This window comes from Lepeophtheirus salmonis, chromosome 6, assembly GCF_016086655.4.
Source record: "Lepeophtheirus salmonis chromosome 6, UVic_Lsal_1.4, whole genome shotgun sequence".
NCBI classification, from domain to species: Eukaryota; Metazoa; Arthropoda; class Copepoda; order Siphonostomatoida; family Caligidae; genus Lepeophtheirus; species Lepeophtheirus salmonis.
The window spans coordinates 68781-140646 of NC_052136.2; the positions used below are offsets into that span (position 1 = coordinate 68781).

Sequence of the window (71866 nt, forward strand, 5' to 3'; positions counted from 1 at the left end):
GAGTCCGTCACTCCTTCAAAAAGATCAAAATATTTTTTGCAGCCAACTCAGTTGTCGCAGAGGGAATTCCAACCCTTTAATCCCAACTCAAATTTAAATAGAGGCAATCATTCAGACTTTGGAGCTAGACGTCGTGGCTTTATTAGAGAAAATATTAATAACCCATATATACGACGTCAAACTGGTTATGAATCCATATCAACATTGATGGATCGAAGACCAGGACGTCCTCCTTTTCCACCAAACGGCCCTTTTACCGAATCTTCAGAGACAAATTATAACTTTACCATCGATCAAAAATATAGAAGTGATAACAACGGCCTTCCTCGGGACGGAACGGAAGGGAACCGGGAATTACATAAAGGCCTAATTAACAACATTTACCAACTGGTGGATAGTGCTCAAACGGAGGTGAACTCCTCCTTAAGAAAAAACGCAAGGGCCTCACTCCCTTCTCATACCTCTGTGCGAGTCCCACACGGACCATCAAAACCCATACAAGAACAAGTGAATCACGGGGAACACCCCGAGTCTATATTTGCTCGTTTCATATCTAAATTTAGAGACAGACTCACCCAAAATGGTCCATGGGCAGAAAGTGAAATCCCAGACATAGTTCAGGGTCGTGACTTTGATCATCACTCAACTTCGTCTCTTCTCTTCATTTCTCTTGGCATACTCATAATGAACGCACTAACTCAGGCTCCGAGAGATGATGGGACTCCAATTGAGGAAGAGAAGGATCGTGCCTTTCATCCATCTCTACTTGAATTGGAGTCCCTATTTGAGGGAATGAAAGAGGAGTCCTTTGCACCTCATAACTCGAGTCTCACTTTTTCCAAGTATGTTAAACTAGTGGAGAGCCTCAAGAAAATGAAGGATAGTGATAAACCAATCGGGGTGGATTGTATCTGGCAGAAATACTGCACTGAATTAAATAGCAATTCATACTCAGAAGATAGTATTCTCAAATTTATTGCAAGACTAAATAGTGTGGGGATGAAGCTCATTATGTCTCAGATTGATGGCTACGAACTATTTACAGAATTTGCCCGCTCATACCAAAATTGGCAGCCACTTCCATGTAAAGACATTTTTAAACTCTGTGATAAAGATAAGTTAAGTGGTTTAGACAAGGATCTATTATGAATGTTTTACTACCTAGTAATTACTACTATTAATTCTGAAAATTGTACAACGCATATTTACATAATATTCCTTCGTTCCTCCTAGTATTTTTTTTGTAATTTTGAAACTTATTTTTTATTCTACACTTATAGAGCATATGGCCATACAATTAAAAACAAAATATGAAAAAAAATGTACATGATTATAATTTAAATTATGTAATTTAATGAATTGAAATAAATATTCTCCTTATCAAAGACGTGATGTGTAACTTTTTGATTGGGGTCAAGGTCCCTTCTTAAATTTAACAAGTATTTTCCATAGTTTTTTTTAAAATAATTAATTATTATTATAACATAGGGATATGTCCTACCTTGAAACTCCATAAACAAAATATTAATCGCCAAATTGGTATAAATATTCATCAGTGTGTAAAATCTTAAAAAAGTATTGGCATCATTATTTATTGGAGGGTGTCCATTTTTATCCATGTATTTGTCATATATTTACCCGTGACCGGTTATTATGCCACATGGCATATTCCATTTGTGTCCCTTATGACTGCAGTCCATTCCGTCCCATACAGCGCAGTCCCATTGATCCCTCGTGACGTCATTGAGAGTGTTTTCCCTTCTTTTCATTAATCTGTTTTATAATAACATAAATTATCTAACTAAGTAAAAATATAAGAATCCCTATTATATTGTATTATAATGTAAATAGGAATATTTTTTGCAAGATACCGAGTGGTCCAGTAAAGTCTGCAACCTTTGAATTTTCAAATTCAACAAGGTATAATTTATTAATTAAAAATAGAATTTCAACAAAAAAAAGATGTAAATCGATGTTAATCATTAATGTAGCCGTCTTTAGCGGCAATGATGGCTTCCAGAACGCGTATGTAGTCCTCTATCATGGCGTACTAGTGCTAGCTGACAGGGGGTTTGAGGGCCTTGGTGTTTGGGCGTGCGCCCTTGACATACACCCAAAAGGTGTAGTCGAGGGGGTTGGCATCAGGGCTTTAGGTTGGGCAAAAGAATTTTGTAACGGAGGATATGGGTTTCTTTCATGGGTTGTATCAAAAGTGGCCTCTCCACCCTCACAACGCTCTTTCCATCCACTTTTTGATAGTTCTCGGGACAGACTGGTGTGAAATCCGAGATCTCTTGCATGGACCCTTACGGACTTGAAGGATTGGCCTTCGTCCTCTTGAATGTTTTGGACTTACTGACGGCGTAGACGGTGCTCCAGGAGACGATTAACTGCTAAGAGTGCGGTAATGGAAATTTGTTCATCACAATAAGTGGCATATACTCGACTTGTACATGAGCTAGAGAGCTCAGGTTTGTTTTGTTTTGTAACTAATTGTTTATGCTTTAATATATCGAAATACTAATTAATTTCCATCACTCAACCTTTATTAATTATTGAATTAGAAAGTTATTAGATTTCAATGGACCAGCCGGTATGTGCAATGATCATAATACATAACTCATAAATCTTATTTGGCTTAATAATCCATCGGCATTCTTATGAAAAATTCCAAGGACCGATAGTCCTAAGGACCCATTCCAAGAATAGTAGGATCGGTCCTAAGACTGAACTAGACCGAAAAAATAAGGACCACCACAATCCTATTGCTTCCTTTTTATGCTTTTATATAATCAATTCAAATTTTATAGTTGTATCTCGATCTGATTAATTATTTAACCAGGAAAAGAAGGAAAATGGAAAAAATGATGAAATAATAATAAAAAAGAAATTACGTCGTTACTGTCATTCATCACGCAACCTTTACTTTTAAAAAAATCCTCTGGTAGTATCCCAAATAATTAAATTATACTAAATTTATTTATCTCTCATGTAATCCTAGCCTGACATTTCTCAATTTATTTATTCACAATTATTAGAATGAATTACATATGATTAATAATAATAAAATCCTTGTTCTAGGCTGGTACACCCCCGGGCAGTTTCGCCCTGGGAAGTTATGTTCCTAGTTTTACACTTTTTTTATTAGAGGATACAGTAGGTTTGCTCGGTGTTGCCCACGCCATGAAGGAATTCAAATTAATGCTGATCTCTTATTCTTTTCTTAAAGACCAATTTTTTTTTACCAGAACCATCTCTGGAGCCTTAACAACCTACATGAATAATTGCATTTGAGCTCTCTAGCTTATCTACAAGTAGAGAAAATGCAACTTGAATGTAACCGACACATTTCCATTTGCGCACTCCAAGCAATTGGGCGTTTCTAGGACCACCGTCTACGCCATCAGCAAGTACGAAACATGGGAGAGGAAGAAGAACTCTGTCAAGGAGGCCAAATTGGATCCGGTGCAATTAAAGAAAACAGTCCAGGATATTCCACTCAAGTGCTTAAGGCCCATTCAAGAGATCTAGCCTTGTGAGCGTGGAGAGCCCACTTTTGACACCGGCAATGAAAGAACTCCATCTCCTCCGTTACAAGATTCTATTGAATGAGTCTTCGTAGTTCTTTTGAACTCTTTTTCGACACTTTTGGCCCCCTACTGTCAGCTCCCTCAACTACGCCTTTTGAGTGCATGTCGAGGGGAAAACCTGCAGTCCCATCATCCAAACATCGAGGCCTTCAAAGCCAATGTCAGACAGCACTGGCATGCAATGACAGAGAACTAGAACTGCAGTGGGTACCAGGCCTGCATCCACTGCCTGGAAGCCATCATTGCCACTACGGGGGCTAGATTAATGATTGAGGGAGGTTAGATACACATCTATTTATAGTTTTAATTTTGTCGAAATTCTATTGTTAATCAATTAATTATATCTTGTTGCAGTTTAGAATTCAAAGGTTTCAGATTTTAATGGAACACTCGGTCGATTACTAAGAATATCCTTTTGCAATTCTATAGAGATTTTATTATAAATAAGTAAAAATATGGTAAGGTTTAAAATAGTCTCAAGACCGTCACTTGTTGTATAAATAATTTCGGAATCGACATTGGGGTTTTTTGAAATTCTTACCATGACTAACTTAACTAATCATTAATCACCATCGCGCTTAATGTACTTCATGATACATATATTACATATTATGTAAGTCTAGATAAGAATGTATCAACATGCGATTTCTCCTCAAGAAAAATTTTCTATTATAACTGTACATATTCTTATTAGAAATATTTTTTATGTAATTGTAAGTTATATACTCCAATTTCTTGAAAAAGTGAATATATGTTCGTAGTATGGATATCCTGCTTTTGATATAATTGCTTAAATAAGATAAATATTTATATACCATTTCATTTCAAGGAGAACACAAATCAATAGATAGTTTGTCATCTGTTGAAACAACTCCTTTTTCAACCATTATGGTAAGAAAACCTTCGACAAACAAGCTACATGGTGTATCATTGCGTTTATTCCAATAACTAAGTATTTTCAAAATGATTAAAACAATGTGAAATTAAAACTACTATTGAGATTTGTGGAATGGAAACAGGGCGTCAATTAGGGAACATTACTTTTTACTGTAATTTTTTTTCGTCAAAATGAAAAATTTTAACACAAAAATAGGGGATTTTTTTTAGAGATTTATTCTCTAAAAAAATCTTAAATTTTATATTATGCAGCAGAGCAAAAAATAGAAATTTTTTTCCCAAAATAAATTAATTTTTTGGGAACAACTGCGAATATTTGACATTATTTTTAAAAAAAGTTATATAAATATATATATGTTGTGTACAAGTTGAGAGTTTGTGCAAGGTTTAACTTGTACAAGCAAATGGTACAAGTTACAACCGAAAAATAAGATGACTAATTTTGAAAGAAGGATTTAGATTCTTTGGCAGGGCCGTACGTCAGTATTGCGCTTTGTCCGCTTCAGCGAACCAAAAAAAACAAACCTTACTCAACCGTCCACCAATCATATAGGTATGTAAATATAGATGAATTAAGTCATAATTAATTATTAAAATCTATTATATATATGTAACTTATGACCAACTCATAATAGTACTGAGTCATTATAATAAAATTACATATTTGTAGCACGTCCACCCAAAAGGAAGCTAGATAATTTTTCTCAAAATTGAACATGGAATACATTTTCCAACAAATTATAGTTCATTTAAAGGAAAAAATGATTCTGATTAATCCTTTGGAGGCACCACAAATTGTACTTAAAGTAGCCAAAATTCACCGGCACATTTATAGAATTAGTAAATTAATAAATTATATCTCTAAGACAATATTGGGGCCAAATTAAGTCAGATAGATAAAACGGAGGTTTTAAACTACAGTTAACACTCTCGGGTATCTCAATTCATCGCAGAAATTTGAATTCAAATCCTGTAATTTACTGTAATATCTCTTTCAAATATTGCCTGTCATTTTATAAATATAAATGATTGAACCTTTGAATATAAAACGCGTTTTCCGCTTCTCGTGATACATTTCTGATAATTAATAAATTACTGCATTTATTTCAAGAGTACTTTACAGCCAAAAATAAAAAACAAAGACGCACACAACATTTTTCGTATGGATTTAAAGTACTTCACATTGAGTGGATATTTGAGTTAGATATTACGTTTAACGTTACTGGTTGCAAATGTGAAGTACTTTACAGCCAAAAAAAAAAAAAAAAACGCACACAACATTTTTCGTATGGAGTACTCTTGAAATATTTAAGAGCGTGACAATTTGTTTCATTGAATACAAGATAAATTAAATTATTACTGCTTAATAGGCACATAAATAATAGTTATGTACTTTTTAGAGTGGATTGTTGCAGTAATTTATTAATTATCAGAAATGTATCACGGGAAGCGGAAAACGCATTTTAACAGAGAGTTGGTGATTTGTTCTATCTGTCAGAAGGAAATACAGAAGGACAACTTTAATGATCACAAAGTTAAACTCCATAGGAATGACCCCAGCTGCAAGTATCAAGTGAAAATTGAACATAAGAAGCAGAAAACATTGAACTTTGCTGTTAAGAAAACTTACTCTGCTACATCCTCATCCTCAGTCACTGCCTCCTCCTGTCCCGATGACCCTGCTCCAGTTGAGGCCTTATTGCCTGAACCAAGATCTGAAAAGTCCGTTTCTGCTGAAGAGAAAGTTACTGCAGACACAGAAAATAATGGCGACTCATCAAATTACCCCAGCGGACGGATTTCTCATGGAATAAGACTTCCTAATCTCGATATCGGACCAATCTTCTCTCCCGAGCAGCTCTCTGTAGTCAAAAACAACAATATTCCCTCTGCAGAGGACTCTGAGACTAGCGACAATGACCAGGGAGGTGAGAAGAGCAAGACTGAGGAGATGGAGTTTGTGGATGGAGGCCCAGAGTACCCTGTCCTCTTCACGAGCCAGCTGGGTGACCCGATACTTACCGGGCGGGAGCCAAAGCGGAAGGACATCCAGACCAGAACCAGAGTGGAGACTGAGCGGGAAACTGTGCCTAAAGTCGAGAGAGATCATCCTCTACAGCCCAAGTTACAAACATACAGTCCTCAGATAGATGACAAATACTCCAGAGACTTTCAATATGATTGGTTCCGTAAGTTCCCGTGGCTAGAATATGACGAGGTTGAAAAGTCAGCCAAGTGTTTTGCCTGTTCCAAATTTTCCATTTCCAACCTTGGGAAATTTGAGTTCAAAACATGGAAAAACAGTTCCTCGTTGAAAGTTCATTCTAACAACAAAAAACACGAACTGTCGATGGAAAAGTGGATCAATTTCCTCACATCAAAGAGAAAGAATACCTCGGTTCTCGGCCATGTTCAGTCTCAACATGCTGAGGAAGTCGTGAAGTGGCGAGCTTATTTGAGGTATCTTTTCCAAACTGTTGGGTTCCTCGCAAAGCAAGGATTGGCTTTTAGGGGCGATTCCGAAACAAGAGAAAAGTTGAAGGAATCTAATGAAAACAATCGAGGAAACTTCTTGGAGCTTTTGTCCCTGCGTTCACACGACAATCATATTCTCAAAGATAAACTGGAGGCCAAAGTCAAAAAATTTGGTTCAGCTGGGGCAGGTTTTGCCAAATGGACTTCACCTGACATCCAAAATGAGCTGATAGAGATTATAGCATCCAAAGTGACGGAAAATATAATTGAAGATGTCAAGACTTGTGCCGGCGATGATGACTACTGGTTCTCTGTGATTGTTGATGAGACATCAGATATGTCAAACACGGAGCAGTTCAGTCTGTCACTGGGATATCTGACGAGTGAAGGCATCAAGAAAGAGAGCTTCCTCAAGTTTGTAAAAGTTACCCAGACTGACGGCAAATATTTGTTTGAGAAGCTTCACGAGGCTGTCAAGGATCTCGGCCTTAACCCCGCCCACACTGTCTCCCTGGCCGCGGACGGTGCCTCCAACATATCCGGCATCAAGAAGGGTCTTGCCGCCAGGTGGAAGGAAGCAGCCCCACTGTGTGTCTACATCCACTGCTACGCCCATGTCCTCAATCTTGTAGTCAAGGATCTTCTCTCAGATATAACCCTGTTGAGAAATACAATGGGGACAGTACAAATTTTATACAACTTCATTGAAGGGTCACCAAAGAGGTCAGCAATCTACAAGTCGGTGAAGATAACAAGTAAAGATGAGGAGCATGCCAAGGTGATGACCCTGAAGAACCAGTCTGCTACCCGCTGGAGTCTCCGCTACGATGCTGTACACGCTGTATCTCTAGGGATGGTCAGAATCATGAAGACCCTCATAATAATGAGAAAAGATAAAGATACATTGTCGAGTTCAACAGCAACTTCTCTGCTCAACAGCATCTTTAGTCACGAATTTGTTTTCGGCATTGAACTGTTGAAGACACTCCTCAGACACACATCTAGCTTGTCAGATGAACTTCAAGGCAGAAAGGTTGACCTAACAAAGGCCCGGAAACACGTCAACCTAGTGATTAGGACTCTTGAAGATCTTAAGAATGAGAAAATCTTTGAATCAATCTGGAAACTTGCTGAGTTGAAGTCGTCTGAGATGAAATCAGTATTTGACCAGGAGGACTCAATTGATTTGGAATTCAAGGAGGCGAAGATTCCAAGGAGAATAAAGTGGAAAGGAACAACTGAATCCTACTTCCGTGAAACACATTTTGATGTTGCAATCAATAAGATTGTATTAGAGCTTGAGAGCAGATTTGCCACCGACGATACAAACATCACAATGGATCTCATTGCAATCGTCAATGACAGTGAAGTGGAGACCTGTGTCATTGAGCGTGTCGCCAAGCACTACAGACTTGAACTCGAGCAGCTCCAGTCAGACCATCCAATCTTCCAGCAATTCAAGGTTAATATTATAATGTTTCATTTTGCATTATATGTTTAAAATTTATGTTTCTCTAGGCAGATATTGACACAGAAGACATGGTTTCGTCACAAATTGCTACGGAGTTAATACGCTCGGGAGTGCTCCGCCTGATGCCGGAGCTATACAAGGTGATTGTTATCCTGGCTTCAATGCCCATCAGCAGCTGTGAGTCGGAGCGGTCATTCTCCTGTCTCAGAAGGCTCAAGAACCACATGAGGACCACCATGGACCAGGAGAGGCTCTCCTCCCTCACCCTCTTGAACATGGACAGGGTGATGGTGGACAAGGTGCTCCATGAAGACATGGACAGTTTGATTGACACCTTTGCGTCAAGGAAAGAGAGGAGGAAACTTCTTCTTCTAATCATGATAAAGAACATATGCATTTTTTTCTTCATTTTTTTCAAACTCATCACCACATATACATGCGAGTTAAGAACATCAAGACTTGTGAACATAATTTATTTTCTGTCGATGTAACCGTTTCATGGTATATTATAATCTCGTTCATTATCTTCATCCGTTATTATTTTAAAAATATTTAAGGAGGTTTAAATTGTTTGACTTAATTGTATAGTTCAAAAATTTTCTCTCATTCTAGCACCGTGCATTTTATACTACATTATACTCCTTCCTTTATGAATAGGTCGGCATTCACTTTCCGTCTAGAGTTTTTCCTTTTCATTTTATTTTTCACAATGTTTGCCTGAAGAAAATAATGGTCAGACAGTCCATTGGACGATATTCTTGCAAGATTTAATCTATGCTGTAGCATTTGCCCTGTTTAATATCCCACGTTCACCACTGAAAATCAACCGTTCACCCTTGTAAAGTGGACCGAAAAATCTTCCTGATATACGGCACTGTTCTTTGGTATTAGGATTATTCGATAATTGAATATTCCATGAATGATCGGAACATTAATTATATCATTTTTGACTATTTTAATCAAAATTACTAATATATTAGTATTCTGTGGTCATTATAAAGTTCAAATGCTCTCATATTACTCATAACTACTTAATAACCGTATAATTTTAATGAATCAAAAATAAGAGATGATATAAATGTAAAGTTGATAAGATTGTGCCCGATTCAGGTTCAGCTGTTCAATCGGTTCCGGTCTCGATTCAGCTTTATTGGTATCGGTTCCGGTCTTCTGTTTCGGTTCTTTTTAATATAGATCAGTTTAGTAACAGGCCCTTACAACACGGGGCATCACTGGAAAATTCGGGCCCAGTAAATGATATTCCACAGAAATAGAACCGTAGCTACCTTATAAGCATTGTGGATAGTATCCCAAGTTCCAACAGGTGCCCTGAAAACTCGTATAAAGGGGGCATTAGTTTAAAATATATTAGTGCAGGTAGAGCTTGGCATAGTGAAGTTTGTGATACCCTGTCTTAATAAATATTATAGGGCCCTGACAAACTTAGTAGCGGACCTGGATCCATAATCTACCCCACCCCTTCCCTCTTGTATGTAAACTGTCTGGTGCTTAAAACTTCTTTTCAGATTCATAAGAAACCCTTAGCTATTTGGAACTGATACAACTGTATCACCCTGGTAACAAAAAAAATGCAATTGCATAAAAAAAAATAATAAATCAGAAAATTGACTTACTGATTAAAGCTAATTTATGGTTCAACTTTGTCGGTTAAGGTTCTAGAAGTTCAAGAACCGGAACTGCTAGAACCGCAAGACCACTAAGGGCACAACCTTCATAGTTGGTCATTAGAATGACTCATGTTTTAATTAAATAATGCATTTTTAGACGAAGAAATTGTAACTTGTACCATTTGCTTAACCACGTAGTAACTTGTACAGACTTCGCAACTTGTACACTACTAGTATACTTATGAATAAAAATGGGATGTTTGTAAATAAAAAGCTAAAAATAACGATGAGAAAAGGAAAATCAGTTGATGCGTGTGCTTTTTCTTCCCTTCTATTCATTATTTAATTAGTCGTGTGTGTGCTGACATCTCTCTCTAAATGAAGAATTATTGCTCAAAACTTGCAGTAGCATGACTTAATTACGAAAACGTGATTTTTATGGAATGGAGAAAAGACAACTCCAAACTCATTTCTGATATGCTTAAATACTATAAAGAGCTTTATTTTTTTGTCAATATATCCTCCTTTACAAGCATTAAAAACCTCTACACGCCAGGGAACAGATTGGCAACTCTTAACAATGAAGGCCTTGTCCATGGCGGACTACAATGTCATAATGGTGGCTCGGAATGAATACAATATTTGGATGATATATTATGCAAAACATTTTTCTCGAAGAAGTCCCCAATAGCAAAGTCTATAGGGTTGAGGTCGGGACTGGAGGAGGGGCACATGAGGCAGGTGTTGCTAGATAACTTTTAATTCTTCTCGGCTATATGTGAAGGAGCGCTCCTTAAGGAACTTATTGATCTTGTTGGCTGTCCGGAGAAGTCTCTTCAGCTTTCTCGTGCTGAGACTCCGGCACGGAGGAGATCCTAGAAGCAATGCTGTTTTTGTTGTTTCTCTGACATTTTTACACTTAGACACACGGGATGAAAACAATACCTTTTTTTTTTGTTTCAGCTGTCATTTGGTTCTGTAATAAAATATTGTTATGAAAATAAAAGAGTACAAAATTGTAATTAAATGTTGTTCCAAGTTTTCAGTTCTCTTTTCGTATATGACGTCATTTTCATAGAAAATGCCTCCCGATCCCTTTTTTTTTGTATTGGTTTCCAACGTCTTAGGAATACTCTATACTCAAGTGATCACTTGCGTACATATTTACTTAAGCTTTAAGAGAAAGACTCAAATTACCCGTCAATAAAAATACGTTTGCTTCTAGGTAATTTTGCAGCGAACATTTTTGCCACTTGTAATTTTTCTACCTACATTTTAGCCACTGGTGATTTTGACTCGAGGTGATTTTGCCGTACTACATATTCGTTCTTCTTTGATTTTGAATTCTATACATTCAGTCGATCCATCATTGTTTAGGATTTCGAATATTATCCCAAAATGGAGGAGTTGCTTAAAATCCCACGTGATGTTAATAACAACAACGACAAATATAAAGCTTTGTAATTGTACAAAGTTCATATGAGCTGAATAACAGGAATTTCTCATCAGACATTATATTTGTCACTACAACAGATTGCGTGATTGGAGCTTGTGCTCCTCCAGAGTCCAGATAGTATTCACAGCGTTACCTCACTAACACAAAAATGCCCTATGTCATCTGTCGATACCATCGTCTCACTTTATACATCATGGGTATTTAATAGTTAATTCTTTTAATATATATACGAATTAATAAGTTATAGTAAATTGAGGGTTCACTTCTAACTGGTCAGGTATACAATTTCTTGTTGGATCCATCGTCCCGTATATTTTTTTCCCATTTTATTGTTTATATGAAGAAATTTTGACTATAATATACATATGTATAGCAACGCTTTTAATAAAATATTTTAATGCAGTATCGAATAAAATACTATTTAGGATTTTACGTGACCGGAAGTTACGCCCTGTGCAGTTTCACCCAGGGAAGTTCTGCCTTGGGAAGTTTCGGCTGCAGAAGTTTCGCCCTCATATATGTATTATAGCATTAATGTATCTTCCACATATAATTTAAGATTTTAAATGAGTCTCCTACGCCCCCTCCCCCAATTAAAGACATTTGTAATGCATTCTTGTATTCAGTATTGTAAAATGAGTGCATTTAATTCAATTTTAATATATTTTTAAATATAACATATCAACCGGTTCGAATTCATTATAATAAGAAACCCCACTTATTCATATTAATTACTCAAATGCCATAATTAATTGCGAAGGACTTCAAGTTGAAGTAAAGGAAGACCTTAAATTATATGTGGAAGATACATTAATGCTATAATATATATATGAGGGATGCATATTAAAAAAATAAAGTTTGTCTGTATGGATATATGACAACAAGTCACAGGGTGCACTGCATATACATAATGTACCCTGATATATATCATAAGTATGATATATTGATCCAAGATCGTGACCAGAAGTTATGTCCTGTGCAAGTTCACCCTACGAAGTTCTGCCCTGGGAAGTTTCGCCCTCATACATATTTTATAGGATAAATGTATCTTCTGCATATAATTTAAGGTCTTCCTTTACTTCAATTTGAAGTCCTTCGTAATTAATTATGGCATTTAAATAATTAGTATGAATTTTATTTGTTTTTATTAGTGAGCCCTCCTTTAGACTCAAGTACTCATCAGTCATCCCAACATAGTAAATTTTTTTCTCAAGCTTCAATTATTATTCTTTCAATGTTGAGGAGGGAACAATTCAAATAAACTAATATATGTATGATCGTATTCAGTTTTTATCCGAGATTGTCCTTATGAAAAACGGAAATTAATACTGAAGATTTCTTGGGGGTGTTATCCTCTATATTATTATCGAAAAAATGTATTCTAGCCGGCGTTGAATTACTCCACACAATGCCGGGTAATACTGCTAGTATACTAATTAATGAGGAAGGGATATGTGTAAGGAAAAAACATAGTATAGAAATTAGAAAAAGAAAAACAGTTGATGCGTTAACTCATCTATCTTTCTTTCCTTTTTTTTCCATCTACATCATATGCTACTCACGTATATCTATATGTATACAGCGATATCTTCACTTTGGAACAACATTTTAAGTTGAAATTTGCTGTGCCAGTGTGTTTCGAGTAAAAAAATTATGCCTATCGAATGAGACTTCGATTTATTGTTATTAATAATATCACAGTTTTATTTTAATATTTCAAGCGATTGTACAGCACTGTCATAAACTGTTACTTAGTTTCTTCATATACATATTATTATTCAGTTATATCTAGATAAATACATTACATTCAACGTAAACTTTGATATCTTCTCATCTTCCGAGCTCTTCTTGAAACAATCAACTACGGATTGTATTAAAGTAAGACTGTTATCTTAACCAGAATGAGAAATCAATATAGTAATTATCTTTATACACCTATACACAAGGGACTCCCCCAATAGGCCCTCCACTCAAGAGGATCATCTCCACGTCCAGGATCCAGAGTTACCCTGCAATATACCAGCTGCTGGTTTGACAAATCTTACTGGAGCAAGACCAAAACTAGTGGGAGTAACAGAAGTGGGCAGCTTTTTCTGGGCAGCTGGGAAGGTAACTAGATCCAAAATGGAGTAGTAGGGATAACAGCTAAGAGGAATAAAAAGAATAGAAAAAATGCTATTGCCCAAATTATTAAATTATTTTTGTCTCAGATTTAACCGAGCCTACGGTGGGGAAAATCTGCTAGTTATTTAATAAGGGACAGAGGTATTAACGTCTCCCTCTTAAAGAAGAATTCCCCTCGATCTATGAAAATACATAATAATAAAATAAATATAATTATAAAATTTTCCTTGTAATTATGCGGGGGAGGCTTGGTCTGTGCATAAATTACATTTTTTGGAAAAAAAATTAAAATATTAAATTTTTTGCTCTGCTGAATCATTTGCCTGAGTGAAGAAAAAAATTGTAGTAAAAAGCAAAACTTCCTTAATTGGGGGGGAGCTACAGCCTTCGGGCCTACCCCCTCAGGAAAATTCAGTCATCAGGTGGCCAACTTAAAAAAAAACACACACACAAGCAAGCAAAAAAATACCACCCATTAGTATCTCTGACACTATCTGCATTTCTGTTAAAACCAAAGTTTTAACCTTCAATCATATGTTAATAAGAAAAACCCTTCATACAATCTGTAAATCAAGAGGGATATCCTCTGCTGCATTTCTTATAATTATTTTAAAACTAATTAAAATATTTTTTTTTACCTCGCATATTACTTAGTTATACGCTCTGATAAATCCGGAATATGCCACGGATAAATATATGTACGTACTTTTAGTCAAATTAGGAAATATAAAATACGATTGAAGATCATGTTTTAGGATGACATGTTGCCATTCAACAAAAAAAAAGTAATTCAACGTATTTCAACTCAACCAGCTTGAATTAAAAATGTATGATTAAAACAAAAAAAGTTTTACACAAGGTAAAAATATTAGATTAAAATCGGTAAAAATGCCAAGGAATTGAATGTACTACTTGACTATAATTCATATTTACAAAGTACCAGCGTTTATACCCGGCATGGCCCAGAGTATTTAAGGGTCGGCTAAAACACAAATTTTGATTTAATAATATAGAAAATAGCTGAATAAGAAGTAACAATGTATTCGTAATAATAGAGATGTAAATCCTATGAATTTTTTAGCTACCCTATTTTTGGTTTGTTTGGCAAAGTAATCTGAAAAAGGAATTGACATAGGAGTTAATTAATAGGTGTTTCAAAAAAAAAAATCAAATTTTCAGTGAATGGCTATGGATTTTTGGGAAAAAATTTAAAGTTTAATGTTTGAATTTTTGTTTTGCATACACTAAGCACCCGCCCCCCTCAATATAATCCTGCAGACGCCCTTGCAAAGGAGTGGCTCCAGAAGATGCATAAAAATATAAAAAAGGGTATAGAAAGGTGAACGATGCCTTGCACATAAAACACAATAGTTATGGCACCTCTGCTAGTAGATCCGGTAGACACAGGACATTTACCACAGTATTTTTTTATCGAACATCAAAAAAGTTAGTCCTAAAAATTACATCAAAATCGTATAATACAGAGGGGGCCAACATAACTTCCTTTTTTAAAATGCGTAACAATCTGACTAGGACTACGGTGAGTTAGTTCAAATACTATCTGGAGGATCACAAACTCAAATCACACAATCTGTTGTTGTAACATAACATCATTTTTGATGATAAATTCGACTTGGTGAATTCATTTCTGTAGAAAGATGCTGGAAACACTTTTTGTGAGAGCTTATTCTGTAAAAATAACAGTTTTCACAAGATAGCCCCGCTATATATTATTTTATTGAAACACTAATAATAAATTACGCAGGGGAACACCAATTAAATTAATCCGAGAATATAATTTACCTTTAAGCGAAAAATCTATAACGGATCTCAGGTTCTCTCTGGGTTGTCAGGTTTCAGAAATATTTGAGATTATAGTCATTCGAGACTATCATCGTTTACAGACATATTTCATCATTAGGAAATCATAATAAGGAATATCATAATTCATGGTTCATACTATTGAAAAATATTCCATCTTTTTTTTTTTTCAAGAAAAACCTATTTAAAAAATATGCATCTCCAGGGACTTTAGTTCGATTTGGTATTTTTTGAGTGATCCCATTTTTAGGGGGTAAACTAGCAAATAGACTACATTATCAATGATGATAACTTTTAACATTATCTTAACATTGATGTATGATTTCAATGTCATCATACCCGTGACAATTAATATCATAATTATAGCATAATTCCGCGCTTCTCATAAATTCAAATAAAATAATTATTAATTAGGTATATTTAAATATTTAAATTCTCTACTCGTCATGAATGGATATCTTCATTGTTTCTTTCCCGGAATCTCCTTCCCAATGAAGGAGTGCACTTCTTCAGGTCTCTATCAATAAAGAATTGTAGTACCTAAATCAACTTTTTTTAATTCAATTTATAGAAATCTAAATACTAATTGGATCCCTCAGATATCTTGTGCAGTGGAAGGAAATATCAATGTTTTATCCATTTGTTGTAAATTTCTACGGATTTATGAATTTAATACGTTTGACTCATACCTCTTATCAATATGACTTTTACCTAAAATTTATAGAATGTGAATATTTAATACAAATATGAAAATATCTAGATATTCCTTTCTTTTGTATCCATTTCAATTCCTTTATAACATGGTTGAAGATTTGACACCGGTTTTACTGACAAAAGTATAAAACAAATATTTACAGTAGAAAATAAGGATGCATAATTGTTTAATAAGTATTTTCTAATGCAAAAATGTTTGTACATTATCATTTTTTAAGTTTCAACTCTGTATTTTGTGTGGTTTAGCCAAAAAAATTGAATTTGTGACCAATTTTTCCAAAAATGGCTATTTATGCATGACAAAAATTTTGAAATCCCAAATTTGTAGACCTATAGAATCTGTAATGTATATTTAAAAGACCATTATTTTTGTTAAAAAGATAGATAATGGCCAGGGCTTTAAAATAAAACTGTTTTTTTAGTTGTTCCTTTTATAACCTTTTTGCAATGGCCGTTTAAAAATATGTGTTAAGTGACAAACGGGAATCAAAAATTCACACTTTTCGATAAAAATCTTCGAAAATGCTGAAGATATATTTTTATTTCCATCAGATTAGAAATACCTTTACAAAAATGCGTATATCTAAAAAAAAAAAACCATTGCATATTTTGTATTTATGACTTCCGATTTAAATTCTAATTAAAGTTAGAATGAATTTGTTTAAATAATAGGAAATATTATCTCATTAATGTTGCATTAATAATTTAATTGATTCATTGGGATGGATAAGATTCATATATTTGGTGCCGAAATAGAACCAATTGGAAACATCAGTCAGATTGTATCCATTTCTTATATCCCAAGGATCAAAATAATGTAATTTGATACATATAATTCCCATAAAGTATTAATTTATGGCTGATGAGTGGCCAGGAGTGAGCAAAGTCTCATATATTTACTCACACAGTCCGTTTGGTACACGAAAAATATTGATACCTCAGATTGGGAGCCAGAATTCCTAAATAATTGAATTAAATTTAAATTCTCATTCCTAAAATAATACATTAATAAAAACAATTTCATTAAAACTACGCACATCTAATATAATCAATTATTCTTAATTTATAGTTTAGAATAATATTTGCTGATCTTGATTCTGACCCACACCATGTGAATTAAACGACTCCAAATACCCATTACATATATCCCTTCGACGCTATCGAATTTATTAATTAATCACATTAGTATCCTAAGATCAATCGAAAAACAATATTTCATATAAATTAAATATTAGAATGAAACTTACTATAGAATGATCTTGTACAAACACAAAAATGAAGCTGATACTTTATTTTTGAAGTAAAAATTCATGAGTTTAAATAATTAGTTTCATAGTTTTTGAACATTTACGTTGGAAAACCCTTCAAAATAAATCTACTTTGACTTTAAATTCTATACATTGAATCAAGCTCTCATTTTTTGTTCAATAACATTTTTTGGGGATTTCAAATATTCTCCATAATGGAAGAGTTAATTAAAATACCAAGACATGTTGAGATAAAAATACAACTACTACAAATATTATAGCCTTATAATTGTACAAAATATATATGAATTTACATTTAAATAAGAATGTTTTCATAACAAGTTGCTTGATTAGAGCTAGACCTTGTACTCTTCCAGATAGTATTAGAACTCTTGGTAATATCCTCAATATTAATCTTTGACCATATAATTACTAATTGATTCGTAACGATGATTTTGTATTTATATGTTAGTAAACAGAAAGAGTAGAAACTTCATACAGACTATCGATTTCGGATATCAACACTTCATGAGCTTTGAAGGATTAATATAATGTAATTTAATGCAAATAAAATTAATTGAGCCGGGACATAGTAAAGTCGAATCTATTAATGTCCGGATATGATTTGTTATTAGAATCTGTTTTATTCAAATTATATAAATAAACCCCCGTTAATGTTACCGAAATTGAACAAAATGGAAACATCTGACTGACGGTATTAATTTTATACATCCCCATTTATGACCTTAAAAGGATCAAAATAATGTAATTTTGGTAATGAGGTATATCTGTATTTCATGAAGTAATAACCATGACCGATGTGTGAGCAGAAAGTAATATGTATTTACGCACGGATGAAAATGGATTTGGAACAGAGAGAATATGTATATTTTTTTATGATTGTCGCAAAATTTTGAATAGCAACTAAGAGCAAGGGTCTATCAATATTATAAATAAACTTATATATTCTATATTCAAAAGTGATATTTTAAGACAATTGGAAATTGCAAACACAACAAGACGTCCACTTTGGACTTTGAGTAAACCACACAATCTCATTGAAGCAAAATAAAAATATCAAGGCAGTATATTTCCCTTCATAATGAAATCTATATTAAATATTTTCCTAATAAGTTGATTGTATAAATATATTTTAATGCCTTAAAAAGTTAGACTTCTGTATGTCTAACAATGGCAAGTCTTATAATGACTCATCAAGCATTCTAAATCTGTAAAAGAAATAAAGCAGGAACCACAATGGAATTTTTTAATCTCCTCATGAAAACCTTCAATATGCCTCTTCAAGATTCCAGAGCTTGCAAAACAACTAGAGCAGTAACTACATTGGAATTTTTTTATTTTCTCATGAACACTTTCAATATGCGTCTTCAAGTGTCCAGAGCTTGTAAAAGAACTATTGCAGTCACTACATTGGTATTTTTTTATCTTTTCATGAACAACTTCAATATGTGTCTTCAATCTTCCAGAGCGTGAAAAAGAGCTTGAGCAGTAACTACATTGGTAGTTGATATTCTCATGAACAGCTTCAATATGTTTTTTCAAGTCTCCAGAGTATGAAAAAGATTTAGAGCAGTAACTACATTTGAATTTTTTTATCATCTCATGAACACTTTCAATATGCGTCTTCAAGTGTCCAGATCGTGTAAAAGAACTAGAGCAGTGACTACATTGGAATTTTTTTATCATCTCATGAATACTTTCAATATGCGTCTTCAAGCTTCCAGATCGTGTAAAATAACTAGAGCAGTAACTACATCGGAATTTTTTGATCTTCTCATGAACACTTTCAATATGCGCCTTCAAGCTTCCAGATTGTTTAAAAAATCTAGAGCACTCACTACATTGGAATTTTTTTATCATCTCATGAACACTTTCAATATGCGTCTTCAAGTGTCCAGATCGTGTAAAAGAACTAGAGCAGTGACTACATTGGAATTTTTTTATCATCTCATGAATACTTTCAATATGCGTCTTCAAGCTTCCAGATCGTGTAAAATAACTAGAGCAGTAACTACATCGGAATTTTTTGATCTTCTCATGAACACTTTCAATATGCGCCTTCAAGCTTCCAGATTGTTTAAAAAATCTAGAGCACTCACTACATTGGAATTTTTTTATCATCTCATGAACACTTTCAATATGCGTCTTCAAGTGTCCAGATCGTGTAAAAGAACTAGAGCAGTGACTACAATGGTATTTTCTTATCCTCTCATGAACACTTTCAATATGCGTCTTCAAGTTTTCAGAGCGTGAAAAAGAACTTGAGCAGTAACTACATTGGAATTTTTTAATCTTCTCATGAACAGCTTCAATATGTTTTTTCAAGTCTCCAGATTGGATAAAAGAACTAGAGCAGTAACTACATTGGAATTTTTTTATCTTCTCGTGAACACCTTCAATATGCTTCTTCAAGCTTCCAGATTGTGTAAAAGAATTAGAACATTGACTACATTGGAATTTTTTTATTTTCTCATGAACAGTTTCAATATGTTTTTTTAAGTTTCCAGAGAGTGTAAAAGAACTAGAGCAGTAACTACATTGGAATTTTTTTATCTTCTCGTGAACACCTTCAATATGCTTCTTCAAGCTTCCAGATTGTGTAAAAGAATTAGAACATTGACTACATTGGAATTTTTTTATTTTCTCATGAACAGTTTCAATATGTTTTTTTAAGTTTCCAGAGAGTGTAAAAGAACTAGAGCAGTAACTACATTGGAATTTTTTATCTTCTCGTGAACACCTTCAATATGCTTCTTCAAGTTTCCAGATTGTGTAAAAGAATTAGAACATTGACTACATTGGAATTTTTTTATTTTCTCATGAACAGTTTCAATATGCACCTTCAAGCTTCCAGATTGTGTAAAAGAATTAGAACATTGACTACATTGGAATTTGATCTTCTTCTTATGAGCACCTTCAATATCCTTTTTTAACTTTTCAGAACTTGTAAAAGAACTAGAACCCATTAGAATTTATAATAATCAATAACACTGTTCTAATAACGAGAAACGAGTAACACAAAACCAAAATACTTAATTAATAATTACGAGGTGGGTAGGTTACAAATACCAAAAACAACTGAATCTAGGACTTTAAATAGGTTCCTTCAATATATATCGAGAGTAGATTTTTCTTCACACTAAAACAACATTAATTCGTTGGATAAGCACTGAGTTATTACTTATTGCACTTTTTCTAAGTGACATTATTTGGTGTTTTTAATTTGATGTTTATAGTATATGAAATAGGTCCAAATACTATCTGGAGGATCACAAACTCAAATCACGGAACCTATGGGAAAAAATATCACTTTGATAAAAAATCAAACTTGGTGAACCCAAGATATAAAAAATTAAACTTGGGGAACCCAAGATACTTAGAGACTCTAAGTATCTTCGGGTAACCTACATAGCTAACAGATATTTTATATTATGTCTAACTAAAAAAATAAGTAGATATAGTATTTATGTATTAGTAAACAACTGAAAGACTAGTAGCTCTATTTCTCCTTTATATTCAATAGGTTGTACATCCAGTTATCATATAGCCAGATCGATGGGTGAACCTAAAGCGTTTTAATGCCTTAACAGGTACAACTAGACTTCTACTACGCCTTGCTATATATAATATTATCTGGGACTATATATAAAGGGGGATTTACTACTTCTTTTTGACTCACAAAACCTATAGACGCTAGAAGGTACGACATTGAATTCCATTACCCTGCAGAAGGAGTGAGGTGACAGAAATGAGGAGTTGGGACTCCGTCGAAAGACATTTCATTCAAGGTCATTCGGATGGATCTCTCCTATGCAGTGGTCGGATGTATGGATCCACATCCTTCCCGTTGATAGGAATATCCAATTCACAGGAAGGATGGTTGATCTAAGATAGTAATATATATTTATAAATACGACTCAGTAGGAAAATATCTAATATATATTTCATTATTGAGGGAAATACTGCATTTATGTTTTCCTTTTCGCTTCAATGATTGTGTGGTTTGTTAAAAGTTCCAAGTGGACGTCTTATAAAATTTTATACATAAACTAGGTGTATCTGTAGTAATGTACAATATCATTAATTGCGTAGCAGTGTTAACTTCGTCAGCTATTTTCAGTTTCGTCTCGTGTTCGTCAGCCAATAGTCTTCGTCATCATTTTGTCAGCTTTGGTTTTCGTAATAGTTTCGTCGGTGTCATTATATTATCTTCGTCATTGTTTTGTCATAGTTATCTTTTATTTCGTCTCGTCTTTTTGAGAATTTTGTCTTCGGCACAGTTTCGTCTTTGTCATGATTTTAATCAGATTTTCGTCTTCGTTAAAGTTTCGTCTTTGTCAGAGTTTCCTCTTCATTGGAAACAATTTTTCTTGTTTGATTTATATTTCCTTAGTAATACATAACGTTTGAAAAATAAGGTTTTAAAGTAAAAAAAAAACATGTCAATAAGGCCAGGAGTAGGTTCATAACCTACAACCAAATATCTGTAATTGGCAAAGGAAACCCTTATTTGAGACTTTATTTACTTTTTCTGCCCACAAGTTGTGCTATATACTAGCGGAGCACTTAATAGGCTCATAACTAAAGTTGATAAAATTGTAGAGAAAAGCGCGTGCAAGGAGAAGGGGGAAAAATACATATGGTATCATTGTTTAAAATACTGATGTGATTATCATCTGCCTGCTTTATTATGATTTTTGAGGGTGTAACGAAAGTATTTATTAGCAAAATGTTTAATGAAGATATACTACGTATAATTGACTTAGACGTTTTTTATCCGTTATAGTAGATTGTATAACGTCACGCTCCATGAAATTGTAATTAATTGTGAACCTTATTCTCAGAATAATAGATAATGAAACGACAAAGTAGAGTATTTCGAAATATATTTGAAGTTCCAAGTTTAACAAAGAAGGCTTTAATTAAGTATAATCTACATACTAACAAATATACCCTCATACATTTATGTGAAATATACAAAATTAAACAATTGGAATCATATAACTAATAACAATAAATTATATATACAGAATATTGAAATAGTAGATTGATCCAAATAATATTTTCTTGTTCTGACATCGGAATCCAGTTAAAATATGTCATAACTTTAGGTTGCAATACACAAGCGAGACGTGGAGTTTAATCAAAAAGATAATCACCCCTCTTCTTCATGTGGAAATTGCTATATACAATTGTGCACAGGATAGAAAATAAAGTAAATGTCAAAATCATAAAATTAGACAATAAATATACTAATAAAAAAATGTTAGAAATAAATCCATCTTAAAGACTTAGAGCAAAAGCTAATTATGTAGTAATGTCCGGCGATATTACTCCTTATTAAGAGCATCAAAAAATATATTTTCCCCGTTATTTATGCTTATATAACAACATACTATTATCATGAAGGATACACACAATTGCTAATTATAATGCTACACCCAATGTAACTACCCCCATTGTTGTGACCATTTAAGCAGTTGTTTTTGCCTTTTATGAGTTTTCTGAACACCATTTCTTGGAGCCTATCAACCATAGCTAAGCCTAAAGTGATAAAAAAGTAAGATTTATTGACTATGTAATATTGGAAAACCTAATGATCATACCCAAGTCTTCAAGTGAAGAAACTAGTTGCAAACCATCCAAAGCTACTACCCCCGTTGTTGTGACCATTTAAGCAGTTGTTTTTGCCATTTAATGAGTTGTGTATCGTAATTCTTGATATGTTTAGCTAAAATAGAATCATATTTTATGGTTAGATTTAAAAAAAAATTGAATACTTGCTGTGAGATAGTACAAAATTCAGAGTTCCGTTTCGAAATTAGTAAATATTTTATACTTTTTACTGATAACTTGATTGTCATTTGGTGTGGATGACTCAAAACATTTTTATATGTATTTCTATAAATGATATCAGTACCAACATTCTCCATTAATTAATTATGGTTCCTCGAGAAGGGAAGAATTTACCCGTGTATTTCTGCATAATTGTTTTGAACGTAGGATGATTAGCAATGGATAAGGTTATATTACATTCAATAAGCATCTTTGTGAGATCAGAGTTAATGTTTGACTTGATGTATTCATCATTAACTTGATTTTTTAGATGAATATCCATGTTCTTGATATGAAACGAGGATAATGAGTACCGTGTAATTCTAGACAGGGGACTAAAGCCACATTTATATCGACAAATCCGACAAACCATCTGTTTCTGATCCGGTAAGTATTTTCCAAATTCCTGGGCCTCAATTTTCATAACTCCAGATAGATGACGACGTTATTATAGGCATTTTATTCAGTTCTCTATCGAATATCAACATCTAATATTATATTAATATTGAATAATAAAGGCGGGAATGATAACTTTCTTGATTGATAGAAGAAGATGTAAATTATTTAATCAATGATGCCATAAGTATTTCTTCTCTTCTCCTCGCACGCTTTTCTATTCTTACCAAAATTATCACCCTTACTCATAACCCATCGCCAATTCACTATTTTTTTATTTGACTTCTAGAGTATAAACAATTTTTTTAATCATATGATCGATTTGACTTCCTACTGGGTTTGCAAAGGCGGGCACAAGTGCGTCCGCAAATGTGATGGAGGGTCTGCAACCCTCCCCAAATTAAGAATTTTTGGTTTTTTATTCGAAATTTGGTTTTCGTTGTTCTGGCAAATTATGTAGCAGAGCAAAAAATTTAATTATCTCTGTGTAGCTATGGATTTTTGAAATTTTTTCAAAAAATTTAATATTTGAAATTAAACTTTTAAAATTTTCTTACTAAAAATTAAATTTTATGGGAATAGTTTTTTGAATTTTTTGAAGGGTTTTTGAATTTAAAAAAAAAAAATATATATTTTTGTGAATTTTGATTTTTTTTTAAACCAAGCTCCCCACAAAATATAATCCAGCGGACATCATCAAGAATGGGGGGCTCAGGCCTAGAAACGTTTAAGAGCCAAATAGCATTTGTTGAAGTTAAAAAATAAAATATTCAAAATCTGTTAAATTTTAGTCCGGGTTGTGAATTATTCATAAATATGTGAGAAAAAATGTCTCTTTTTACAGACATTATCATTCTTTGTGGCCAGTGTTCCTTTTTATTTGTATTCTTAGTCGTAATAGGCGATAATTTACTTATTTAATTTGTTTGGTGTTCTATAATTTATTAATTAAACTGCCCAACAGCAAAAATGCTATAAAAACAGGATATGCTCAATTTAATAGAGTTGGATCCCCTGATTCCAATTTTGGCTATTTTTAAGGTTCAAAGCTGTTTTAAGCCCTCGTTGTGGAAGATAAGGATAAGTTATGTTAATTTATTTTTAAATCGAATGTAAAAAAGTTATCATCCCTCACAATCTCAGAAATTATATGAGAGAGCAAATAAAGACATTCTTTTGATGTGGCAACGTGACAACAAGACAAGTTTGCCAAGTATCCAAAGTTCCAAGTATCGGCCGTGGAAAAATAGATCCTCACTACGTATTGGCTGTTGTGATCCATGTAGCAAAGAACGGGTATTATTGATTTGGGGAAAAAGTGCAATTGCACAGACTCAAATCAAATAAGTTCATCTGCGAAAAAAAGGGACACCTTCGTAATAGCAAATGCCATAATAGCACAACATGCAGTAGTTTACTTACTAAATGTGTTTATGTTTAGGATATATTTAGGTAACCTTAGTTATAATAGGTGTGTTCAAAAAGATGATTTTTTGAAATTATTACATTTTATGTTGAAAAGTACATTGAAATAAGTTTTTTGTTTATGTCAATTTTGAACAAACTATTCTGATGGAGTGCGGGCATTTGCCAGCCAAGCTAAAACTTCTTTATATGAAAAGTATAACAGGGTAGTTCGAATATTATGAAATAGGATCAACAATTCTAATGTAAATTTTCATTAGATCTTTACTTGTTGCTGTAGTCATCCTGATATGTCCAAATTTTATCACGTCCATTCAAATTGATCACCTTTTTGGTATAGTATTTAAAAACACCTGAACCTCTGGCTGCAGAGGAGCTGCATGGCGGCCATACGCTAGCACCAAAGTTACATATACCTTTACAGAGACCGCTAAGGATAATACTAAAAGAGTTCAAGAGTTCTGTGAATAACAACACAACCTTTTCGAACAGTGTTCACTTGCACAACCCATGAGCTGTGGTGTATTATAAGATATTGTAAGGGATCCTTAATGCACAGGAAAGCGGTGGCGGTAAATAATGTTCCCCTTTTTGAACCTGCGATTATTTTGCACAACCTGTATAATACACCCCAGCTCATGGGTAGTGCAAGGGAACGCTGGTTGACGAAAAGGTCGGTCATTATTCGCAGAACCCTTGAACTTATTTGATTATAGGATATCAAAAGTGGTCCTTAATGCTCAGAGAAGTGGTGAGTAATGATCCACTTTGTGGACCAGTGGTCCACTTGTACAACTAGTTTGTTTTAAAATATATTACAAGGGGTTCTCGAAACTAAGGATAGTGATGGAGATAGTTTTTGATCCCTCTTAGGGACCAGCTGTCCACCTGCACAACATGTTGACCTGAGTATCTTTAGCAAAATAGAGTTGAGTCTCTCGTAGCAATTTCTTATCATACAATAGTTTGATTATGTGAACACTGTATTTATTTCAATAAAAATATACTAGAGTATCAAATTGATAACAATCAAATTGTATCATAATTAAATTCTTAAGGACCAAATTGTTTAGCATTGAGTTGTTTAATAATCAAATTAGACACAAGCATTTCACATGCCAATGTTAATGATGTTAAAATGACCATTGCCCACTCTATTGGAAATTTTATCATTTGATCGGGCATTTTGCACATTGCTCACTATGACGTGCATTTACACATTAGACAGACACTTAATTATTAATTAAATTTAATACGCTTTAAGAAAAGTTTTGTGTTATGAATTTGTTAGAAGACCATGGGGGCATATTGCGCGAACCATCAGCATCAGTAATTGCATTGATATTTTTTGGGTTCCTAAACGTAAGTAATTAGTTTTTGTCAGAGTTTTGTCAGTGTAATAATATAATCTTTGTCAGACATCGTCCTTTTTTCGCCATAGTTATTATTGATTTCGTCTTCATCAGAGTTTTGTCTTTGTTATAATTTTGTCTTCGTCAGAGTTTCGTCTTACCTTCGTTAGAGTTTCGTCTCATCCTCGTCATGATTTTTGTCAGATTTTCGTCTTCGTCCCATCTTTGTCATAATTTTTGTTAGATTTTCGTCTTTGTCATGAAAAAAATTTTCATTAACGAAATGATTTCGTCCCGTCAGGCTTGACGAAGTTAATGCTGTTGCGTAGTTAAACAATTTGTATTCAATACAATTACCTTGTCCGGCAAACGCCCGCACTCCATCAGAATAGCAACATTTTGAACGAACTGTCTAGGTCATGCGACCGCACAATAATTGTTTTTTTAATTTTTTTAATTGGGCCTTTATTAAATTTAATACAACAATATAAAGATTAAAATAATAATAAAATACATCAAGAGGGATAACGATAAAATTAATCATAAATAAACGTTAATAACCACCCAGATCAAAGCCCAACCCTTCAATATTAACAATTTATATTTATTACAGACTTATATAAAAATATACTAATGTCTACCACTACAAATTATGAGTACATAAAATATGAAAATGATTAAATTAAAACAGACAAATAAAAAACAACTATGTCGATGTTTTTTCCTCATCATCAGGTATCGTATCACCAACTGGATGTATTATGTATGATGATGTGAATGATAGTTGTTATTGTATATATATATTTATCAGATTTAAGCTATCATGAGTTATTGTTATTTTAATATTATGTTTGTGGTGATAAATGATGTGTTGAGAGGTTTATTGCTGAGTTGTGTGTCTGGATATGATACGCGTATGATGAGAAATCACCAAGGCCAATCATCACATGCTGGGAGCATGTGATGAGGTGAATTGGAGAGTTCTAGAACAACTAGCATTAGACCCCAAACGTCTATAAATATATGTTATGATGTATGTAGGGGAATCAATCGCCAGATTATCTCCGAAGAACTAAGTAATAAATAAGGCAGTGTGCAAACGTACTACGTGATTCTTATTATCAACCCTAAACTCCAAAACAACAACTTAAGGTAGGCCTAATAGTTATCCCATTGAACACAGCGGTGTTCTCATTTGACTCCCACTAAATTGTATCCTGAGAAGGAATGCTTATCAAATATTGATCTTATATTAATCCAAACTAAAAAATATAAGTAAACTTTGTAGTAGCCTTTTCCACGATTGCTAGAAAAGGACACTACAAATTGGCGCAGTCGGTAGGATGCTGTCAGTCTTGAGCAACTTTTGCTCTTGCTTTAGTTTATTTTTGTTATCGGCCGAAAATCGCAAATGTAAAGTAATGTAAAAGTAGATTTTGTAAACATCTCTCAAGATGTAAGTACGGTATAGGACCTAATATTTGAAAAGCCTCCCGAGGAGAACGGTAGTGACGTAATCTTAATGCGGTAGAGGACAGGGCAGGAAAAGTTTCTCAGTATTCCTTTAAAGTAGAATCAATGCGCAAAATCACTGTCCACCCTACAGTTTAGTGCAGTAAATTTACGGAGGGTAGTTATTAGATCTGACTGTAGATTTCTTAAAGAAATATGTAATTAGTAACCCAAAAAAAAATTTAAGTCAATGATAAAATTTAATGTCGGTTAAAAATTATTGAATTATCATGTGACTTAAGGGGAATGGGATGAGTGGGAGTATATAGACAAATTTATATATGTTATCTCTTTTGTATAATTATTTTGTGTTTATGTATTCAATTTTACATGTATATATTTATGTATGTGGGATCGAAGAATATAATCTGACATACATGTTCACTCCGTGTGGGGCATCTATAGCAGATATATATTTGGAGATGAATAATTAAATTGAAGGTTATATTATTAAGACGGGAGGGAATAAAACTACCTAAATGCATAAATGCAAAGGAAGTCTTTACACATAATATAAGGAAAGTAAAAGTAAAAGAACACAAGGGGGTAGAGATAATTAGTAGACTCATGTATCTATATATGTTTCTTTAGACTAAGCTGGGGTGAGACAAATAGTGATACGCCCATTTGATTCGCGTTTTGATTCTGAAATAAGTTTTGATTACGCTTTGAGGTCAGGATAAATAGTAAATCGCTGTCTTGCCAAATTAAGTTTTTATAAAATTACTGACCTATTAGTTTTAACAATTTAAAGGACAGAAAATGCAGGCATCAGGCGACAATCTCAATCCATCGAGGTCACAGACCTTAACCAGGGAGCAGCTAAAATTGTATATTGGCCAACAGGTCAATAAAGCATCAAAACAATTTCAGGGGAACCAAAAGAACCCCCTGAAGGCGTATGATGGTAGTACTGACTTCCATTACTGGAAAATCGGTGCTTTGTCCCAGCTGAAAGATACAGGGGTGGATGAGATTCTCATGTGTAAATGGACGGCGGAGGCCATGTGTGGTCCCGTGGAACAGACAGTCCGGCACATAGTCATGGACACATATTTTACCTTTGACGAGAGTTTAGGGGTCCCCCTGGAGATAGTCAAGGGCGGAACACATTTAATGGAGCGGTTAGACACCGCCATTAATAGTGTTGGGGGGAAAGAAGAGGCGATGGCGGCCTTCCAAATGAGATTAAGAAGCAGTTTTTGCAGGGCCTGTTAAATAGGGTAATTGCAAAAGCTACTAGGAAAATAAATTATGACCATCCTGAGATGACGGCAGAAGAAGTGCTTCGACATGTAGAGCACTATGAGAGGGCGGATCAGGTCGATTATGTCGACCAAAAGGTATATAAGAGGGATTGGGGACGAGCTGTGCCAAGTAAAGCACCCAATGTAAATGCCCCAAAGCCCCATTACGCCATGGTTGAACCCATGGAGGTAGATGCAATAAGTCTTCCCACGCAAGGAGACCATTGCTTGATCCACCCTCAGGGTCGTCACAAAATGAAGGATTGCTTCATAGTAAAGAAGTATAAAAGGGAGGAAGAAGAAAGACAGGGCGCTACTGCGGCACCGAGGTTTAAACAGAAACCAAAGTGTTTTATCTGTCAAAAGGAGGGGCATATTAAAAGAAATTGCCCCTTGGCTAAAAATAAGCCGGGAAACTCCTAAGGGGGAAGAACCCCCCTTAGGTATTATTTCCCAAAGCGACGCCATCGCGGACAGCACAAATACCAAAGGGGATATGACGCATCCAAAAGACTTTGGGGAAGAAACTACAATGAGCAAATTTGCTGAATCGAGTTTAGCAAGCTTAAATCTGCCAGGTAGTCAGCCAATTTGGTTCTGGGCCAAGTTGGGTGGTATGCGGTTTCAGGGATTAGCAGACACTGGAAACCGGGCACTCGATCTTATTGACGAGGCATTATGGAGGAGGTCAAATACTTGCAAGGACCTGAAAAAGGCGGACATTGTAGTGGGTTCAGTAGGGGATAATAGGTTAGATATTATTGGTATTCCTACTGAACCGGTTGTAATCATGGTGGAAAATTTAGAAGAACCATGGAAGATAAACCCCCTAGTAGTTCGTGGGCTAGGGGTGCCATTTATACTATCACTGAAAACTATGAGACAGCTGTCCATATCATTAGAATTAGGTGAGGATATCATTGCTGGGGTTGGGACTAGCGGGACAGAAATTCGGTTAACAGAATATCTGGGTTCTGACGAGGCAATGGAACTTGTCTCCACTTTAATGTTAATTGACTGTGAAGAAGTTGCTGAGGTAATTATTACTGAGAAGACGGTAATTCCCGTAGAGAAGACGGTAATAATTGAGGCTACAGCCAAAGGGTACAAGGTAACTGATGACGGCACATCAAATATTGTATGGTTTACAGCAACTGAAGAAGATTGGAAAATAAATCTTGAGTCACAATTAACAGAAGTGAGGATGACGAGGCGGGGCGATAGTCGAGTAAAATTAGTCATTTCGACTGTTGAAGAAGAACCCCGGCGGATAGCTCAAGGAAGAAAAATAGGAACTATCCGACGATTGAAGCGTTACATGCCAACTCATGAAAATTTGTTAGCTTCAATGGAGATGGAGAAAATCTGCCCTCCATCTGAAGAACTTGAAAAATTAGACCCTAATATTAATTATTCACTAATACTAGATAAATTGTTCCAATATATTGGAAAACCTATTAAAAGAGTAGCTAGTGAGGCGGAGAAAATTAAAAAATGAAATTAATATTATGTTTGGGGGGAGAGTTCGAAAGAATGATTATCTGAGCGGTAATGAACGGGCACTAGTAGAAGAGTTATTATATAGATTTTATGGTATATTATCAAAAGACTCCTCCAAAGTAGGCCGCACGGAAATATTAGAGTTTGCGGTGGATACTAGTGAAAATGAACCGGTGAAGGCGAAGGTTAGACCTATGAATCCAGCTGTGAAAGAAAGTTTTAAAGGACAACTTCAACAATGGATTGAGGAAGGAATAATTGAACCGACCATAAGTGAATGAGGATCAGAACAAGTTAACAATTGTTTCCCCATTTGGGACTTATAAATTCCTTCGGATGCCTTTTGGACCCAAGAATGCGTGCGGGACATATGCACGATTAATGCGTCAAGTTTATGGTCCACAACTAGACCGGCGAGGACTCCTCGGATTCTTTGATGACAATCTCATCTTAGGATGTACGTTCATGCAAACACTATGTAGATTTGCTGAATTTATGCTCAGGACTGAGAAGGCTAATCTCAGGGTAAAGGCTACGAAAACAGATTTGTTTACGCCTATGACGAATTGGTTAGGGCACGAGATAGGGGGAGGACATGTTGCTCCGGCTGATAGACTAGTAGAAGCTGTTCAGCATTGGCCTATTCCTGCTAACAAGAGGGATCTCCAAACCTTCTTGGGCAAGACCTCTTATTATCGTAAATTTATAGCATCATATGCTAAAATAGCTGAACCAATTGCAAAACTTCTCCGCAAAGATGTAGAATGGCAGTGGGCTAAGAGCCAAGATGAAGCATTTAATGAATTAAAGAAAAGGTTGCAGGTAAAACCATTATTAAATACCCCAGACTTTTCAAAAGAATTTATTGTAGAAACAGATGCTTCAAATTTTGCCATTGGCGCCGTGTTAACGCAAATAGGGGATGATGGTAAAGAACATCCGATTGCGTACGGTAGCAAGTCCCTTAATCAATCACAAAGAAATTATTCTGCAACGCAGAAGGAATTGCTAGCTGTAGTCGAGTTTGTAGAACATTTTAAGTATTTTATAATGGGAAGAAAGTTTGAAATCAGGACTGATCATCAACCTTTACAATGGTTCATGAAATCAGTTGCGCTTACTGGAATGTTACACAGATGGAAGGAGAGGCTTATGGAATATGAATTCAAAATTAAGTATAAGCCTGGAAAAAGAAATCAGAATGCTGATTCTTTGAGTAGAAGACCCGACCATGAAGAAGGTGTAACGGAAGAAAGTAAAAAGCCCAATGAATATGATTTCAAACTAATGAAAGCTATAGGCAAACCCATTGCAAATGTTGCTGCGGTAACAACTCGACGCAGGAAAAAGAACTTGATCAAGAACAAGAAAGGATCAAGGTAATAGAGCAAGAGATGATTGAGGTACAAGATAAGGGAAAAGAAATCAATGAAAATGAAATTGATGATATCTCAACAGATAAATTTATAAAACTAGATTTTTATAGGTCACAAAGTGATGATACTTGCATGAAATATATTAAGGGTTTGTTAATGAAAAACAAAACGGTTGAGATTAAAGCACAAGGTAATAAATTATTGTCGCGGGAAATTAAAGCTTATCTTAGAATATATAATCAATTACATTTAATTGATGGTAAATTGTATATGAAGGATAAGGAAAATGGAAATATGAGAATTTGTGTACCGGAAAAAGATATTCGTACAGTTATTGCGACTTTACATGTACATCCTTTATCAGCGCATCCTGGAATGACAAAGTCAAAATTATTAGCTAAACAATATTTCTATTGGACAAATATGGATAGAAATATTGAGGATGAAATAAAAGGTTGCGAGGTCTGTGTTTGTGCAAAGGAAAGGAGACAAAGACCATTGGAAAAAATGGGACAAACTTCTACAGCCATCAATGAAAGATTCCTTGTATTTTACATGGATTTGATGGGTCCGATGTACAACGGTTATGCCAGTGATCCTAAGTATTTAATGACAATCACTGATGCATGTACTAAATTTCCAGAAGTGTTCCCCTTGAAGGAACCTACAGTTGAAATATTTGTAAGATATTATTAACTGAATTCTTCCCAAGGTATGGAACGGGTATGAAATTAGTAACAGACAGGGGTTCACAATTTATTTCCAAATTAATGCGACAGGTGTGCGATGAGTTAGGAGTCATTAAAGCAGAAACTCAAGCTTATCAACCTCATACTAACCCGGTTGAAAGATTAAATAGGGATATTGGACAAGCTATTAGAACATTAATGGTCCAAGAAAATATCCCTGATAATAAATGGCATAAATGCCTAGGGGGAGCCTTGGCTCAAATAAGGTTCCTAATTGTACCGAGGTTAGGGTATTCTCCATTTTTCTTAGTAACTGGAGCACATCCAGTGGTTCCTGCAGTTCAATTAGATTCAAATATGCAAAATGCTCCTACATCAGTTAATGAACTGGTAAATACAGTTACTGATGCGTTAGAAAAAGTTAGAGTCCAACAATTTGAAAGTCATTTAAAGAATAGAGAGGCTTATAATAAAAAAGTAGTCCAACAGGTAATTAATGTTGACGATGAGGTGTTTTTGTGGGCACCACAAACTGACAAGAATCGTAAATTGGCTACTTATCAAAACGGACCATTTAAGGTTCTAAAGGTAATAAACGACAGAATGGTTGAGATTAGAACAAACAAGGGTCCTAAAAAAGTAGCTAAGGACAGACTACGGGTAATATCGGGAAAAGATATTTCTAAAGAATTGATTCCCTTTAATACACCTCTCTATAGAACCGAAAGAAATAGACCTTCAGACTCTAGACTAACGGAAGAGAACAAAAGTAATAATTTAGATCGAGTAATTCAATTTTCATATCCTGATTCTCCTGAAATTCAAACAATTCCTAAGATTTCTACATCCATAAGTAATAAAGATATAGAAGATCTTCCAAAAAAAAGGGATGATGAGGAGGAGAATGGAAAACAAGAGGATAAAAATGAAAATGGTAAAAAAACTCGAGGAGGCATATATGAGTGAAGCAGGAGCGGAAGAAATAAGAAAAGAAGTAAAGAATATGGAAGAATCGCCCAATAAGATGCAAGGATCTGTTGAGAAGAAGAATAAAAACGAAAAGCAACGCCTGAATATAAACAGAAGTCAAAGAAATTATTAAGTGCCGCCTTTGATGAACTAGCTGCGTTGCTAGATGGGAAAACACGCCCTAAGTCATATAAAAGGAAACCAGTCAGCCCCCACGCTCAAGGTAAAAAGGAATCGCATATAGAGTCAAGTGAAGAGAGCGAGCTGGACTGGAGTGAAGAAAGAGAACTAGAAGATACAATTAATTTATCTTCTACAGATGTTCCACAGGAGAAAGAGGGCGAGGAAAATAGTTTTCCTTAAAAAGGAATAAGTAATAAATATTTAATTGTGATTTGAACTTTAAAAAAGAAAAGAATTAAATATAATTAAATATGAAGTTACATATTTTATTATTATCACTTACTTTTGTGTTTGAAGTTCTTCAAGTTAATTCAGAAAGTGAAATTAATGGAAAGGAAGAACTCGTCAATTTTATTCGAGGAAATGGGTAGAGTGGGAACTTCAGTACAATTGATAGAGGTCAGGACGGAATTACCAATGGTGAAAATCAACAGAAGAATTGAAAACGTCCTGGGGAGTATGCATGCTACAATTAAGTATATGAACATTGTGCGTATTCCCAAGTCATTGACGAATGCTCTACAGCAAAGAATAGAATATATCCGCACACACATGAATGAAGTAATGATGTTATGTGGGTATAAGAATGACGGAAAAACGAAAAGGCAAGTGATAGTGGGCCTCGGAGTATTGGGAGGCTGGATGCTTAAGGGGTTGTTCACAAAGTTCTTCTCAAGTGATGATCCCTCAAGGTATGAATCAGAGATATTGGATACCTTGGCACAGCAAGAAGAAGAACTAAGGGCAATCCGTGGAGCAATAAGAAACTTAGCCACAAAGTATGATATCCTTAAGAATATCACAATGATGCTTCACAATCAGCTACAAGAAGTAGAAAGGGTTGAAACAATGATAATGGTGTTGACAACAATCTCAGAACAGATCAACAAATGGATCAGGGGAATACAGGCTGGTATGACCGGGAGATTAACACCATACTTGTTATCAATCAATGATGTGAGGAAGATCTTGGATATGGTAAAAGAAAGGAATCATGATGGATCAATCAGTCCAGTTGAAAGTGAGAGTATTGGGAATTTTTACTCTCTGTCTGTGCAACTGGAAAGAACGGCAAACGGATTAGATGTGGCGGTTCGATTACCCTTATATTACAAAGAGAATCTATACGAGTTATATAAGTATAGGGAACTCCCGATGACAATAGAAGAAGGAGTTCGGATGTCATATCGATCACCAATAGGAAAATATTTAGTGATTGATGACATAAAGGGTATTTATAAGGAAATTGAAACAGATGAATTAGTGGATTGTATTCATATTGAAGATATTCGTCTGTGTCCACATTTAAGGTTGTTCAGAATTGGACAAAATGGTTGTTTGTCTGCATTGATTCATGGTAACTTTAAATTGGCTAAGGGATTATATGACATAATGTTACATAAATCGGATGACGTGTTTGTGTCGCAAATCAACGATGGAAAAATATTCGTGGATGTGCAGAAGACACAAAGGATCAAAGCGTCATGTACAAGTGGTTCTGGTAGGACAACAAAACGTCGAGAAGCACTTGGGTCCGGACAATGGATGATCACATTGCGGAATGATTGCAATGTGAGGATTGGTGATTACTTGATTGGATAAAGACCAGTGACAAGTAAGATCAAGGTGAGGGTCGTGGGAATGATGATTCTGGATGAGGTGGAAGATGTTATTGCGGATTTAAACCTCCATGAAAGCTGGGTTTATGGTAATGGACAATCAAGCCTCAAGAACAAGCTAGAATTATTGACGGAACCTCAGAAAGCAATATCTATAGACAAGTTGAGGATAATGGCAAGAACTGCCAGGGTTGAAGAGAATCGTTTTTGGATATACGGTATAGTGGTTATTGAAACTTTATTAATCATTATATTTTCAGGATTCTTTGTGACGTTGCTCTGTAAGGTACGAGCTAGAAGAGCTGTACAGGAGTGAGTTAAATCCTGAAGGGCCGTATATCGGGAAAGAAAGACGAGGTCGTCTTTTCCTCAAGGAGGGAGCATCTGTAGTATCACCAACTGGATGTATTATGTATGATGATGTGAATGATAGTTGTTATTGTATATATATATTTATCAGATTTAAGCTATCATGAGTTATTGTTATTTTGATATTATGTTTGATGATAAATGATGTGTTGAGAGGTTTATTGCTGAGTTGTGTGTCTGGATATGATACGCGTATGATGAGTAATCACAAAGGCCAATCATCACATGCTGGGAGCATGTGATGAGGTGAATTGGAGAGTTCTAGAACAACTAGCATTAGACCCCAAACGTCTATAAATATATGTTATGATGTATGTAGGAGAATTAATCGCCAGATTATCTCCGAAGAACTAAGTAATAAATAAGGCAGTGTGCAAACGTACTACGTGATTCTTATTATCAACCCTAAACTCCAAAACAACAACTTAAGGTAGGCCTAATAGTTATCCCATTGAACACAGCGGTGTTCTCATTTGACTCCCACTAAATTGTATCCTGAGAAGGAATGCTTATCAAATATTGATCTTATATTAATCCAAACTAAAAAATATAAGTAAACTTTGTAGTAGCCTTTTCCACGATTGCTAGAAAAGGACACTACAGTAGCCAGTCGAAATTTTGAACTGAGTCGTAAATTTCTTATCCTCTTTGACAAAAGTGAGGGACTTCATTATTACCTTTTCCCATTTTTGTGTAAGGTCGAGAAGATCAATATAAGATTGACAAATTTTGAAGAATTGGAACACTTTCAAGACCATTCAAGGTGATTGTAGAGGTCCCTTTTAATAACAGCGCCCTCAAGAAACGAGTTGGCAGTAATTGTTTGACAGAATAAAGGATTTGTCGAGGATAAATAGAATCAAACGCTTTGCTGAAAGCGATTACAACCCAATAATTTTATCGAACATTGAATGTTACGTGAAATCTTCCTATTTTTCAAAAAAACCTTTCTGATGGAATCCGATCCTTTTGTTGAGAATCGGCTCTATTTGCCTTGCAATAATACCCGAAAGGACCCTATATGATTCGTTTAACACTATTTTGGGTCTCCAATTATTGATATCCAAACTTTGGCAATTCCCCAAATTTTTCCATAGATTTGCCCACTTTCAATAAGAAGGGAGTTATTTCTTCTCCAAAAGATTTGAAAAGTACACCTCGCACTCCATCAGGACCGGGGGCTTTATTACCCTTGAAAATTTTCTTAATACGTTCATTTATATTAGCGGATGTGAAAACTGGAGTATATGTTCCCTTTTTTCTAACTGGAATTTTTGGACCCCTTACACCAACTAAGGATTAGAACGAATATTGAAATACACTAAGGATATCCGCAGTTTTACATAATGTATTTTCATTATGTATAATTTTGCTTAGTAATGATGCTGTTATGTTTTCTTTCCTCTTCAAGTTTTTTATACGCTGAGCGTGGCTATTTTCTTGTAACATCTTTTTCTTCATATCATCTTCCGAAACATCTGACATCCGATGAGTATAATTAAGTCTAACGTGTAGCTCCGTAAAAAAAGGGACCCATTATCTAAAAAATAATCAACATCTTTTTGAAACTGCATTACTGCAGCCCTTGTATCTCTAACATATCTACATGATAATAATTTAATGATCCCGTTAAACTTTTAGTAGCTTGCTTGGTAGAAACATTTACAACAAAAGAGTCGACTAGTCTAGTTTTCATGGCCCATTGAAACCCTTCTTCTTCACGAATCCATTTTGGCTTATTAAAAACATCGAGTTCCCAAAAGGCTGTAGAATTCAATTTCAATTATTTTATGATCTCAACTAGGTTCTGGACGATACTTAGCAGTCTTAATTCTTGATACAATGGATGAAGAGACGGAGCATTATCAATTCTTGAAGAATGAAGTCCCCCTCCTCCAGAAAACTGTTTCCTCTTCATAACATCTACTAAGTTAACTTGAGAGATAAGTTTATATAGAATGGGCTTATCTGGGTAGTATCCATCCTCATTGTCCAGATCCACATTCAAGTCGCCAACAAGTAGTAAAGGAATGTCAGGATTTATTTGACATTAATAATTGACTGAAAAAAAGCTAACGATTTCTCGTTAGGGAGAGTTACATGGCTTTCAACGGGAAAACCCCCTAAATGTACAAAGGGACAGCGAGAAGACCATGATCGAGTTATCCGATTTCGTTGTTTTTATGAATTAAATACATTAATTTACTAAGTTATTTATAATTTACACAAGGTATATTTTCATTTTCGTACTAGTCTCATTTAAATATTCTTATAAGTAAAGTGAGATATGAATTAAATACTAAAATAATCCTGTTCAACATATAAAAAATATAATATAAAAACACAGATAAGGTGTTAATCCGGTGTGGATTGGGCATGTTAAAAAAAGGAAACCAAAACTCCACTTGGTAACACCAGCAATTTTGAAGAATATTTTGAAGGAGAGCAGCTTAACTGTCATGACGTTACATTTCATCAGCTACAAGCATCTGTGACGAGGATGAGAAAAGGTAGAGGGAAAAAAATAAAGACTGTGGCAAGAATTACTTCGATGTCGATCCTTAATTCTACTCTGAGTCCAACAAGGACTTACAATTATAACTCCTCCCCCCTCCACTGAGTTTATAGGGATAGGTTTAATAGCGAAGCATATTGCCAGCATTTCCAAGTAATTGATATGGTAAAGTGATACTGTGATTGACCATGTCCCTTGAAATTGTTGTCAAAACGGGATGCATCTGTATATATTAGAAAATCAGGGTAAAAAGAGGAATATATCTTAGACTTACATATTGAGGCATCCATTTTAGTTCATTACGTGCATCTTCTGAAATAAGAATTAAATGATGAGCCTTGCGTGATCTTAATTTACACTACGTTGAATAGCTCTTTAATAGAGAGGAGTAATAAAAATGACAAGGTGAACTCTCTCAAAAAGGCTCATAATCTTTTTAACTTCATGTAATGAAAGGAAACGTGATTTCATTAATTTTTTACTCCAGTTTGTAACTTTAGACTGTTTGTCTGGCGGGAAAATTACCTGACTTTCAACGGTATCCAAAATAAATTCCAAATGTTCAATTTGTTTGGATGGCAAAAGATTACTTTTTTTTAAATTGATAATGAAACATAGATAAGAGCACAGAACTGACACGGTAAAAGTATCTAGTAGGACGGAGTCGTAATCCGAAGCCTGAATAATAAAATCGTCGAGATAAATACTGCAAACGATATTCAATTCACCTCTTAGATAGATAATAAAAGGTTTTAGTAACTTTGTAAATACGCGAGGGGCGGACGTGAGCCCGAAGCATAAAATGTTAAATTCATAGGAATGATCATTGAACTTAAAACTAAAGAATTTTCGATAGTTTGAGTCAACAAGAAAATAATTGTAGTTGTTTTCTATGTCAATAGAAGACAAAAAGTAATGCTCCCGAAACCAAGGTAGTAAAGACGTAGGTGTTTCCATTTTACATTTGCTAATTACATTTGATTTATTCAAGGCTTTAACATTAATAATAATTTGCCAGCCTCTATTTTTCTTGCCAACAGCAAAGATGCTAGAGTGTATCTCTGGATTTGTAGCAGAGGTAACTATTAATATGGCCTTGCGTTTCAGCATGTCAGCAATTTCTTGTTGAATAGCCTGATAACTCTCCTTTGAATATGAAGGGTTATGAAAATACATGCTAGGAGGGACTTGAAATAAATTGGAGCTCGTAACCCGATTGAACTACATTAATAATGAATAAGCTATTTGATAAAAGGACCCAATTTGACGAAAAAAATGATGTTTTGCCTGCTCGCAAAGAGGCGGCAATATCATCACCAACAAAAGAAATTCCATCAAAAAGCCGGGTATATGAATTCGTAATAACGGTACTTTCGAATACTTCCTCCAAACTTTTAAAAATATTTAAATTTGAATATTTACAATAAATTTTTGTTCAACGTCCACCTTAGAAGGGTTTCTCACGACGGCCCACTTAGTTGTTTCTTAAATTGAGTCGATAATTGATTTGCTCAGTTGAGAAGACAGAATATTTTCGATCCGTCTTTGCATTTGAAATTAGTCCCAAATCTTTAAACCAATATTGTTAGAGGTATCTTTCCAAGAATTAATTTCTGAAGAAAAAGAAGATGAAGCGGAGAGAAAATCCCGAAGAAAAGATTTTGCGTCATCCTCGGAGAAAGTCGAAAGAATTGAATAGACCTTTACTTTCAAATTCTCAAGAACGTTTACTAAAATCTACCATCACTACTTTCTCTTTCTAATTATTCTTCCTTTTTTTCTGTCTCTCTCTCTTTCTATATCAAGAACTTACAGGATGGTTCTCAAAATATTTTTTACAAACTTCACGCAAAAAATTATACTAATCTACAATTGTACGTTTAGAATGACCGGTTTGGTCTGCCGTTGATAATTTTGACCAATTATAAATTATCATAATATGATGTTTAAAAGAAATGTGACTTTTTTCAAAAAAAGTTTTTTTTTTTTTAATTGAATAAATTTTCCTACAAGAAACCCGAGAATACATATACCAGGGGATGCCTGCACGCAATACTTCTTTACAATTACTGCCGCACAAACAAATCACGAACGATGGAAGGAGTACTTGGGTTTGAAACCACCCAATCGCAGCTTCTTTGGATGCAAGAGCCTTAAAGATATCTGCGCGCATGTTTCCTCTACTAAATTCACAAATAGAATGAGACTTTGGGGGATGATGAGTATAGTAATGACCGTTGGTATACTTTGAACAATCCAAAATATCATGTTAATAATTATTATGGTGATGTATTTACTTATTGTATGATACATTTTAATATATTAGGTTGCTCTAGAATTAATATTTAGTTGAGTCGAGGGAAAGAAAGTTATTGGTATAGAAAGAGAGGGATAAAAAAAAGGAAGAATAATTAGTAAGAGAAAGTGGTGATGGTAGATTTGAGTAAACGTATCCAAATTCTCTAAAGATTAAATATCATGATATTCACTCATTTTGGCATGTAGATCATTGACAGTCTCATACACTCCCAGAACTAGGCATAGAGACTGCCGAAAAGCCTTGTGGATCTTGGTGTATAATACATATGATGAGTCAGAAAAAATGTTCAGCTCATCATTCAATTCAGGAATGTCCAACTCCTTGTGGATGGTTTCATCAAAGCAATACTTGTCTTCCACAAAGTCCTTAGATTGGGAGGAGTAGATCCGTGAGTTATCATGGAAAATCTCCTTCCTCACCAGTTCGACCGTGGAAGGTTTAAGGGCAAAGTTTATGGATTTTTGCCCGAGTTAATTACCTCTAATAGGCGCATACACCTTCTTTGTTGGTTTTTTGCCAACTGGCAAGACAAGTGGCGTAGATGATGGTTGGTGAAAACACCAAGGATTAAACGTTGGATAAGGAGTAGCTTTTCAGCAGTAGGGTAGGGAAGAAAAGGAAAATCTTTCTCCGGATAAGGAATTTGGATAGGCGTAGGGATGGAGGGTTCAGGTAAAGGAAGGTCATATACTGTGTTATTTATATCCTCATCTTCAAAGTCTGAAGGATAAAGCGATATCTCAGGTAAGACTAGATACAGAGACGGAGGCGGAGTAGAAAGGTGAGCTGAACGAACATGGGCACCATTGAGTTCAGTTCATTGAATTTTTCCTCACACAATGTACATTTGATATCTTTTAAAGTCATAATTATATGAAAAACACTAAATAATACGAAAAAATGCTGGAGAGTACTTGCGAGCGAATACACTGTAAGCGAGAATAGCATAGATGAAGATAGAACAAAGGAAATACAGTTATTTGTCGTTCTATACGGTTCAGTCAAAATTTTGCTATTCTGATAGAATGCGGGCGCTTGCCAGCAAGCGAATGGTATTGACTACAGATTGTTTAACGTAGCAATGACATGAAATATAATTTAACAGTGCTAACTTTCAATATAGTCCTTTCATTAAGACTGATTTGTATAGTTTCTCTAGGTTGATTTATAATATTTATAGATCCTGGCTCCGAGTCCAGCTATTTGAAATTTTGCGACTCCAAATCATAAATAAATATACATATTCTCTATATTCCAAATCCATTTTGAATCCGTGGGTAAACATATGTTACTCTCGGCTCACGCATCGGTCATGGTTATTACTTCATGAGAATCAGATGTACCTAATTACTAAAATTACATTATTTTGACCCTTTTAACCTCATGATTGGGGTTGTAGGAAATTGATACTGTCTGTCAGTTGTTTCCATTTTGTTCAATTTCGTTACCAAACATCGGAACCTTGTCCATCCTAATTAAATAATTACATTATCAATGCGAATGTTTCATATTATTTGTATAAAAATGAAACTAATTCCAAATCAACTCCGTGCATAAACACATGCGACTTTACTAACTCCCGTCTCAATTAAATTTAATTAGTTAAAGTTATAAACTCATGAATTGTGGGTATGAATAATCGATAGGGTCAGTATGAAGTTTCTATACCTTTCTGTTCGACAACTAACATATACATCATCAACGATTTGAATTATTAACATGATCATAGATATATATGGAGGATATAATCAGTTTTAATACTCTCTAGAAGAGCACAATTCTAATAACACAACTTGTTTGTGGTCAAAAACATTGTTTTTTATGATAGTTAGACTTGGTAAACTCATATGAATTTTGTACAATTATAAGATTATATGATGAATACTTACCTTATCTTGCTTAGATATTAGAGATATATATCATCCACCACCTCGATAAATTCTCAACTCACATTGTTATAAATATTAATTATTATGGTCTTCATTTCTGAGTGAATATTATATTTGTGGCGTCACTCAGTTCAGCAAAACCGAATGGAGAATCTAAGTGACTCAGTGTTCCCTTCCACTACCTTGATGAGAGCAAGACACTTAGAGACAAAGTAAGTCAGTCCAAAGCAAAGTACCGAAACACGACCGTTAGCCTGAGGAAATATTTTTCATATTTTTTCGAAAGGTGTCGCTTTTCCTATGAACTCATTCATTTACTTATACTGAAGACGATAACACAACTTTTATGTTTATCTATATTTATATTGATATTCTAGTCTCTATTAAGTTATGTTGTTTTAATTATTCTACTTTTTAATTATAAATTAATTATGTCAGATGATATGATTAATGTATCGGAGTCTTCGATATTTGCTTTATTTTATAAGCTCTGCAACCTGTCCTTCAAGGGAGCAGACGATCTTTTTGATGATGTGAAGACTCATTTTGAAGGGAACGAAAATAATGCCTCTTACAAATCATCAATCATATTGTAATCTTAGAGTCTGAGTTTACTTAAAATGATAGTCGAATTTAAGAGAATCGTGCTCACCCATCCTCCGGGAATTAGATCCATATTTGTAAATTAATACAGTTGCATCAACGTCCGGCTTTGGCATCTGTTTTTTGGATGGGAAGTTCAAGAAAGGAGAATGGCCTCTAGAAGAGGTAAAATTACTCATCTATATGTCTCAAGGCATAACTTTTGCTTAAATTATTTGCAAATTTGCCAGTACTACCTTTGAAGATTACAATTGTATACCTAATAAAATGAAGTCAAGAGAGCCGAAGGCACCGTTTCAGCATCGGTATTACAGGCTCAAAAAGCCCTCAAAAAATAGAAGAAAATATAGTAAAGATGGACTCAAAGATAACAATAATAAAAAGGGAGATATTATGCGCCCTCAATGAGTGCGTAAACCATGGACATCTCGAGACGTCCAAGGCGTGGTTCACGTGAATTTGAGGAATCATGATGGTCACGGAAAATGTATTTATGATATCATTGTGATTAAATGACAAAAGTGATTCGTTTATGAATCCATAAGATCCCTCACGCAATGTCTATGTAGTTCCTAATTCATATCATTGATTAAAGAGAGCTCGTAATCATTTGTTAGATAAAGGATTTATTACATTTTCAAGAGATAGCAGGCGTTCAGCTGAGATTAAGCTATAGGTTTTTAAAAAAAATTGTAATTCAAGATGTTAGTGAGCTTAAAATAGCACATAAACTCAGTAACATTAATGTAAATTGCATGGGAAATGGTGGACAGCATGTTTCATATGCAGCTCAATTACTGTCAAGAAAAACTGCTCAAGCCATCTCTTTTACATTAATGAAAATGGATAAAGAAGAGGCAAAACTAAAGTAAAAGTTAATTCTTAGTTCGATGTTTTAAATTCGTGTAGAACATTAGATAAAAAGAAAATGTCATGTGGGTCTGGAATACATAAGGAAGAACAGCGATACGTGTTAGACAACACAGAAGTTCTCATTTATACTATGAAGATTGTTTGTAAAAATTCCTATATACTGACTTCGTTGAAAATGGTTCCCTTAATTATGCCTTGCACATAAAACACAATAGTTATGGCACCTCTGCTAGTAGATCCAGTAGACATAGGACATTTACCACGGTATTTTTTTATCGAACATCAAAAAAGTTAGTCCTAAAACTTACATCAAAATCGTATAATACAGAGGGGGCCAACATAACTTCCTTTTTTAAAATGCGTAACAATCTGACTAGGACTACGGTGAGTTAGTTCAAATACTATCTGGAGGATCACAAACTCAAATCACACAATCTGTTGTTGTAACATAACATCATTTTTGATGATAAATTCGACTTGGTGAATTCATTTCTGTAGAAAGATGCTGGAAACACTTTTTGTGAGAGCTTATTCTGTAAAAATAACAGTTTTCACAAGATAGCCCCGCTATATATTATTTTATTGAAACACTAATAATAAATTACGCAGGGGAACACCAATTAAATTAATCCGAGAATATAATTTACCTTTAAGCGAAAAATCTATAACGGATCTCAGGTTCTCTCTGGGTTGTCAGGTTTCAGAAATATTTGAGATTATAGTCATTCGAGACTATCATCGTTTACAGACATATTTCATCATTAGGAAATCATAATAAGGAATATCATAATTCATGGTTCATACTATTGAAAAATATTCCATCTTTTTTTTTTTTTTTTCAAAGAAAAACCTATTTAAAAAATATGCATCTCCAGGGACTTTAGTTCGATTTGGTATTTTTTGAGTGATCCCATTTTTTAGGGGGGTAAACTAGCAAATAGACTACATTATCAATGATGATAACTTTTAACATTATCTTAATATTATTTATGATTTCAATGTCATCATACCCGTGACAATTAATATCATAATTATAGCATAATGCCGCGCTTCTCATAAATTCAAATAAAATAATTATTAATTAGGTATATTTAAATATTTAAATTCTCTACTCGTCATGAATGGATATCTTCATTGTTTCTTTCCCGGAATCTCCTTCCCAATGAAGGAGTGCACTTCTTCAGGTCTCTATCAATAAAGAATTGTAGTACCTAAATCAACTTTTTTCAATTCAATTTATAGAAATCTAAATACTAATCGGATCCCTCAGATATCTTGTGCAGTGGAAGGAAATATCAATGTTTTATCCATTTGTTGTAAATTTCTACGGATTTATGAATTTAATACGTTTGACTCATACCTCTTATCAATCTGACTTTTACCTTAAATTCATAGAATGTGAATATTTAATACAAATATGAAACTATCTAGATATTCCTTTCTTTTGTATCCATTTCAATTCCTTTATAACATGGTTGAAGATTTGACACCGGTTTTACTGCCAAAAGTATAAAACAAATATTTATAGTAGAAAATAAGGATTCATAATTGTTTAATAAGTATTTTCTAATGCAAAAATGTTTGTACATTATCATTTTTTAAGTTTCAACCCTGTATTTTGTGTGGTTTAGCCAAAAAAAATTTGTGACCAATTTGAATTTGTGACCAATTTTGCCCAAAAATGGCTATTTATGCATGACAAAAATTTTGAAATCCCAAATTTGTAGACCTATAGAATCTATAATGTATATTTAAAAGACCATTATTTTTGTTAAAAAGATAGATAGTGGCCAGGGCTTTATAATAAAACTGTTTGTTTAGTTGTTCCTTCTATAACCTTTTTACAATGGCCGTTTAAAAATATGTCTCAAGTGACAAACGGGAATCAAAAATTCACACTTTTCGATAATTGCCTGGCTTTATGAAGCCATGTCTACTAATATGAAAGGCCTACAGACTTGATTCAGCTAACACTATTGGTAATTTAATTAGTTGATACCTAATTTATGGTATTTCTTGTAGTGGAACATTTAAAAAAATAAAAATATTTGTCCTACTCCGTAATTTTATTGACGTGTGAAAAAAATACCCTCTGTCATTAAAATGGATGGTACATAAACGTTAGGAACTATATACTTCAAAATTTAATCGTTTTTACCTGAAATAGTTTCCTTTAGGCTGATGTTGTTAATTTTCTTTTAACAGCTGTAATATTTCTGAATTTTTTAGGATTTATCCCTTTAAAATTTTATGCAAAATATGTCATTCCGAGAGGCGGTGACAAAAATACGGAATGAGCTATATTCGTGAAAAGTTAATCGATCATGCCCAGGAAGTGATTTTTTATGAAAATGATACTGAATTTGAGTCAAAGAACTTAATATTTCATTATTTTTTACGAAGCAACAGAAACTTGTTTGTAGAGCAAAATATTCATTTTCGGAACGCGGGATATTGTGCAACCACATTGCATGCAACTACTGGTTATTGACTACATTAAGGTCCAATTTGTCATAAAACAACTACAAGTCCTCAAAACCATAGGTGTTTTACTAATTGATTCATTTGTAAACTTGAAAATGCTGTAGATATATTTTTATTTCCATCAGATTAGAAATACCTTTACAAAAAGCGTATATCTAAAAAAAAAACCATTGCATATTTTGTATTTATGACTTCCGATTTAAATTCTAATTAAAGTTACAATGAATTTGTTTAAAATAATAGGAAATATTATCTCATTAATGTTGCATTAATAATTTAATTGATTCATTGGGATGGATAAGATTCATATATTTGGTGCCGAAATAGAACCAATTGGAAACATCAGTCAGATTGTATCCATTTCTTATAACCCCATTCATGAGCTGAAAAGGATCAAAATAATGTAATTTGATACATATAATTCCCATAAAGTATTAATTTATGGCTGATGAGTGGCCAGGAGTGAGCAAAGTCTCATATATTTACTCACACAGTCCGTTTGGTACACGAAAAATATTGATACCTCAGATTGGGAGCCAGAATTCCTAAATAATTGAATTAAATTTAAATTCTCATTCCTAAAATAATACATTAATAAAAACAATTTCATTAAAACTACGCACATCTAATATAATCAATTATTCTTAATTTATAGTTTAGAATAATATTTGCTGATCTTGATTCTGACCCACACCATGTGAATTAAACGACTCCAAATACCCATTACATATATCCCTTCGACGCTATCGAATTTATTAATTAATCACATTAGTATCCTAAGATCAATCGAAAAACAATATTTCATATAAATTAAATATTAGAATGAAACTTACTATAGAATGATCTTGTACAAACACAAAAATGAAGCTGATACTTTATTTTTGAAGTAAAAATTCATGAGTTTAAATAATTAGTTTCATAGTTTTTGAACATTTACGTTGGAAAACCCTTCAAAATAAATCTACTTTGACTTTAAATTCTATACATTGAATCAAGCTCTCATTTTTTGCTCAATAACATTTTTTGGGGATTTCATATATTCTCCATAATGGAAGAGTTAATTAAAATACCAAGACATGTTGAGATAAAAATACAACTACTACAAATATTATAGCCTTATAATTGTACAAAATATATATGAATTTACATTTAAATAAGAATGTTTTCATAACAAGTTGCTTGATTAGAGCTAGAGCTTGTACTCTTCCAGATAGTATTAGAACTCTTGGTAATATCCTATATTAATCTTTGACCATGTAATTACTAATTGATTCGTAACGATGATTTTGTATTTATATGTTAGTAAACAGAAAGAGTAGAAACTTCATACAGACTATCGATTTCGGATATCAACACTTCATGAGCTTTGAAGGATTAATATAATGTAATTTAATGCAAATAAAATTAATTGAGCCGGGACATAGTAAAGTCGAATCTATTAATGTCCGGATATGATTTGTTATTAGAATCTGTTTTATTCAAATTATATAAATAAACCCCCGTTAATGTTACCGAAATTGAACAAAATGGAAACATCTGACTGACGGTATTAATTTTATACATCCCCATTTATGACCTTAAAAGGATCAAAATAATGTAATTTTGGTAATGAGGTATATCTGTATTTCATGAAGTAATAACCATGACCGATGTGTGAGCAGAAAGTAATATGTATTTACGCACGGATGAAAATGGATTTGGAACAGAGAGAATATGTATATTTTTTTATGATTGTCGCAAAATTTTGAATAGCAACTAAGAGCAAGGGTCTATCAATATTATAAATAAACTTATATATTCTATATTCAAAAGTGATATTTTAAGACAATTGGAAATTGCAAACACAACAAGACGTCCACTTTGGACTTTGAGTAAACCACACAATCATTGAAGCAAAATAAAAGTATAAAGGCAGTATATTTCCCTTCATAATGAAATCTATATAAAAATATTTTCCTAATAAGTCTCAAAAAGTTAGACTTCTGTATGTCTAACAATGGCAAGTCTTATAATGACTCATCAAGCATTCTAAATCTGTAAAAGAAATAAAGCAGGAACCACAATGGAATTTTTTAATCTCCTCATGAAAACCTTCAATATGCCTCTTCAAGATTCCAGAGCTTGCAAAACAACTAGAGCAGTAACTACATTGGAATTTTTTTATTTTCTCATGAACACTTTCAATATGCGTCTTCAAGTGTCCAGAGCTTGTAAAAGAACTATTGCAGTCACTACATTGGTATTTTTTTATCTTTTCATGAACAACTTCAATATGTGTCTTCAATCTTCCAGAGCGTGAAAAAGAGCTTGAGCAGTAACTACATTGGTAGTTGATATTCTCATGAACAGCTTCAATATGTTTTTTCAAGTCTCCAGAGTATGAAAAAGATTTAGAGCAGTAACTACATTTGAATTTTTTTATCATCTCATGAACACTTTCAATATGCGTCTTCAAGCTTCCAGATCGTGTAAAATAACTAGAGCAGTAACTACATCGGAATTTTTTGATCTTCTCATGAACACTTTCAATATGCGCCTTCAAGTGTCCAGATCTTGTAAAAGAACTAGAGCAGTGACTACATTGGAAATTTTTTATCATCTCATGAACACTTTCAATATGCGTCTTCAAGTTTCCAGAGCGTGAAAAAGAACTTGAGCAGTAACTACATTGGAATTTTTTAATCTTCTCATGAACAGCTTCAATATGTTTTTTCAAGTCTCCAGAGTATGAAAAAGATCTAGAACAGTGACTACATTGGAATTTTTTGATCTTCTCATGAACACTTTCAATATGCGTCTTCAAGTGTCCAGATCGTGTAAAAGAACTAGAGCAGTAACTACATTGGAATTTTTTTATTTTCTCATGAACAGTTTCAATATGCGCCTTCAAGCTTCCAGATTGTGTAAAAGAATTAGAACATTGACTACATTGGAATTTGATCTTCTTCTTATGAGCACCTTCAATATCCTTTTTTAACTTTCCAGAACTTGTAAAAGAACTAGAACCCATTAGAATTTATAATAATCAATAACACTGTTCTAATAACGAGAAACGAGTAACACAAAACCAAGATACTTAATTAATAATTACGAGGTGGGTAGGTTACAAATACCAAAAACAACTGAATCTAGGACTTTAAATAGGTTCCTTCAATATATATCGAGAGTAGATTTTTCTTCACACTAAAACAACATTAATTCGTTGGATAAGCACTGAGTTATTACTTATTGCACTTTTTCTAAAACGAAGTTAAAGATTGAAATTTTGTATCATACTTACTCAATAAGAGACATCACTTCGTGTTTTTAATTTGATGTTTATAGTATATGAAATAGGTCCAAATACTATCTGGAGGATCACATACTCAAATCACGGAACCTATGGGAAAAAATATCACTATGATAAAAAATCAAACTTGGTGAACCCAAGATACTTAGAGACTCTAAGTATTTTCGGGTAACCTACATAGCTAACAGATATTTTATTTTATATCTATGTAAAAAAAAACAAGTAGATATAGTATTTATGTATTAGTAAACAGCTGAAAGACGAGTAGCACTTTTTCTCCTTTATATTCAATAGTTTATACATCCAGTTATCATATAGCCAGATCGATGGGTGAACCTAAAGCGTTTTAATGCCTTAACAGGGACAACTAGACTTCTACTACTCCTTGCTCTATATAATATTATCTGGGACTATATATAAAGGGGGATTTACTACTTCTTTTTGACTCACAAAACCTATAGACGCTAGAAGGTACGACATTGAATTCCATTACCCTGCAGAAGGAGTGAGGTGAGAGAAATGAGGAGTTGGGACTGCGTCGGAAGACATTTCATTCATAGTCATTCGGATGGATCTCTCCTATGCAGTGGTCGGATGTATGGATCCACATCCTTCCCGTTGATAGGAATATCCAATTCACAGGAAGGATGGTTGTTTTATATGGTGTCATTATATTATCTTCGTCATTGTTTTGTCATAGTTATCTTTTATTTCGTCTCGTCTTTTTGAGAATTTTGTCTTCGGCACAGTTTCGTCTTTGTCATGATTTTAATCAGATTTTCGTCTTCGTTAAAGTTTCGTCTTTGTCAGAGTTTCCTCTTCATTGGAAACAATTTTTCTTGTTTGATTTATATTTCCTTAGTAATACATAACGTTTGAAAAATAAGGTTTTAAAGTAAAAAAAAAACATGTCAATAAGGCCAGGAGTAGGTTCATAACCTACAACCAAATATCTGTAATTGGCAAAGGAAACCCTTATTTGAGACTTTATTTACTTTTTCTGCCCACAAGTTGTGCTATATACTAGCGGAGCACTTAATAGGCTCATAACTAAAGTTGATAAAATTGTAGAGAAAAGCGCGTGCAAGGAGAAGGGGGAAAAATACATATGGTATCATTGTTTAAAATACTGATGTGATTATCATCTGCCTGCTTTATTATGATTTTTGAGGGTGTAACGAAAGTATTTATTAGCAAAATGTTTAATGAAGATATACTACGTATAATTGACTTAGACGTTTTTTATCCGTTATAGTAGATTGTATAACGTCACGCTCCATGAAATTGTAATTAATTGTGAACCTTATTCTCAGAATAATAGATAATGAAACGACAAAGTAGAGTATTTTGAAATATATTTGAAGTTCCAAGTTTAACAAAGAAGGCTTTAATTAAGTATAATCTACATACTAAAAAATATACCATCATACATTTATGTGAAATATACCAAATTAAACAATTGGAATCATATAACTAATAACAATAAATTATATATACAGAATATTGAAATAGTAGATTGATCCAAATAATATTTTCTTGTTCTGACATCGGAATCCAGTTAAAATATGTCATAACTTTAGGTTGCAAGACACAATCGAGACGTGGAGTTTAATCAAAAAGATAATCACCCCTCTTCTTCATGTGGAAATTGCTATATACAATTGTGCACAGGATAGAAAATAAAGTAAATGTCAAAATCATAAAATTAGACAATAAATATACTAATAAAAAAATGTTAGAAATAAATCCATCTTAAAGACTTAGAGCAAAAGCTAATTATGTAGTAATGTCCGGCGATATTACTCCTTATTAAGAGCATCAAAAAATATATTTTCCCCGTTATTTATGCTTATATAACAACATACTATTATCATGAAGGATACACACAATTGCTAATTATAATGCTACACCCAATGTAACTACCCCCATTGTTGTGACCATTTAAGCAGTTGTTTTTGCCTTTATGAGTTTTCTGAACATCATTTCTTGGAGCCTATCAACCATAGCTAAGCCTAAAGTGATAAAAAAGTAAGATTTATTGACTATGTAATATTGGAAAACCTAATGATCATACCCAAGTCTTCAAGTGAAGAAACTAGTCTCAGACAAACTAGTTGCAAACCATCCAAAGCTACTACCCCCGTTGTTGTGACCATTTAAGCAGTTGTTTTTGCCATTTAATGAGTTGTGTATCGTAATTCTTGATATGTTTAGCTAAAATAGAATCATATTTTATGGTTAGATTTAAAAAAAAATTGAATACTTGCTGTGAGATAGTACAAAATTCAGAGTTCAATTTCTGGTGTGGATGACTCAAAACATTTTTATATGTATTTCTATAAATGATATCAGTACCAACATTCTCCATTAATTAATTATGGTTCCTCGGGAAGGGAAGAATTTACCCGTGCATTTCTGCATAATTGTTTTGAACGTAGGATGATTAGCAATGGATAAGGTTATATTACATGCAATAAGCATCTTTGTGAGATCAGAGTTAATGTTTGACTTGATGTATTCATCATTAACTTGATTTTTTAGATGAATATCCATGTTCTTGATATGAAACGAGGATAATGAGTGCCGTGTAATTCTAGACAGGGGACTAAAGCCACATTTATATCGACAAATCCGACAAACCATCTGTTTCTGATCCGGTAAGTATTTTCCAAATTTCTGGGCCTCAATTTTCATAAATCCAGATAGATGACGACGTTATTATAGGCATTTTATTCAGTTCTCTATCGAATATCAACATCTAATATTATATTAATATTGAATAATAAAGGCGGGAATGATAACTTTCTTGATTGATAGAAGAAGATGTAAATTATTTAATCAATGATGCCATAAGTATTTCTTCTCTTCTCCTCGCACGCTTTTCTATTCTTACCAAAATTATCACCCTTACTCATAACTAAGGATAAGGGCTCAATGAGTGCGTAAACCATGGACATCTCGAGACGTCCAAGGCATGGTTCACGTGAATTTGAGGAATCATGATGGTCACGGAAAATGTATTTATGATATCATTGTGATTAAATGACGCAAGTGATTCGTTTATGAATCCATAAGATCCCTCACGTAATGTTTATGTAGTTCCTAATTCATATCATTGATTAAAGAGAGCTCGTAATCATTTGTTAGATAAAGGATTTATTACATTTTCAAGAGATGGCAGGTGTTCAGCTGAGATTAAGATATAGGTTTTTAAAAAAACTTGTAATTCAAGATGTTAGTGAGCTTAAAATAGCACATAAACTCAGTAACATTAATGTAAATTGCATGGGAAATGGTGGACAGCATGTTTCATATGCAGCTCATATGGGGCCAACATAACTTCCTTTTTTAAAATGCGTAACAATCTGACTAGGACTACGGTGAGTTAGTTCAAATACTATCTGGAGGATCACAAACTCAAATCACACAATCTGTTGTTGTAACATAACATCATTTTTGATGATAAATTCGACTTGGTGAACTCATTTCTGTAGAAAGATGCTGGAAACACTTTTTGTGAGAGCTTATTCTGTAAAAATAACAGTTTTCACAAGATAGCCCAGCTATATATTATTTTATTTAAACACTAATAATAAATTACGCAGAGGAACACCAATTAAATTAATCCGAGAATATAATTTACCTTTAAGCGAAAAATCTATAACGGATCTCAGGTTCTCTCTGGGTCGTCAGGTTTCAGAAATATTTGAGCTTATAGTAATTCGAGACTATTATCGTTTAGAGACATTTTTCATCATTAAGAAATCATAATAAGGAATATCATAATTCATGGTTCATACTATTGAAAAATATTCCATCTTTTTTTTTTTTAAAGAAAAACCTATTTAAAAAATATGCATCTCCAGGGACTTTAGTTCGATTTGGTATTTTTGAGTGATCCCATTTTTAGGGGGTAAACTAGCAAATAGACTACATTATCAATGATGATAACTTTTAACATTATCTTAACATTGATGTATGATTTCAATGTCATCATACCCGTGACAATTAATATCATAATTATAGCATAATTCCGCGCTTCTCATAAATTCAAATAAAATAATTATTAATTAGGTATATTTAAATATTTAAATTCTCTACTCGTCATGAATGGATATCTTCATTGTTTCTTTCCCGGAATCTCCTTCCCAATGAAGGAGTGCACTTCTTCAGGTCTCTATCAATAAAGAATTGTAGTACCTAAATCAACTTTTTTTAATTCAATTTATAGAAATCTAAATACTAATCGGATCCCTCAGATATCTTGTGCAGTGGAAGGAAATATCAATGTTTTATCCATTTGTTGTAAATTTCTACGGATTTATGAATTTAATACGTTTGACTCATACCTCTTATCAATCTGACTTTTACCTTAAATTCATAGAATGTGAATATTTAATACAAATATGAAAATATCTAGATATTCCTTTCTTTTGTATCCATTTCAATTCCTTTATAACATGGTTGAAGATTTGACACCGGTTTTACTGCCAAAAGTATAAAACAAATATTTACAGTAGAAAATAAGGATGCATAATTGTTTAATAAGTATTTTCTAATGCAAAAATGTTTATACATTATCATTTTTTAAGTTTCAACCCTGTATTTTGTGTGGTTTAGCCAAAAAAATTGAATTTGTGACCAATTTTGCCCAAAAATGGCTATTTATGCATGACAAAAATTTTGAAATCCCAAATTTGTAGACCTATAAAATCTATAATGTATATTTAAAAGACCATTATTTTTGTTAAAAGATAGATAGTGGCCAGGGCTTTATAATAAAACTGTTTGTTTAGTTGTTCCTTCTATAACCTTTTTACAATGGCCGTTTAAAAATATGTCTCAAGTGACAAACGGGAATCAAAAATTCACACTTTTCGATAATTGCCTGGCTTTATGTAGCCATGTCTACTAATATGAAAGGCCTACAGACTTGATTTAGCTAACACTATTGGTAATTTAATTAGTTGATACCTAATTTATGGTATTTGTTGTAGTGGAACATTTAAAAGAATAAAAATATTTGTCCTACTCCGTAATTTTATTGACGTGTGAAAAAAATACCCTCTGTCATTAAAATGGATGGTACATAAACGTTAGGTACTATATACTTCAAAATTTAATCGTTTTTACCTGAAATAGTTTCCTTTAGGCTGATGTGGTTAATTTTCTTTTAACAGCTGTAATATTTCTGAATTTTTTAGGATTTATCCCTTTAAAATTTTATGCACAATATGTCATTCCGAGAGGCGGTGACAAAAATACGGAATGAGCTATATTCGTGAAAAATTAATCGATCATGCCCAGGAAGTGATTTTTTATGAATCAAAGTCAATCATTGAGTCAAAGAACTTAATATTTCGTTATATTTTACGAAGCAACAGAAACTTGTTAGTAGAGCTAAATATTCATTTTCGGAACGCGGGATATTGTACAACCACATTGCATGCAACTACTGGTTATTGACTACATTAAGGTCCAATTTGTCATAAAACAACTACAGGTCCTCAAAACCATAGGTGTTTTACTAATTGTTTCATTTGTAAACTTGAAAATGCTGTAGATATATTTTTATTTCCATCAGATTAGAAATACCTTTACAAAAATGCGTATATCTAAAAAAAACCATTGCATATTTTGTATTTATCACTTCCAATTTAAATTCTAATTAAAATTACAATGAATTTGTTTAAAATAATAGGAAATATTATCTCATTAATGTTGCATTAATAATTTAATTGATTCATTGGGATGGATAAGATTCATATATTTGGTGCCGAAATAGAACCAATTGGAAACATCAGTCAGATTGTATCCATTTCTTATATCCCCATTCATGAGCTGAAAAGGATCAAAATAATGTAATTTGATACATATAATTCCCATAAAGTATTAATTTATGGCTGATGATTGGCCAGGAGTGAGCAAAGTCTCATATATTTACTCACACAGTCCGTTTGGTACACGAAAAATATTGATACCTCAGATTGGGAGCCAGAATTCCTAAATAATTGAATTAAATTTAAATTCTCATTCCTAAAATAATACATTAATAAAAACAATTTCATTAAAACTACACACATCTAATATAATCAATTATTCTTAATTTATAGTTTAGAATAATATTTGCTGATCTTGATTCTGACCCACACCATGTGAATTAAACGACTCCAAATACCCATTACATATATCCCTTCGACGCTATCGAATTTATTAATTAATCACATTAGTATCTTAAGATCAATCGAAAAACAATATTTCATATAAATTAAATATTAGAATGAAACTTACTATAGAATGATCTTGTACAAACACAAAAATGAAGCTGATACTTTATTTTTGAAGTAAAAATTCATGAGTTTAAATAATTAGTTTCATAGTTTTTGAACATTTACGTTGGAAAACCCTTCAAAATAAATCTACTTTGACTTTAAATTCTATACATTGAATCAAGCTCTCATTTTTTGCTCAATAACATTTTTTGGGGATTTCAAATATTCTCCATAATGGAAGAGTTAATTAAAATACCAAGACATGTTGAGATAAAAATACAACTACTACAAATATTATAGCCTTATAATTGTACAAAATATATATGAATTTACATTTAAATAAGAATGTTTTCATAACAAGTTGCTTGATTAGAGATAGAGCTTGTACTCTTCCAGATAGTATTAGAACTCTTGGTAATATCCTCAATATTAATCTTTGACCATGTAATTACTAATTGATTCGTAACGATGATTTTGTATTTATATGTTAGTAAACAGAAAGAGTAGAAACTTCATACAGACTATCGATTTCGGATATCAACACTTCATGAGCTTTGAAGGATTAATATAATGTAATTTAATGCAAATAAAATTAATTGAGCCGGGACATAGTAAAGTCGAATCTATTAATGCCCGGATATGATTTGTTATTAGAATCTGTTTTATTCAAATTATATGAAATATTTCCCCGTTAATGTTACCGAAATTGAACAAAATGGAAACATCTGACTGACGGTATTAATTTTATACATCCCCATTTATGACCTTAAAAGGATCAAAATAATGTAATTTTGGTAATGAGGTATATCTGTATTTCATGAAGTAATAACCATGACCGATGTGTGAGCAGAAAGTAATATGTATTTACACACGGATGAAAATGGATTTGGAACAGAGAGAATATGTATATTTTTTATGATTCGGAGTCGCAAAATTTTGAATAGCAACTCAGAGCAAGGGTCTATCAATATTATAAATAAACTTAGAGAAACTAAGCCTTTATGAAAGGTTTATATTCAAAGTGATATTTTAAGACAATTGGAAATTGCAAACACAATAAGACATCCACTTTGTACTTTGAATAAACCACACAATCATTGAAGCAAAATAAAAGTATAAAGGCAGTATATTTCCCTTCATAATGAAATCTATATAAAAATATTTTCCTAATAAGTCTCAAAAAGTTAGACTTCTGTATGTCTAACAATGGTAAGTCTTATAATGACTCATCAAACATTCTAAATCTGTAAAAGAAATAAAGCAGGAACCACAATGGAATTTTTTAATCTTCTCATGAAAACCTTCAATATGCCTCTTCAAGATTCCAGAGCTTGTAAAAGAACTATTGCAGTCACTACATTGGTATTTTTTTATCTTTTCATGAACAACTTCAATATGTGTCTTCAATCTTCCAGATTGTGTAAAAGAACTAGAGCAGTAATTACGTTGGTATTTTTTTATCTTCTCATGAACACCTTCAATATGTCTTTTCAAGTCTCCAGAGTATGAAAAAGATTTAGAGCAGTAACTACATATGAATTTTTTGATCATCTCATGAACACTTTCAATATGCGTCTTCAAGCTTCCAGATCGTGTAAAATAACTAGAGCAGTGACTACATTGGAATTTTTTTATTTTCTCATGAACACCATCAATATGTCTTTTCAAGTCTCCAGAGTATGAAAAAGATTTAGAGCAGTAACTACATTTGAATTTTTTGATCATCTCATGAACACTTTCAATATGCGTCTTCAAGCTTCCAGATCGTGTAAAATAACTAGCGCAGTGACTACATTGGAATTTTTTTATTTTCTCATGAACACCATCAATATGTGTCTTCAAGTTTCCAGAGCGTGAAAAAGAACATGAGCAGTAACTACATTGGAATTTTTTAATCTTCTCATGAACAGCTTCAATATGTTTATTCAAGTCTCCAGAGTATGAAAAAGATCTAGAGCAGTAACTACATTGGAATTTTTTGATCTTCTCATGAACAGCTTCAATATGTTTTTTCAAGTCTCCAGATCGTGTAAAAGAACTAGAGCAGTAACTACATTGGAATTTTTTTATCTTCTCATGAACACCTTCAATATGTTTTTTCAAGTCTCCAGAGTATGAAAAAGATCTAGAGCAGTAACTACATTTGAATTTTTTGATCTTCTCATGAACAGCTTCAATATGTTTTTTCAAGTCTCCAGATCGTGTAAAAGAACTAGAGCAGTAACTACATTGGAATTTTTTTATCTTCTCGTGAACACCTTCAATATGCTTCTTCAAGCTTCCAGATTGTGTAAAAGAATTAGAACATTGACTACATTGGAATTTGATCTTCTTCCTATGAGCACCTTCAATATCCTTTTTTAACTTTCCAGAACTTGTAAAAGAACTAGAACCCATTAGAATTTATAATAATCAATAACACTGTTCTAATAACGAGAAACGAGTAACACAAAACCAAGATACTTAATTAATAATTACGAGGTGGGTAGGTTACAAATACCAAAAACAACTGAATCTAGGACTTTAAATAGGTTCCTTCAATATATATCGAGAGTAGATTTTTCTTCACACTAAAACAACATTAATTCGTTGGATAAGCACTGAGTTATTACTTATTGCACTTTTTCTAAAACGAAGTTAAAGATTGAAATTTTGTATCATACTTACTCAATAAGAGACATCACTTCGTGTTTTTAATTTGATGTTTATAGTATATGAAATAGGTCCAAATACTATCTGGAGGATCACAAACTCAAATCACGGAACCTATGGGAAAAAATATCACTTTGATAAAAAATCAAACTTGGTGAACCTAAGATATAATAAATTAAACTTGGGGAACCCAAGATACTTAGAGACTCTAAGTATCTTCGGGTAACCTACATAGCTAACAGATATTTTATATTATGTCTAACTAAACAAAATAAGTAGATATAGTATTTATGTATTAGTAAACAGCTGAAAGACGAGTAGCACTTTTTCTCCTTTATATTCAATAGTTTATACATACAGTTATCATATAGCCAGATCGATGGGCGAACCTAAAGCGTTTTAATGCCTTAACAGGGACAACTAGACTTCTACTACTCCTTGCTATATATATAATATTATCTGGGACTATATATATAGGGGGATTTGCAACTTCTTTTTGACTCACAAAACCTATAGACGCTAGAAGGTATGACTTTGAATTCCATTACACTGCAGTCTGCAGAAGGATTGAGGTGAGAGAAATGAGGAGTTGGGACTGCGTCGAAAGACATTTCATTCATGGTCATTTAGATGGATCTTTCCTATAAAACATTCGGATGTATGGATCCACATCCTTTCCGTTGATAGGAATATCCAATTCACAGGAAGGATGGTTGATTGTGCAAGTTTCTCTTCATGTCTAGATCTCTGATCTCGTTAATCATTTTCCCTATACATAAATTCCTCCAGATCTTCTACGGAATCATAGTCTTCTTCTCCATATAAGAACTATGGAGTTCTATAAAATGACAGAAAGACCCAATGAGGAACAGAAAAAGTTCTCACACTCCATCCATAGCTACTTCTTTGTAATTCTTGAAAGCCAACTCTGCTTCGTGTCCTACTCTAAGAAAACTATTTCATTAATAAGAATCCTTAAGTGTTATTGATGGATGTAACAAAGAAATAATCAATTGTCTCAAACACATTTTTATCAATTCCATTTATAATTTGGACTTAGTGATATACGGTCTTTACGGATAATTATATAACCTGGACACTTCAATCTCACACCTGATATTTCTTATTACTACTGAGTCTCTTTTCGCGATATTTTGGTCTATAATGCATATTATATTCTGATATTACATATAAATAGTTATTTAGAACTGTAAGAGTTCCACAAGAAGAAATAATTCCCGAATGAATTACCTATTGAGGAACAAAGATCTCCTTTGTTGAATCTCTTGAAACCTATTCCTTCCAAAGTCGACTTTTTTTTGTCTCTTATTCTAGGAAAAATATTTCATTGTTAAGAATCCTTTAGTTTCCTTGATGTAAATAAGGCAGAAATCCCTTGGAAAACAATGGAAGTCAATCTTAGACTCTAAATGAATATGCAGTCAATTTTCTCTATACTTTTGTCTGCAATGCTTGTTTAATTTTGCTATTATCTGCATAAATAAATTTTGTGAATTGTTGATTGCTAAGTGATTATTTGATAACAAATTATAAGTAACCTCTTAAGTTCTGTGGACTTATATTGGATAACCTTAATTTAATTGCAATTTCGAAACTTAGTCATTCTTGAGCATCTTCTAAAAAACTTAATTGCTTATCACCATATTGGAATATTACCCCCATCAAGATTTGGTATCTCCACACTAATAAGGATTATTAATAAATGTTTCCCATAACAGTTCTACTATTTAATTATTAGTTATTTTAAAAATACTCAAGATCTGAATGAAACACTTTTTTTTAGAGTAAAGCCTTTATTAAACAAAACAAAATGAAAATTCAAGATTTAGAGATTAACTTAGTAATTTTTCTGGAACTTGCACTATGAGAATTTGACCTTTTTTACTAGTAGCCTCAATTATGAAATTTTTGCCAAATATATTCAATATTGAAATCTAACTTAAGCCTTATAATTGGAAAAATGATGTTGTTTTTTACACTTCAACCTAACAGTAAGATAGGAATTTCCCGTTTCTAATAAATTAACAAATACCTTTGTACAGCATCTTCTTGGAATTGTCATCATCTATAAAATTTGTCAAGTTTTGGTAGCTGAGACTATCATATTGTAAAGCTGACTAGCATGTAACGTAGTTAAATATAATAATAAATCTGAAGCCCTTTTGAGACCCCCCTATTAATACTATCTTGAAAAGTGTCGATGAGATCTCGATCTTAGCCAGAAAAATCAACACCATGAGTAATTGATTTCTCATAATTTAAAAAATTCGTGCATGTGCAATCTTTAAATTTGAAAAACTTAATGATGGAACAGGCAATGTATCCGAATATATAAAAGAATAGATTAGCTTGAGATTCTTCTATAGTAAAATTAGAAATAGAAAAACGGAAAATAAATATATGTATTTGGAACAATTGGATCAGTACTTACAAATTGAATGATGTTTTTGTTTTCATATTCATGCTTATTACTTGATTTTCATTTAATATTATCAGGTGTCTAGTATAAATTCATTTATTAAAAATATATACGTAATATTAACATAATTATATTAATTATTATGTTCTCTTAATTAAAATAAATCTATTGAAAAATGTTCATGAATGACTACGATATAAGTACATACTTTTTTCATTTTCTTCTATACCTACTAAGGCATAGTATGAAAATAAAATTCAAGTTCCCCTTTATATAGTCCCAGAATATTATATATAGTCACCTTACTTATTGAGTAGGAATGAGAAAAATTTCAATTTTCGTTTTAGAAAAAGTGTGATAAGTAATAACTTCGTGATTATCCAACAAATATAAGTTTTTTTGGTGTGAACAAAATTCTATACTCACTCTACATTGCAGGAACCTATTTAAAGCCCTTGCTTAAGTTGTTTTTGGTATTTGTAACCTACCCACCTCGTAAATATTATTTAAGTATCTTGGTTTTGTGTTCCTCGTTTCACGTTATTAGAACATTGTTATCAATTATTATAAATTCAAATGGGTTCTAGTTCTTTTAACGATCTGAACACTTGATGACACATATGAGAAGATAAAAAAATTCCAATGTAATTACTGTTCTACTTCTTTTACACAATCCAGACACTTGAAGACGCATATTGAAAGTGCTCATGAGAAGATAAAAAAAATACCAATGTAGTTTCTGCTCTAGTTCTTTAGCAAACTCTGGACACTTAAATACGCACATTGAAGGTGTTCATGAGAAGATAAAAAAAAGCAATTGTAGTAACTGCTCTAGTTCTTTTACAAGCTCTGGAATCTTGAAGAGGCATATTGAAGGTTTTCAAAAGAAGATTAAAAAATTCCATTGTGGTTATTGTTATTGTTGTGTGGTTTGTTAAAAGTTCAAAGTGGACGTCTTATAAAATTTTATGCATTAGCTAGGTGTATCTGTAGTAATGTACAATTTCATTAATTGCGTAGAAGTGTAAACTTCGTCAGCAATTTTCAGTTCGTCTTGTCTTCGTCAGCCAATAGTCTTTGACATCATTTTGTTAGCTTTCGTTTTGTAATAATTTCGTCTGCATCATAATATTATCTTCGTCATTGTTTTGTCATAGTTATCTTTTATTTCGTCTCGTCTTCTTGAGAATTTTGTCTTCCGCACAGATTCGTCTTTGTCATGATTTTAATCAGATTTTCGTCTTCGTTAAAGATTTTAAAGACACTGCATTGGGATCGTCTGACCATAAAAAATTATCGTCTACCAGATTGCACAGAGGGGACGTAAAGTAATCGCATTGAGGGTGGAACCACGTGTTTGTGAGACGTTTGAAGTTCTTTGAGAGAGCTTGAAGTCCCAGGTTACTAGATCCTGTCAAGATAGGAAATTCGCTTGATAGTTTTCTGCTGATGGAAACTATAAGAATTGAGTGTGGATCTGTTTGTGTAGCTGTTGATGTCATGCATACAATGCTAGATACGACAGATGTTTGAAATGTGACCCTCCAAGCCTCTTAAAATAAGAAAAAGCCGTCTTATTATCATTAAAGATCGCGGTCCCCCCTCCTCCCCTCCACTGAGTTTATAGGGATAGGTTTAATAGCGAAGCATATTGCCAGCATTTCCAAGTAATTGATATGGTAAAGTGATACTGTGATTGACCATGTCCCTTGAAATTGTTGTCAAAACGGGATGCATCTGTATATATTAGAAAATCAGGGTAAAAAGAGGAATATATCTTAGACTTACATATTGAGGCATCCATTTTAGTTCATTACGTGCATCTTCTGAAATAAGAATTAAATGATGAGCCTTGCGTGATCTTAATTTACACTACGTTGAATAGCTCTTTAATAGAGAGGAGTAATAAAAATGACGAGGTGAACTCTCTCAAAAAGGCTCATAATCTTTTTAACTTCATGTAATGAAAGGAAACGTGATTTCATTAATTTTTTACTCCAGTTTGTAACTTTAGACTGTTTTGTCTGGCGGGAAAATGATCTGACTTTCAAGGGTATCCAATATAAATTCCAAATGTTCAATTTGTTTGGATGGCAAAAGATTACTTTTTTTTAAATTGATAATGAAACATAGATAAGAGCACAGAACTGACACGGTAAAAGTATCTAGTAGGACGGAGTTGTAATCCGAAGCCTGAATAATAAAATCGTCCAGATAAATACTGCAAACGATATTCAATTCACCTCTTAGATAGATAATAAAAGGTTTTAGTAACTTTGTAAATACGCGAGGGGCGGACGTGAGCCCGAAGCATAAAATGTTAAATTCATAGGAATGATCATTGAACTTAAAACTAAAGAATTTTCGATAGTTTGAGTCAACAAGAAAATAATTGTAGTTGTTTTCTAGGTCAATAGAAGACAAAAAGTAATGCTCCCGAAACCAAAGTAGTAAAGACGTAGGTGTTTCCATTTTACATTTGCTAATTACATTTGATTTATTCAAGGCTTTAACATTAATAATAATTTGCCAGCCTCTATTTTTCTTGCCAACAGCAAAAATGCTAGAGTGTATCTCTGGATTTGTAGCAGAGGTAACTATTGATATGGCCTTGCGTTTCAGCATGTCAGCAATTTCTTGTTGAATAGCCTGATAACTCTCCTTTGAATATGAAGGGTTATGAAAATACATGCTAGGAGGGACTTGAGATAAATTGGAGCTCGTAACCCGATTGAACTACATTAATAATGAATAAGCTATTTGATAAAAGGACCCAATTTGACGAAAAAAATGATGTTTTGCCTGCTCGCAAAGAGGCGGCAATATCATCACCAACAAAAGAAATTCCATCAAAAAGCCGGGTATATGAATTCGTAATAACGGTACTTTCGAATACTTCCTCCAAACTTTTAAAAATATTTAAATTTGAATATTTACCTCTTCTGAAGAAAGTCTTTCTCCTGTTATAATTAGGTGGATGATGAAAATTTGTCCCCGTACTTGAGGGGTTAGAAATAAGAGGATTATTATTTCGATTTCCTTGTTGCAAAGAAAATTGAGGAGGAGGTGGAATATTTTGATAATTGTAGAAATTCGGAAAAGGGGCTGCCGACTGACGATTACTCACTTTTCTATCCGTGATGTCTTGGAGACTTCCATGTTTTATCAAATTTATCAGCTTCTACGACAGCTTTTGAAGCATCTTTGGAGAAAATACATTTTTGTTCAACGTCCACCTTCGAAGGGTTTCTCACGACGGCCCACTTAGTTGGTTCTTAAATTGAGTCGATAATTGATTTGCTCAGTTGAGAAGACAGAATATTTTCGATCCGTCTTTGCATTTGAAATTAGTCCCAAATCTTTAAACCAATATTGTTAGAGGTTATCTTTCCAAGAATTAATTTCTGAAGAAAAAGAAGATGAAGCGGATAGAAAATCCAAAAGAAAAGATTTTGCGTCATCCTTGGAGAAAGTCGAAAGAATTGAATAGACCTTTACTTTCAAATTCTCAAGAACGTTTACTAAAACCTACCATCACTACTTTCTCTTTCTAATTATTCTTCCTTTTTTTCTGTCTCTCTCTCTTTCTATATCAAGAACTTACAGGATGGTTCTCAAAATATTTTTTACAAATTTCACGCAAAAAAATTATACTAATCTACAATTGTACGTTTAGAATGACCGGTTTGGTCTGCCGTTGATAATTTTGACCAATTATAAATTATCATAATATGATGTTTCAAAAAAGTTTTTTTTTTAAATTTAATATATTTTCCTACAAGATGCCCGAGAATACATATACCAGGGGATACCTGCACGCAATACTTCCTTACAATTACTGCCACACAAACAAATCACGAACGATGGAAGGAGTACTTGGGTTTGAAACCACCCAATCACAGCTTCTTTGGATGCAAGAGCCTTGAAGATATCTGCGCGCATGTTTCCTCTACTAAATTCACAAATAGAATGAGACTTTGGGGAATGATGAGTATAGTAATGACCGTTGGTGTACTTTGAACAATCCAAAATATCATGCTAATAATTATTATGGTTTTATGGTTACGTTTTGCTTCCGAACCCTGTAGGATTACCCGGCGTTACTTGGGCAATGGAGAGAGACGGAAATCATATTGAAAAGGGCAAATTAATAAAAATAAATATTCAGAAAATACTTATATTTATTACATATACTAATAATTATAAATTGTAATATGAATGTTTCGTTATTGTCGAAAAAGATCCTGATAATTATAATTCTTTTGGATTCTTCGCACTATATTATAGTTTAAGTAAGGTAATCTACAAAATCTCATCATCGCAACTCTCTACCCCCTCCAAAAAAAATAAAATTGGTTGGAATCGTTGAAAAACGAATTTGATTGGTTGGAAGAGATTAAATAAAAAAAGGAATAAAATAAGTTGGTACTCTTCCATCTTCTAAACAAATTCTCCTCATTATTGTACTAATCATCCGCAAAGCTACTTCCCCTTATTGCTTTCTCGCGTGCATCATCATCATGCCAAAGAAAATGTGCCTTTTTTCATGGGTTTCTAACAACTGGGGTACTGGTGTGTGGAATACCGTTTTAACCTTAACTATAAGTAAGGTTGATAATTTTGGTAAGAATAGAAAAGCGTGCGATGAAAAGGGAAGAAATACTTATAGCATCATTGATTAAATAATATACATCTTCTTCTATCAAGAACGTTATCATTCCCGCCTTTGTTATTCAATATTAATATAATATTATATGCTGATAGTCGATAGAGAACTTAATAAAATGCCTAAAATAACGTCGCCTTCTGTCTGGATTTCTGAAAATGGTGGCCCAGGAATTTGGAAAATACTTACCGGATGAGGAACAGATGGCTTGTCGGATTTGTCGATATAAATATGCCTTTACTCCCCTGTCCAGAATTACACGCCACTCATTATCCTCATCTCATATCAATAGTATGGATATTCATCTATAAAATCAAGTTAACGATAAATACATCAAATCAGACTTTAACTTTGATTTCACAAAGATGCTTATTGCATGTAATATAACCTTATCCATTGCTAATCATCCTACATTCAAAATATTTATGGAGAAATATACAGATCCCGAGGAAACATCATTAATTAATGTAGGATGTTTGTAATGATGTCATTTTTAGAAATACCCCATTGTAAATTGTTAAGTTAAGATAATTTTCAGCACGTTAAGAGCCATCCACACCAAATTACGAAATGGAACTCTGAATTTTGTACCATCTAATAGTATTCATTTTTTTTTATTAAATCTAATCATAAAATATGATTCTATTTTAGCTAAAATTATCAAGAATTATGATCCACAACTCATTAAATGGCAAAAACAAGTACTTAAATGTTCATAACAACAGGGGTAGTAGCATTGTATGATTTTCTAATATTACATAGTCAATGAATATTACTTTTTTATCACTTAATGATTAGCTATGGTTGATAAGCTCCAAGAAAATGTGTTCACAAAACTCATAAAAGGCAAAAACAACTGCTTAAATGGTCACAACAACGAGGGTAGTTGCATTGGATGTAGCATTATAATTAGCAATTGTGCGTATCCTCAATGATAATATATAAAAGCATAAATAACGGGGGGGGGATCTTTTTTGATGCCCTAAATAAGAAGTAATATCGCCGGGCATTACTACATAATTAGCTTTTGCACTCAATCTATACGATGGATTTCATTCTAACATTTTATTATTAGTATATTTATTGTCTAATTTTACGATTTTGACATTTACTTTCTTGTTAATAATTATTTAGATCTCATCGGTAGATATACATCTATCATGTGCACAATTGTTTATAGCAACTCTCACATGAAGAAAAAGGGGTGATGATCTTTTTGATTAAACTCCACGTCTCGCTTGTGTTTTGCAACCTAAAGTTATGACATATTTAACTGGATTCCGATGTCAGAACAAGAAAATGTTATTTGGATCAGTGTATTATTTGAATATTCTGTATTTATAATTTATTGTTCATATTTTCAGCTATCCAATGAGATACTTTTAAACTTTTTGAATCTATTCGTCTAGAAGCTATGTGCCTCTGAATAAAAAGCACTTATTTTCCACTTTAAACAAAGATAATTCGAGTTAAAAGTATGATGCAGCCATTTTAAAAATGGGGTTAAAAATTTTTAACATTCGGCTTTAAAATATAATTCATCCCTATCTTCAAGACCAGGGCTTAAAACGGCTTTGAACCTTAAAAATAGCCAAAAATAACAAAAATGTATGACCTTATTCTGAAGGCCACGAGGCTATGAGAGAAAAATTAAGAATATACTTGGAATCAGGGGATCAAACTGTACAAAGTTGATCATACACTATTCTTGTACATAAAAAAGTGTTATTTTGTTGCATAGTGGAATCTAAGATTGACTTCCACTTTTTTCAAGGGGATTTCTGCCTTATATACATCAAGAAAACTGAAGGATTGTTAACAGTTAAATTCTTTTCTCGGAATAAGAGACGAATAAAGTCGATTTTGAAAGGAACAGGCTTCGAAGTTTCAACGAAGGACCTGTGGATGAGAAATATGAATTTGTTCCTAAATGGGTAATTCATTCGGGAATTATTTCTTTTTGTGGAACTCTCCAGTTCCAAATAACTATTTATATGTAATATCAGAATATAATATGTGTTGAACACCAGAATATCGAGACACATTATATTTAAGAGTCTAGAATCCTCTTGCACTTGTTTTCCAACAACAAAAGAGACTCAGAAGTAATAAAAAAATTAGGCGTGAGATTAAAGTGTCCAGGTTATATAATTATCCATATATCACTTAGTCCAACTTATTAATGGAATTGATATAAATGTGATTGAGATAAGTGATTTCTCCGTTACATACATACATCAAGAACACTGAATGATTCTTATTAACAAAATAGTTTTCTTAGAGTTGGAGACGAAGCAGAGTTGGCTTTCAAGAATTTCATAGGAGGAGCTATGGATGGAGGGTGAGAACTCTTTCTGTTCCTCATTGGGTCTTTTTGTCGTTTTATAGAACTCCATAGTTCTTATATGGAGAAGAAGACGATGATTCCGTAGAAAATCTGAAGGAATTTATGTATAGGCACAATTATTAACAAGATCAGAGATCTAGACATGAAGAGAAACTTGCACAATCAACGATTCTTCCATTAAAGGAGACGAGATCTACTGAGTGAAGAACTTGTTCAATGGATCTCACCTTAAGAGTAGAGATCTCTTGAATAAAGTAGAAGAAGGCGTATGAATAGGATATTCCTAGGAACGGGAGAGATGCATGGATGCAGATCCATATAGTCGATTGCTACGAACAAGAGATCCATCCAAATGACCATGAATCTTTAACGCAGTTCTATCTCCTCAATTCTCTCACTTTCCTCCTTTTGCTGACTGCTGTGTAGTATAATTCAAAATCGTATCTACTAGGGTCTATAGGTTTCGTAAGTCAAAAAGAAGTTGTAAGTCCCAGAATATAGTTAAAATGAGTTCTCCTAATATCTGGTGTGATCATTTAACATCATGTAGGGGGATGCGTATTTTTTTTGTTTAAAAATGAAATGCAAAATATAATTGACTTTGTAGAATATTTCTCCTTTTTTATTTCATCGGCATCAGAGAATCTTTGTGAAGTCACTTGTTACAATTAATGTCTTCTACCAAGACATTTTGTTTAACTTGTACATTGTATATATATTGTACATCCTTCGCCAAAAATATGACTCCTAACTTTAACGGATAAAATGTTCAATCTAAACTTTATTTTTGGTATTTTTTTTTTTCATTAACTTGTAGAAAAATGTTAGAGGTAATATCTTTATCACTCTTAGATTGAAACACTTACTGTACGCAAGTTTTTGTAATCAAAAACATTTTTATTTCAGCTCAAAAATGTCTCGTGTTGTTTTGTGGAATACAAACTAATTGTGGCACGTGACTTGGAGTAATATTGTATAAAGTTAAATACATTTTGCCATTTGATTTTTAACCATAAAAAATACACCTCCCCCTAAATGAGGTTAAGTGATCGACCCTTGGTTCACTCCAGATATTAGTAGAACTCATGGATAGTTAGCCCTCACCTTCCACCTTGGCATATGCATAAAGTTCAAAATGACGTCACTTATTGTGTAGGAATGGCCTCTTGACTCCCCAGAAAATAGCCTCTTTATGGTTTGTTTGAACCATAAGGTACATGGAAAAGACTTTCACAAATGTAAAGTACACGTCGTTACCTTTATTGTATCACACAACCTTTCCTCCAAAAAGAAAACATAAAAAAGGCTCGAAATCATCGGGTAGTTAGCGAAATAAGTCAATCATACCAACTGCTATTTATATCTTATATACTCCCAGACTATCACTGTCATATTATTTATTCATCATTTTTTATATGAATTACATATAATTAAAAACTACATATTATTTTATTTGATACTGTATTGTAATATTGCTTAGTAATATTTTATTAAAAAGTGAAGTTATACATTAGTAATTGTGTATGATAGCCAAACTTTCTTCATAGCAATAGTAATTTGGCCAGTTTATATATTAAATAAAGTTCGAGGGATCAACAAGAAATTGTATTCCTGTTTTTTTGTTTTGTTTTTTGTTTTATTGAAGAAACTGTATCAAGCGTTTTCGTATATCAGCTTTTATTAATGAAAGAATGGATACAAATTCAACTCAGCCAAAAAATATATAGTCCTCTTAAACAATATAAATTAAAATCTGATGCTGTTCCAACATTATTTGCGGATATTCCAAAAAACTTGAGAAAAAAAACTTTTCCTGAAAGGATAACAACTTTATCTACTTCAACTAAAATGTTATACTTTAAGAATGGCATATTAACATTTCAAAGTAATTTAAAGTGCATTGTTATTTTTTCAGGTTTGAGCAAGTAGACTTCGTCTTAATTCTCAAATTGAACGTTTATTTCAAGAAAATGAGATATAAAATTTCAAGGATATTAAAAAAAACATGGACAAATCGTGTTTACCTAAAGGCATTAATGTAATATATAACGAAGACTTCATCATGCTTTTCGCCTTATCATCAAAGGATCTTGTGCCTTACGTTCTGTTAGGTTTAAAAGTGAATACTGAAATCTTTTTCTCAATTTTTTCAAAAGAACTTCCTATACCTATTGTCGAGTCGGATCCGTTATTCTGATATTAATAACATTTTAGCATATTTAGAAAATAAACAGAAGCAACAAATTGCTTCTAGCATAAAGTATGCACTAAGGATATTGGAAGAAGCAGGACACCATCAAGAATTTAATTTGAAAAATCTTATCAGCTTTATATAGAACAACTTCACCTTCACTCTATAAGTGCAAAAGGACGAAAATACTCTTCTGATTTTTTTGGAATTTCAATAGTCGGGTAAATACATAATTAAAGTAGATAACCTGGAATTATTTACTTGCCATTTGAATTGCGTATAAGAAGATGAACAACTATGTTCTCAGTTCAAAGAGGAGTACCAGTCTCAGTAATCGGTTATTTAAAATCTAAAATTATTGTATGAAAAATACAAGTATGTTTTATAATAATTGACGAAGTCTATTCCTCACAAAGAGTTGAATTTAGTTATAGCAATTTTTTTTTTTTTTTTTGGATGTGATAGGAATATAAAGTAATCTAAACCATACTTTGTTTTATGGTGAAGAGTGTACTTGGGAAATACAGTGACATGTTACCTATGGAACCAATCACAAATATTCAATCTTCCATTATAAAAAAATGTTATATGATAGTTCTTGAAGTAGTTACTAAAATTTGCCTAGAATCCGTTGCAACCATTACGGATGTGCAAGCATCAAACAGAAAATTCTGAGTGGATGAACTAGGAAATTGAATTTTTCCTAGATATACACTGAGTCCCTTTTTCCACTTCCGAAAGAAAATTATTTATGTTATTCGATTCGGTACATATCTCAAAAGAAATTTTAACAACTTTACTAGCCGACAAAAATGTTCATGTTCATCTTCCGAAAATGAGGATATTATTCTTGAAGCCGAATTTGGGCATGTGAGCCAAATCTACTATATGCAGTTAGGCCAGGTATTGAAATTAACTCACAAACTTAATCATCAAGTAACTAGTCCTCAACCAATTGAAAAGTGTAATGTTGATCTTTCTGTGAGGTTTTTTCACGAGTCCACTCTGAATGCACTTAACCATTATGTGTCGAAAGATGATCAAATCAGAAGCTTCAAAGAAACAGTACAAGTTATGGATATTCTTAAGCGCTTTCGGAATTGCATAAATGTGAACTCTAATACTATGTACGTCCAAAAGAGAAATGATTCATTAATACCAATTTCTGTAAAGGAGAGAGAACAAATTAATTTCTTGATTAAGTTTCTAGAATGGATTAAAACATGGGAGACAATCTCAAAGAAACATGGAGGTGGTTTATCTTCCAATACATTTCATGCCACATATCAAAAATATATAGGACTAGCCCATTTAGTCATATATTTTTTTCTTTGTGAAACTAATTCGGACCCAATAGAAATGGAGGCACTTGAATCTTCAATCTCGGATTGATTTTTATAATAACTTCA

At 33.1% G+C, this 71866-nt stretch overlaps 2 protein-coding genes and 1 long non-coding RNA gene across 8 annotated transcripts; all 3 read right to left on the bottom strand.

Moving 5' to 3' along the window:
• Positions 1-22313: 22313 nt before the first annotated feature.
• LOC139905617 (uncharacterized) lies at positions 22314-23175 on the bottom strand. Its single transcript, XR_011780536.1, has 2 exons — positions 23051-23175; positions 22314-22988 (listed from the first exon to the last, which is right to left on the bottom strand). It is a non-coding gene; the product is annotated as an uncharacterized lncRNA (long non-coding RNA).
• Positions 23176-36495: 13320 nt separating this feature from the next.
• LOC121119650 (uncharacterized) lies at positions 36496-50283 on the bottom strand. 3 transcript variants are annotated; one of them, XR_005864812.2, is made up of 6 exons: positions 50067-50283; positions 49881-49979; positions 47224-47343; positions 47091-47145; positions 38706-46983; positions 36496-38654 (listed from the first exon to the last, which is right to left on the bottom strand). XR_005864812.2 is itself a non-coding variant. In XM_040714383.2 (2 exons), exon 2 carries the CDS (start codon positions 49608-49610, stop codon positions 48591-48593), a length of 1020 nt encoding a protein of 339 aa, XP_040570317.1. In that variant the 5' UTR covers positions 49611-49979; positions 50067-50280; the 3' UTR covers positions 47686-48590. The 3 variants fall into 3 exon arrangements, 1 of the variants encoding a protein (XP_040570317.1); XR_005864810.2 differs by lacking the exon at positions 47224-47343; XM_040714383.2 differs by lacking the exons at positions 36496-38654; positions 38706-46983; positions 47091-47145; positions 47224-47343 and having other exon boundaries at positions 47686-49979; positions 50067-50280.
• Positions 50284-55444: 5161 nt separating this feature from the next.
• LOC121119649 (uncharacterized) lies at positions 55445-59277 on the bottom strand. Of its 4 annotated transcripts, none has more exons than XR_005864808.2 (3): positions 55971-58822; positions 55838-55892; positions 55445-55730 (listed from the first exon to the last, which is right to left on the bottom strand). XR_005864808.2 is itself a non-coding variant. In XM_040714381.2 (3 exons), the coding sequence occupies exons 2-3, from the start codon at positions 58840-58842 to the stop codon at positions 57362-57364; spliced, it is 1188 nt and encodes a 395-aa protein (XP_040570315.1). In that variant the 5' UTR covers positions 58843-58927; positions 59172-59277; the 3' UTR covers positions 55445-57361. The 4 variants fall into 4 exon arrangements, 2 of the variants coding, with proteins under 2 accessions (XP_040570315.1, XP_040570314.1); XM_040714381.2 differs by adding exons at positions 58829-58927; positions 59172-59277 and having other exon boundaries at positions 55445-58535; XR_005864806.2 differs by having other exon boundaries at positions 55838-58822.
• Between the last annotated feature and the right edge of the window lie 12589 nt (positions 59278-71866).

Excerpts from the sequence above, each read along its gene's own strand:
- LOC121119650 (XM_040714383.2), bottom strand. The coding sequence starts at position 49,610 with ATGGGTTCTAGTTCTTTTACAAGTTCTGGAAAGTTAAAAAAGGATATT.